Here is a 72,089-nt window from a genome sequence, read left to right as displayed (position 1 = left end):
TCAGTGTTTATCTTTGCTTTACCTTTTTCCGCGAGGGTTGGTTGCTTCTTTTTTGCATTGACTTGAGGTGCTCTTGGGGTTTTTGATAGTGTTGTTGCTGAATATTTCCTTGTGGTTGAAAGAAGATGTTCCTCCAGCTTTCTATCAGAATCAGACTCTCTTTGATATGATGGGAGTCAATTATGTGGAAAGTATCCTTATACTCACCAGTACTCAACTTGAGTATAACTTCTGCCACTCCGAAGCTAGGAATCGGCATTTTTGAACTTGTGTACACGATATCCTCTAGCTCGGTGATTGGCGGCTTTCCCATCATGATCCATGTTCCATAAGTCATTAGATTCTTTCTCGCTTTTGGATCTATCATAGTTGAACATGTGATTTTAAGTCCTGTTTCTCCGGATATGCTAAATTTGATTGTCATAGGAGACAATTGATCTTCTTTCTTGTCCCTGTTCTTGTCTTGATCTTGCATTTGTTGAAGATTTGCCATTGAACTTGGAAACTTTTCAGCTTCATCTGCTTTCATTTGCACTTTTCCTGGAGTCGCCTTTTTTGAAACAGCTTTTGTTGATTCTTCAGGTATGTCAATGATGACATATTCTTGTGGTTGCTCTGCTTCCTTCATTTTCACTTTTGCCTCATGCTTCATGATGTAGCTATTTGTCTCACCGGTTTTGCTTTCACACTCACAAACTTCATTAGCCTCCTTCAACACCTTTATTGTAAATAAGGGAGTTATATAATAGCCATCTTCATCACAAAATCTAGCATATGTCACCTCATTTACGCAGACATCAAGAGTTGCCAGTATTTGATCCCATCCAAAGGGTTCAAATAACTCCTCTAGAAATAGCTCTGGTACATATGCCTCATCTTCTACTGAACGCTCTAGGATGCAATCTTCCTTTTGAAGACTTCCACTCTTAGGAGCTCCATACATCCAAATATGCGCTTTGCTTTCCAAATCAGTTGTGGAGTTTAATTCTTCCCCCGGGGTTCGTTCTACATCTCTATAACTATGATCTTTGACACTAATTTTTGTAATGATCTCTTTGTGTCTCAAGTAGATATAGTCATATCCCCAATCTTGTACCATTTTGAGTTGACGCATGAATGATCTACCCAATATGATATCAAAGTTGCTGCTCTTGTCAAAATTCATTATGGCAAAGTTATGCTCATACTCAATGCCACACAAGGATACAATGATTTGTCCTAATATTCCTATTGGTCTCTCAACGTATCCATCTGCTACTTAAGTTTCATTCGAGTTTTTGTAAGAGCAGGCTTTCCCATTTTTTTCATATTTCATTGGTTGCAAAGGCAATTCCTACCCCACTATCTAATATAGCAACTATCTTCACTCTTTTGTACTCAAGTGGTAAGGTGGTGTTTCCTTCTTCTCCTTCACAGTAGTCACCCACCTTATTTAGTGGTACTCGCTTTGTCTGACTCTTCTTAGGTGAGGTGTCATCCATGTTTTTGTCCGCAAGTTGGTCATGTGAAGGGATTTTCAACCCCATGTTTTCCAGGTGTTTGCCCATTTGGCCCCATACATGAGCTCTAATTTTTAGTAGCTCTGAGAGATGAAGTGTATATAGGAGAAGAAATCAATTCATGCAGGTTCTTGGTATCCATTATTTCTGGTGTGGCTTTCCATTAAGAAGGTACCATTTTAACCTCCAATCTTGTTTCAAGTTCTCCTATGAAAGATGACAAAGTCTTTAGAGAGCGTGGTTTACTCTCTTCAAATGCGACAGACCCAACATCCCCATATAGAGATCATATATCTCCTGGGAAAAATTCATGATCCATGTTTATCTCGAGGATAGGTGCTGATTTTAAGGTAGCACTACCATATTTTTGGTTTTTGATTGATTCCCATAAGGATTGTGGCCACGGTTCTTCTACCTCCGGAATTGGCATTATTGCTTGTGAGCCCACCCCATCTGTGGCATTGGCTACTTCCCTTGTATCTAAATATGCCTCAACTCCTGGCTCTTCGTGGTCTCTGTTTATAATATCACGGCTCTCCAAGTCCTAGATTTTTTCACGGATTAGCACCTCCGTTTTTGGAGCATCTAGAACAACATGTGGGCATAAGAGCTTGGGCCTTTTGGATGAGCTCCTTGCACATTTGCAACCTCTCTTTTTCATACCCTTGATGAGGATAAGTCACCCATCTATCCTCTTGGGTTTGGTTGGTGTTTAACCTAGCATCATAAGCTTTCAAGATCGCATCCAAAGGTTCAAAGACTTTGTCAACCAAGACTGAACCTCCCGAGTTAGCCTTTGACTCTTTAGGTCCTTTTGCATTTTTTTTGCTTTGTTGCTCTCATCTAAGCTGTTCTTTTGTTTGATTTAGTTCAGTTTCCAAAGCATCTTTCTCCTGCAGCCTCTTTGCTTTCATTTTGTCTCGTTTGGCTTTCCATGATTTTCATTCTGTTCTCACTGATAAGTATTCGATTTCTGTTTGAACAGGCAATGTGGCTTCCTCCTCAACAATTGCATTTTTAGCAGCTTCTTGAGCTTGAGCTTGAGTCATCATGTTTAAAGGAATGGCGGGTTCTACCTCAAATCCGCTTGAAGAAGGCATTATGCCTACAACATTCATTGTTGCTTTCCCTTTGTAGTCTGGATTTTTAGCACAATGTTGGTGTAGATGGTCTATCCCACAACATTCACAAAATACAAATAATTCTATTTGTGGACCCTTGTTTGGACAACTTCATGCCCAATGATCACCTCCACATTCATAGCATGGACCTTCTTGTTTCAATGCTGGTGATATAGCCAATGGCTATTCTTGCATTTTAAGAATGTTCTTTGAACCATACTCCTGATGATTGGCTATGAACATGAGCTTATTCGCATCCATGGAGTACTGGTTTCTCATGGGTTGTGGCATATACGTTGGCTGAGTGTAGTTGACTACTACTCCTCCATCATTTAGAAGATGCGGTTGCTGCCCTAGCATACATTGCGGTTTTGGTTGAGTGCTACACCATGGAGTGGGGTGATCCCCTCCTTAAGTATTACATCTCCTCAATTGAGGCTGTCGTACAATCGGGTTTTGTATGTAGCCTTGGTTTATTCTTCTAATCACTCCCTCAACCACTTGATGAATGATTGGTTCCCAAGGAGTTTGAATATCTCTCTTTATTGTTAATTCGCTCTTCGAAGATGAGGCACTACTAGTCGCATTGTTTGTAATATCTTCATTCACCTCTACGTAGGCCTTGTAATTGTCAACTAGATATAGAGCTTCTCTACTGACTTGCTCAAACATCGTGCATCTTTTTAAATGTAGTTCCTTTTTCAGAGTTTCATTCCTCAAGCCCTCTATGAAGAGAACTGATAATCTCTCATCTTGCGGTAGCTCTCGTGTAGGACATCTCTCAATGTATTGTTTGAAGAAAAGCAGAGCTTCCTTCACTCTCTTGTTCTTTTTCTGTTTGAAAGCGTAGATCTGGGACACTGTGTTGTGTTTAATTTTCCTTTTCAAAAACTCCTCCATGAATTCTTGCAAGAGTTGTGCTATGTTGGGAAAATCATCTCTATTTAGTGGTTGGAACCACGTCAAAGCCATCCCTTCTAATGTCAACCCAAATCCTCCATATTGAGTATGGAAATCTGCAATCTGTTCAGCTCTTAAACTTGTTTGAACAGTGAGACATGAGCATATGGATCCCCTGACCCGTCGTATTTTTTTTAACACATTGAGCCACTTGATATGGTCTTAATCGTTGTGGTTTAGTCACTAATCTAACCATTTGTGGTCTCTTGGAAAGATGTCTCTCGTGCTCTCATCTCGTCTTGGAGAGAATCCTGGTGGAATCCTCTTTGATGTGAGTTCTTGCATCGTTATTGCATGAAACAAGGTAGAGATCACAGTACCCTTGTATGTATATCTCTCTAGGTCAATTGGATTGACAAGTTTGTACTCACGTCCATACTTATCTACCATCAAAACTTGCACTCCGTGGGCATCTGTATATGTGAAGGCATAAAGGTTCTTATGGGTGGTCAACTCTCTAGCATTGGGTTCTACACACCTGTAGAAGATGTATGGATCTCCATTTGTGAACCTATACAAGCCCTCATGACCATAATCTGTAATCACTCTCATGGATTCATTGGCTTTGATGAATCTCACGTTTGGTTTGTTGATCAAAGTATGCTTATCCTCTATGTATTCTCCCAATCCCCCAGTTGTCGGCATTGCATTTTTTTTTGCATTTTTCATGTCTCTGAGTAGATTAGAAAACCCTAGTGGTGGACGATTGTCATGGTCAAGGCTCACTCAAATCTCTCAAGATAGTACTTGACAAACCCACTTTGGCTTAGTGCAACTTATCCCTTTTTGCCCCTGATCAAGTCTCTCAAAAGTTAGGTCTTTGTGGCTTTTTGGTCTCTAGAAAATAGTCTTGGGGTACCCTAAAAGTTTGGATTTAGAAAACCTGGTAAAATTTAGCTTGCAAGATTTCTTTCTAGCTATACCTGACTCAATTTTGAGTTGTCTATCAAAAGTTAGAGAAATTTTAGTGAACTGCACTTGAAACAGCACTCAAAACAGTCTCAGACCAGAACACAAGAACTTTCACTTGTATCTTGGCCTCCCAAAGGTAGTTTTAGCTCAAACTTGAGATTTGGGATTTTCTTAAGTATATCTACAAGATCACCAAGTCAGATACCCCAACTATGTTGAGGTACATGGATCGCGATCCATGTTCCTGTCAAATTTTTTTCTCCAAATTTTCTCAAAATTTTGAATGTGTGTAGACAAGGTCATATGTAGGCTGCTATATACCAATTTTCATCAAATTCTAAGGTTGAGCTCAATACATGGATCGCGATCCATATTCAAGAACATCTGGACTTGTCCTTTTAGAAGTTTGTTCCTGACTATGTCCATAAGCTAAATCTCAAATCTTTTTGGATTTGGACTTAGTTTGATAGGTCAAATACCCAACACTAGGTCTGCACTGTGGTTTTCAATCTGTCACCTGTTTTGCTCCCTTTTGACCCAAATTTGTTCAATTTTTTTCCAAAACTGGCCTTGGGGATATGTTTCCTTGTGTATGCTCTACTAATCTGGAAAGTTTTAGGTTAAGCTGTCACTATGGGTACATGGATCACGATCCATGTTTGGAGCCCAAATTACCTTTTTTTGCTATGGTATCAATTTTTTTGAAAGTTAGGTCAATTCTGGCACTTTGTTAGAATACTTGGCAGTTTTGGGTTGTTGGTTTGGTTTTTGGTATCCAAATTCAGTTTTGAAAAGCCCACTATATTTATTGTGATGTCCTCTAGATATGGTGCAAACAGGGTATCAGTCTGTGACAAAGGGACATGGATCGCGATCCATGTACCTTAGTGTTAGAATGTACTAAAACTTGGCACACAACATCCCCTTGGTCCAATGATACCTGCTATACGGTTTTTATGTGATTTGGATCACTTTAGGTCAAGCAAAAGTCAATCCCTATGTCTGTTTTAGGGTCTTCCTTTTTGCAGTGTTTTTGGCTCTTTTCACCCACTTTTTGAACTTTTTTGACAAAATTTCTTTGGGGAGTTTTATTTACAATAGTCCCTGCTACAGGCTTGAAAAGTTTTTTCCCAAAAATTTCTCATAGGTACATGGATCGCGATCCATGTTCCACCACTTTTGTATCTGATTTTTTGGTGCGCTGATAACTTGTGATTTTTGTAGCTTGCTTTACTATGTTTTTGAATTTGGATCAGTTCTGCCCTACCAAAATCGACTTCTATAGTCTGTTGTGACAGTTTTGACAATGTTCTGTGTTTGGCTCTTTTGACCACTTTTTGCTGCATTTAGTTCTTTTGGGAAAAGTGTTTGTCTATGTCTCATCTACCTACTGCTCAAATCTCAAGCAAAAAAAATTCAATTTTTTTTCATGACGTACATGAATCACGATCCATGTTTGGAAGCCAAACTGACATTTATTGGTACCATTAGGATCATCATGTTTACTATATTCTATGGTATCAAAAGTTTTGGATTTGGACAGGTTTTTTTCATTCAAAAGCAAGTTTTTGTCTGTCCTTCGATTTTTGGGTATCTGACAGAATTTTGGTGTTTTGATCAACTTTTTTCAATTTTTTGCTATGGCCCCTTTTAGCAAAGTTGTTCCAAATGATATCAAGGATGTACTTTTCAAATATCAATCGCAAATGTCAAAAAGGTACATGGATCGCGATCCATGTTTAACAACATTTTTTCATGAATTTTGTTCTGCAGGTTCTCTACCCTCTATAGAAGCCAAATCTCACCCCTTTCTGAATTTGGATCCAAAAATCTCAAGATTTGCCCAATTTTGTGTCTAAATCCATGTTTATGCTATTTTTGCCCTAACAGTCAATTCTGATGTGATTTTTGAGTTTTTCTTTCAAGCAAACTTGATCAGAGCAGTTTCCCAATGATGTACAATGTAGCTGGTCACTTTTTACCAAAACTGGTCTCTGGGGTACATGGATTGCGATCAATGTTCCTCCACTGAATCTTGCGAGACTTTCCAGATTGCTTCTAGAGAGTCTGCTAATGCTCTTGATCCACAAATTTTTGAATTTGGATCATTTTTGAGGTCTCTTCCATCAAATTTTCATTATGTCAATACTCAGGGAAGTGACTCGGATGGGGCACGGAGATTCAATGAGATCGTCAATCTCAAGAAGTGAAACTTAATAAGCAATCACACCATCTCAACAAGCAAACCAACACTCAATGATCAGGAAAATCTAACTATGTCCTTTCTCACAGCTCTAGGTCATCACGCCATTTCGGCACTCAAACGGACTCAAAATGCAACGGAACTTTAGGAGGAGGTCAAGGAGACCTAGGGACACTATCCTACCAAGTCTAGTCGCAACTTGACAAGGTACCAAAATCACGATCCATCATGAAAAAGGTCCTAAAAACTGCAATAGAACATGCCAGAAATTTCATCCTATGGTCTAAGAACACTCTCCTATGGTCAGAACGACTATAAACAATGATTTAAGCACTCAAATCTGCAATTACAACTCACACATGCGTAGTCGCGAACCATAGCAAAACTGACAATGCTTACACTTGAATTAAAGAGCAAAGACAGAGGAACATAATGCAAGTTTCGGAAATGAAATCTGATTTCCCAATCGTTAATTGCGATGATTACATGTTGGAGTAGTTCGTAGCTTGAGGGTATGTTTTCAGAGCTCCTTGCTTCTTCTAAAGATAAGCCTTCTTTTACATTAATGTTATTAACCTTTATATCTAGGGCATTCTGAATGGCCAATGGCCGGCTCGCACGGACCTTTATAAATATCATTACAGCATTACAACTCAGAGAAGTGACCTATTACTCTAGAATTAGGATTTACATAGAGTATCACTACACTAGCTCGGACAATTAATAGAGTACAAATGTGGTGTCCGGCTACGTGTCCAACCAGGGGGACGCCCGTTTGATCTGTCCTCAAACAAACCTCCCAAGCTTTGGTGATTGGGATTTACTACTAGAAACCCTACAATCACAACTACAAACACCCACTCACTCGTAGAAGCTATAAACTAGAAACAAGTCTTCTAGAAACTATAAGATAATTTGGAAGCCAAATAGTTATTGCTAGAAAACACCACTACAATGTTACAAACTAGAAAAGGTTTCCTACAAACAAATTTTCATGTGCTACAAACCATTAAAACAACTTTTGACTAGTCAAGGATTGCATAAAACCAGACTAGTACTGATACAAACCAATCAAATTGGAAGAAAAATGGTGTATATTTATAGTACTAAGAACTAATCTTTCACTTATACAAATCCAAAACAATGTTAGAAAGAAGTTGAGCCATGCTATATACATTAGGCAGGGTATGAAAGCACCACATCAATAGATCATCACCATAGTGGTGTGCAAGTCAAGAAGAAATATTAAGAGGTGCCTACATAATTTGGAAGCAAAATAGTATTAATAAAAAGTGGTACACTTCTAGCCAACACTAAGACAGTAACAATAATGTTATAAACTGTATTAAAGAGAGAGAGAGAGAGAGAGAGAGAGAGAGTGATCTTCTAAACCCGTGGTATGTCCAACAAATGAGTAGGATGTTTGACGTGAGTGATTTTTCCTACGCGCTTACGACAAACATAGTTTTTGCACGGAGAGACCCTCATTTTAGGAGTCTAGAAGCAAAAAAACAATGTCTTTCACTTTATGGGTAAGGGTGCTCCTACGCTGCTGTCTTCGTCATGTTCTCTTTTTCCAGCCTCATGCGATGTTCAGCTGAGTAGAAATTCTTCTTGTGGACTCCTAAAACTCTAGAAGCTCTTGCAATATTTAGCTCCTTCAGTTCAGAAGACCCATTTTTGCTCACTAGCATCATCATAGCTGATTGTTTCAAGAAAATCTCAATGAGGATCTTGGTTGCATCACAAATGTCAGGGTGATTTGAATATTTGAGACAAGCGCTGCATGAACAACTTGCACCTCCCTTGAATCTCTAATGTCCTTCAAAGAGGGATGTAGGAGAGGTTGATCAAACACTTCTTTTCTGATTGTTGACTTTAGGCCCCTCGTGCACATATCAAAACAATGGTCCACATCATTGCAGTTCTTGCGTCTTTTTTGCTCACTGATATCTTGTTATCTATAGAACAAAGTGGTTTGTTTAGTTTGGCCCGCTCTTATTGTTTTCAATTACACTTAGCCTCGTATTGACTAGTGTTGTCACTTGTTCGATCTTTGCATGAGCTGCATGGCATTTCTTGTGATGGCTCTACACGAGATTCTTCAAATTGTATTGTACAAGTTGTGCACACACTTCCAGACGATTGACAACTATGCAGACACTTGTAAATGGTTGACAAAATCTTCTTAAGCACCAGCCTCAAGCTATGAAGACACATGAAAATGGTTAGTAGTAGCTTCTTTAGCACCTGCCTCCAGCTATGCACATGTAAGGTCTCTGACCCCGACCAAAAAGAGCACCATTATACCATGGAATGAACATAATGGAAAAAAGTTACTATTTTTAGCAGTTTTTTGAATTCTGTCAGTGCCATGATGTTTAGAATGTTTTAAAGCTTCGAAATGTGGATTAAAATAATTTTTGTAAAATTTTTTCAAAAATAGTAAGTTTTTGGTCACCCGACCCGTCCAGTTTTGACCATCTCGAAAAACTGCACCCGTATCCCGAATTTGAAAAAAATGCATTTTCGGACCCCGGGGGTTGCTAAATATGGCAGGTACTCGGGCCAGTATGACTTAATTAGAGCTCAGTATAGCAATTTACGGCATTAAAATCCGACTCGTATGACCCGTTTTAGCCTAAAATCAATTTTTCCAAAAATTGAGCGGGGAGATACCGGAGCCCGAGGCTGTCTGGGAACAGGCTCCAGGCCACTCCAAGTCAGCTTTAGTAGCTAAGGGGCGCCTTTTGTCCTTGTGGGAGTCTTGGGAGAGTTTCCAAGCTTGCAACTTAGTGTGAGAGCCAGTTAACCAAGCCAACTGGACACTTGGTGGGTAGGAGACTAGACTTGCCATGCTTAACTGGAGTAGCTCCCAGATGCGCACACACGCGCGTGCGCGTGCGCACACACACACACACACATGTATTGCTATAGACTTTGATTAGTTGAACCATCCCCCCCCCCACCCCCGACAGAAAAACCTATCCATGATCAGCTTATGGTTTCCCTGCAACATTCTTATACTCACTCACTGTCATTCGAGCCATAACTAGTTAGAAACACTTCACCATTTTTCTTTTTGAACATTTTTTTAAAAAAGGGGTTTTTTTAGCACCTACCCCCCTAGGTGGCTAGTTTGGGGCTTTATACATGGTTGCCTCCTCGATGTTTTTTTCTCTTTCCCTCGTGAGAGTACAACCTTGAAAGAGCGCATGGTAAAAAAGCCTAGAAATGGTTAAGTTAAACGTGACAATTTAATTTCCCTTTATTCTTCTTGTCCTACCGAGGACCTCTTCACGCCCTTACAACCTTCTCTCCCTCTCCCTCTCTGCCGCATTACTTGTACTCAGGTGTCTCAACTCACCTACACAAAAACCTAAACCATCATACTGTTAAGTATGGAGCCTTATTTACAATTGTAATTTTCTGTGGTAAAAACGCACATTTGTAAGGCTCCCATTATGAGGAGAAGCCATCGTGCATGAAGGAAAATCACTCACCGAAAACCAAAATTTTTCACTAACAAGAATCAGGGGCAACTTTAAAGGCCTCGGGGGCCCCCGAGACTTTTTTTTCGCCGAACTATTCTTTTTCGCCGGAATATTATGGCCGGACGGCGGCCGGAAAGTGGTCGGAAAACAACTGGTCGGTTGACCGATGGCCGGTAGTCAATGGCCGATGGCCGGTGGCCGGTGGCCGGTAGTCAATGGCCGATGGCCGGTGGCCGGTGGTCGGAAGTCAATGGCTGGTGGCCGAATTCAATGGCCGGTGGCCGGTGGTCGGAAGTCAATGGCCGGTGGCCGAATTCAAAAGCGGACTTGTCTTCTCAAGGGCGGCCACACATGGGCGGATTGGAGGGTCCGATTTGGACTTATTCGCACAAGGGCGGCTACACATGGCTGTCTCTCATAAGAGAGGGCAACCCTTTTGGCCTATAAAAGGAGGCCATTTCTACACACATTTTATAGAGTGTGAAGTTGATGCAACAAGGTGAGTGTGAGGTGGTGAGAGTGAAGCAAGGCGGGAGCTCCATTAAGGGTATAATCCCTTTGTAAACTACTTCTTGTTTTGAAGTACTAAAGCCATTGAGTGGCTGCTTTCCCGTGGACGTAGCCCACATTGGGTGAACCACGTATATCGTGTGTACTCTCTCTCTCTCTCTCTCTCTCTCTCTCTCTCTCTCTCTCTCTCTCTCTACTCTATAATCTCGTGTATATAAATCTGTCTCTCTCCATTAAGTAATCTACTCAATTATCTATTTAGCTACGTCTTATTTCCTAACACATACTCCTAGCCTCCATTGAGGTGGCCGCATTTGCTTCTTATCTGGAATAGTGCACTAACGATCATTCAGATCATGGTGGGAGTTCCTGTCTGGAGCTTGTCATGATGCTTCAACCTCGCCAAACGGCTATATAAAGAGGTGAGGCCACTTTTTGCCCCTCACTAACCCTTGGTTTTGTTTTGTGTGTGTATGTGAAAGAGAGGAGTGAGTTTGTTGCCGCTTATTCCAGAACTTTGCACCAGTTGTACACATCACAACCCCAAGAAGCCTCATAAGCACTTTGTTGATATCCATGTGATGGCTATGTTATAGCGCATCCAAGCCCTATAGCTCCCCTAGCCCTTTGGTGGGATGGTTCTCTAATCCATCTTACATACACACACAAAGTACACATCAGCCCAACTCTCTCTCTGTGTGTGTGTGTGTGTGTGTGTGTGTGTGTGTGTGTGTGTGTGTGCAAAAGTCATCGCCTATAGCAGCCCCCTATTGACCCTAATTAACATGCATCGCTGCTCTGTAAATGTAGGGTCCTCAAGCTCTTGCTTGGTGTTCTACAAAAAAACCTCACATCTCATGCTCTTACCAACCAACTCTGCCCAATTGTGTGCTCTCATAGCAATTGCAAAACAAAAGGACTAGAGAGAGAGAGAGAGAGGATGTCAAGAGGGCCTCCTTGTTTTGATGCGATGTTAGAAGGCAACCAAGAAAGTTAATCTTGGTGACAGAAGGTCATGGAGATGAAGACGTGTTTTCCTCCTTTGTAAAAGAAATGAACAAAGAGTAGGTAGTAGCATGCGTACAAGTGTGACGCCCTCGTTCGGGGCGTCGCGGAAACGGGGCCGCGCCGGCTCACCTGCGATGCAAACGGGACCTGCAGGCAAGCAAACGCACATACAAGAACGCAACTTGAAAACTGAACGCAAGAGGGACACGAGTGTGAGGGACGCGAACGAATGATCAATATCATAAGAAAGTGCCGAATACAAGGGACGTAAGTAATCACTTGAAAACGGGGCTGGCAAGTTGGGGGAAGTGGCACATACTTCTCTTATATACACCCCCGGGTTGAGAGAGCTTGACGCCCACGTCAAGCCGGGGTTTTGAGAGGTGCCGATACAAAAGTTGATGCCGAGGTTTGGGGGCGGATATTTACAAGGGGGGGAGTTAGATGTTGCCCAAAATGTCTAGCTACTTAGGGTTATGCTAGTTACAAGTGGGATGGAGGACTACTCTATGTGGTTGTCATTTAGTGGGTTGTCCTCCTCTTCAGTCGGCATGTTGTAGAAGCGCAGCACAAGGGGTCTTCCGAGTCGAAGCATGATTTCTTCAGGTACCCAAGTGCATTCCGTCATCGGGCGATTTCGCCATTTGACATAGAATAGTTGTCCCCGGCGCCCAAAGCGCGACTTTAGGATGGCCTCCGGCTCATGTGGCGGGCCATCCTTTACATATTCCGGGAGGCTTCTACCATAGGTGTTATCCGGCACAAACCTTTTGAGGAGACTTACATGGAAGGCGTTGTGGATGTTGATGTGTGAGGGGAGGTCGAGCTTGTAGGTGATGTCGTTGTAAGACTTGAGCACTTTGTAGGGCCCATAGTAGCGGTGGTTGAACTTCGGGGAGAGGCCTTGAGGGAGGTTGATATTCTGGGAGCTGACGAGAACTAAGTCACCTTCTTGGAAGAGTTCAGCAGGTCTTCGCTTTTGGTTGGCGTATTTGGCAATGCGTACCTTGCTTTGCTCGAGACTCTTCTTTGCCCTTTGCATGCGGGTTTGCCATTGTTGAAGGAATTCTTCACATTCCAGATCCTGGGCATGCATGTCGCCGGTTGCCAGTGCAAGAGGTGTGATGACTTCTTTACCTATGGAGAGCTCGAAGGGGGTGTAGCCAATGCTGCTGTGAATGGAGTTGTTGTAGTGGAATTCCAGGACGTCCACTACAATCATAAGAAAGTGTCGAATACAAGGGACGCAAGTAATCACTTGAAAACGGGGCTGGCAAGTTGGGGGAAGTGGCACATACTTCCCTTATAACAAGCTTTACTTTTTCGGGCATATCATACCTTGTAAATGTTATTCACGCATGTTGGTTGTCTCATTTGGTAACTGCATAAGTATCTCTTGATATCAAATGGCACATCAACTCCACTTTGGACATTTTTACCGTATCTTCTTAACCTGTTTTTCAACTTTCTAATTTTCAATTTGTTATAGGCATGTTGAAACACACATTGAAGGAGAACGGAGAAAGGCACACCTTTTTTTTTTGTTTTTGGGTCTTTGTTTAGTTTGTAAATGGATCTCTATTTAAAGAATTCCTATGAAAGGGGGCCCATCTTTTAAATTGGGACGTATAAGCCCTCAAAACAACTTACAAGAGTCAATTAAGCTCTCATTGAGCATCGCCACCAGTGCCAACTTCAAGGACATACTTGCCGTAAGTATAGCATAGAATCTATGAGCATAGCCATCGTTTTCGACAACCTTAAGGGGAAACTCTTCCATGCTACACAGGCATATAATAACTCAATCGAGCATAAAAGGGATTTAAAAGTATGGGATTTCAAAGAAGGGTTGTCGTCAAGGGAGGAAGTTATCAAAGGCCAACTATATCACAAGTAAAAGGGACGTTCGTGAAGATTAACCACTGGGATACTCACCTTCAATCTTGAGCGACATTACTTGAAGTAATAACACGGAAGTCTTGCATATTTGTGCATAGCTTTCTTAGCTTAGCTTTTCTGTCTTTTTCAAAGCATTAAAGCGAGTTTTTCTTTTAAAAACTTACAACAATGAAAAAGGACCAAAATCAAAAGCAAGGTGAGACTGACACTACCTAAGACCAAAATATGTATGGGATTGAGGACATAGCTGAAGAATAGGATGTGCCATCTCGTGAGTAGTATGAAGGGATAATACATAGGGTAGAAAACATAAAACTATAATTACAGACTTTCCTTGCTTCTTTAGATGGTCTCAAAGGTTAGATGACTAAATTGGCTGAGTACATGCAAAAAGGAAAGCAATAGATGACACAACCTTTTATTCTGTTTGATCCAAATATGCCTACCACATCTAGGGATGGTTTTGTTATACCTTGTTTTAATTAATACCCAGTCAAGTCTTAGAGAAAACTCCTCAAAGACATGAAACCTCCTCAATTTAATGGCAAAGAAAAGGATAGAAACAAAGATTCTATCCATACTTTAGTGCAAAAATGGCACGACCTTTATAGGTTAAAACACACCCCACTTGAATCTCGACCCTTTGAGGCTAGTCTATCATTGGGCCATAATATTTCAAATGGTGGATGAGTGTCAAGGCATTAGGAAAGAATCAAGAAGCTTGGGCTCAATTTAGGGAAGTTCTTGTGAAAGAATCTATACTAATAGATAAAGGGGGAAGGGATTCCGGCCCCCTCCTCCGGACACGTGTTTGAAGGAGATTCATCCGGTTGGTGTGCGCTGAGCAAAATGGAGATGAGACAAGCCTAAGACAATGCGCAATGCGCATGTGCAGTAGGAGAAGGAGAGAGTAGCAAGTGCGTGCACAGTGCGCATTGCAGACGGAATGGAGACAGTCGGTGAGTCGGCACCTGTATGCACGCGTTGAGTAGGAGCTACAGGACTACTAGGTCGGAGTCTGAGCCTCTCTCTCTCTGTCGCGTCACGCAGTCTCCCGTGTCTTTGCTTTCGTTAAAAATACGTCTCAGCTTAGGACATGGTCACGCGAGGCTTAATTACTAAGTCTCGACCGTTTTTGACAGAGGCGCAGGAGCGTTCACCGCCTGTAAGCAGGTAGAGAGAGGAAGAACCTTGCGCATGCAAGAGAGAGAAGCCTAAGGTTGACCTGCTGTGGACGGGCATAGTTGTGTGACTATGCCTTTTTAGGCATAGTTAGTGTACAATGCCGGTCAACGCCTATGAAAAGCTGTCTCACGTCAAAATTGGTCTGCTCAGGTTACGAAAAACTAAGCCTCGCGTGACCATAGCCTTAATACCATGCCCACTGTTCGGAAAAAATCGTTTTCACAAACATACAAAAATCCCTCCAAGACAAATTTGAGCGGGAAAAATTTGAGCTAGTATTTTTGCAAAAATTACACTATTTTCCATGTATTTTAAGCGAAATTTTCTCCTTTTTGCCCTCCCCCCAACCGGCTACTTTGATTTTGCAACCGGATTAACGCTAAGCTGAGGCACACTTTTTCCGAACACTGATCGTACCGGTTTCAATTTCTTGAAGTCATTTGGTTCGTGAAAAACGCCTCTTAGCTTAATACTGTGGCGGTTTCAATTTCAATTTCACGACGAGAGAGAGAGAGAGAGAGAGAGAGAGAGAGAGAGAGAGAGAGAGAGAGAGAGAGGCTCATGGCCTGTAGTCGGACAGCGTTCGGGAAAAATACCTCAGCTTTATATCATGCCCTTTTCATCGCTTCAGAGCAAGGAGAAAAGGAGAAATTCCATACCAAAATAGAGAAAAACAGTGCAAAAACTTGAAAGAATATCATAATTTTATAAATTTTCCTCTTGAGACCGTAAGCGAGCCGCGATTGTGTTGTAAGTGCGATTGTGTGGTCCACTGTGGGATCATTAGTGTGAGGAGGCGTGATTGGCCGTTGAGAGATGTGGACAGTGGCACCCTCATTGCCACAGTGCACATGCATTGAGCAAAGAGCATTGACTAGCTCCAATCTAGCCTAGGCCAACTTAGCAACTTCGAGGCAACCGGGTGAGCCACGAGTGTACGTGAGAGAGAGAGAGAGAGAGAGAGAGAGAGAGAGAGAGAGAGAGAGGACTGAATACACCCTAATGGCCGCATCAATGTGAGTCGGACCAGTGTTTGGAAAAAGTGTGCCTCAGCTTAGCCTTGAGCCAATCGGAGATAGTTCTTGACATCGGTGCATGCATGTCCTCCATGGTCTCCATTAAATTCAAGCTCCTCTACACCTCCGCATCCTGCTCCCCCAATATATTTGTGTAGGCTAGATTGGGCAAGACGAGCCGAGGGAGGGAAGGAGGGATGGGGTAAGGTCGAAGTTGCTAAGAAGTCGGGACCGTCTCGAGTGATGCACGCACAACACATTCTCAATGACCAGTGCACCAACGAAATCGTGGTATATTAACGTCTTCACGAGAGAGAGAGATAGATAGATAGATTTTATTATCGTCCTCGGAGGTCAAATATGACCTATGGGACCAAAGTTACATGTGATGTAGTATGTGTATGGCTGATGAGTGACTCTCGATGCTCCAAAATTGTAGTGATGAGAGTCGCAATGGAGAGCCCACACTTTGGCTGGGAGAGGAAAGTGTGTAGGTCTAAGTTATGGCTGAAAATGTGAGAGAAGCAAGTTCGGATGTGATCAAAAGTTGAGCACTCTAGTAGTGTGTGGTACTCAGACTCTCGAACTTGCAGTGAGCATAATGTGCACAATCGATTTGACTCTTCTCCATTGCCCCAACGCCCTATCTCGCATCGAAGGAAATGGGAGCTAAGCCGAATTGCTGCGATAGTGCGTATCGCGGACAAGGGAATAGGCTCAAGCATGTAAGTGTGAGTACGGTTTCCTCTCTCAGCGAAGAACATGGTTTTGTAGTTGGGGGCAATATAGGTGGTGTAATGTATGAAGCGTGACCCACCGGATTTCTCCCAAGCCGTAATACATTGGCGTTGTAGAAAAGCTTCATTCACTTGAGAGTCAATTGAAGCATCATGTAGCAAGTGTAATGCATCCCATCTCCCAAACCACTTCTTTATGTCTTGCATCCATCCCGTGCTCAAGATCTTGCTTTTATGCGTCTTTTGAACTTTTTTGCTTGCTTCCCATGCAATTGTAGGAAGTCGATGTGAGGGGTTTTGACGCATCTTTATCATGTACTCCACAACCCTTTCCATGCCCATAACCTCAATTGGAAGAGATCCCGACTCAAGAAGTAAGAGCATATATGGTGTTTGTGTCTTAACTTGGAGAAAGTTTGTAAGAAAACGCTTTTGGACATTCTCAAACTCTTTCCAAGTAGACTTTGAGATGCTCCCGCCCCACACTTCAACTCCATAAAGAAGAACCATTGTCACCAATGCATCAAAAAGATACTTCTTGAGAACCCAACACTTGATGTTTCCTGCATTACACATGTTCTCAAATGCATAATATGCTCTCTTTCCCGCTTCCAAACGACGCATAGCACATTCATGCCACTTGTGATTGGATGGAACCTCAAGGCCAAGGTACTTAAAGCTCTCAACAACTTCAAGTGTCTCGTTGTTGTACACAATGCATGGCTTCTCCTTATGGTTGGTTTTCACAAGCATAACCTTTGTTTTGGATTCATTTACAATCAGCCCACTATGCAAGCAAAAGTTCTCAAGGACAACCATAAGCTTTTGTGCATCTTCTAAAGTGTGTGCTAGAAGCACTACATCATCCGCATACAACAAAAGCATGATTACCGCATTGCAAATAGTGACCTCTTCAATGCCTTCTTCTTGCATAAACTCAAGTACCATTTGTTCCAATTGATCGATGCATAGACCAAAGAGAGTTGGTGACAATGGACATCCTTGTTTAACCCCAATAGTGCTTACAAAAATTTCTGAAATTTCTCTTCCCATGCGCAATTGACAAATCACCTTCTCATAGATTCGAGAAACCGCAAGCATAAACTCACTTGGCACTTGGAGTTCTTCCATCCTTCTCCACAAATTGTTACGTGGAATCATATCAAAGGCTTTCTTAAAGTCCACAAAACAACAATACAATCGCTTGCCTTTCAACCGACTTTCCTCCATGAGAACACGAAGAGTGACAAGATGATCAATGGTGCTATGGCATCGACGAAAACCCGCTTGTCCCTTTGCACGCTTGTCATTCTCTTCAGCTCAATCACTCAATTTCATTTCCATTATGCACCCAAACAACTTTGCCATAAGAGACCCAATCATTATAGTCCGGTAGTTGCTTACATTCTTTACATCCCTTCCTTTATGCAAAGGCTTAACCCAATTAGTACTCCAATCATAAGGCATACCATGTTGAAGTGCAAGGTTGAACATATCACACATCCACTCATGGGTAAAATCTCCCGTCCATTTGATCATCTCCAGCTTGATACCTTGAAGATCTTCCGCTTTGCGAGTGGCCAACTTTTCAAGCCCACCGCATACATCCTCAATAGTAAAAAAAGACGGCATACATGGGAGTGAACCATAAAATGGCATTTTTTCAGTATTTTCTTGCTCATATAATTGCCTACAATGTGTGTACATATCCACTAGACTCAAGTTACCAAAATTCTCAATCCGCTTGCCTCTCAAGTTTCTCCAAAATCTTCCACATGCATGTGCCTTTTCTTGGACTTGAAATTCTTGTTGCTTTACTTCCCATCTTCTTCTCTTCTTTTGAATCAATGCCTTGTATGTATGCAAATGACTTTGATAGTTGTCTTTGTCCATAGTTGCATCAAGCTTTATCAAGGACTTTCGAGCATCTTGACATTCTTTATCAAACCACCTTTTGCGTGATCTATCTTTGTTGATACCATGGAGATGCTTTATGGCAAAGCATTCTTCCGCACAAGAACAAATAGCTTTTTTGAAAGCTTCCCATTTAGTTTCCAATGGTGCATCACATTGAAGCTTTGTCATCCATAATTTTTGCTCAACCATTTCAATGTACATTGGTGCCCGTTTGAAATCCATACATAGTGATAACTTCGCTTTCCTTTGGCTGAGATTATCATGCTTAGTTGCTTCTCCACATGAAAGGTCAATACATAAGGTGCGATGGTCGGATTCCGGGGTCCATTGACCAAACATAAAACTCTTTATGCGATACATGATGGCTTCAGAGAGTAGCATATAGTCAATCACACTATCCCCATTATGTCTTCTACATGTAAATCCATTGGTTCCACTCCACAAAGATACACCATTGGCAATGAGCATACCCGTGCTATTACACATGTGTAAAAGTAACTTTCCATAGTGAGCCGGCTCTTTCTCATCCATTGAAGTACGATCATACAAGTGAACTTCCTCCAACTCTCTTGAAATGTATGGCATATCAAATTGTTGAGTATCATGTTGCAATGTTTTTGTGCGAGCATTCATATCCCCAAATACAATAACATCACCTTCACCTTTGAAATAAGCAATGTCCTCTTCCAAATCAGAAAATGGTTGATCTCTATCCATGCAAGCATAAAAGGGAGAATCATGATGAGGAATGTAGCAACCGGCTACAAAAATGGGTACTCTTTTTGGTGTCATAATTTTCAGCCATACATAACGTTTGTACTTGTCATCTTTCACAATTGATACAAAATCTTCCAATCCTTTCTTAACCATACATGCTAACCCTCCTTGTCCTCTTCGTTGCTTGAAATTCTTTGACCACATCAATGAATGTACATTGTAATCCTCCAAGCCGTCAATCCTTTGTGTATCATGCTCCCAAGTTTCAACAAGAAGTACAACATCGGCTTTGCTTGTTAGTTCATCAATGCCAACCCCCGCATTCCATGGGTATCCATTACAATTCCAAAAGCATATTTTCAATTGTAACTCGGTCTCATAGGTCACGCATCCCTATTTGCTTGAGAGACTTGCCTCCTCCTTGGGCACATTTTCTTCATGAGAGATCTCCTTGTTTTTATTATTCTTTTCCTCATATGCCTTGCGACGCATGTTTTGTTGCTTAATAGTGCGATCTTCACATACAAAACATTTTGTATCCCTCAAATAGATCCAACTATTATCAAGGATAATCTTTCGCTTGGTCTCATCCGGCATGGTGCATACAATTGGCCGTTCTCCCGAGCGAGGAGCTCCTTGCTTCCCCACTCTATGTGCTCCATAGACCATAACTCCGGACATGCCAAAGTGGGTTTTGAAGAAATATTCAATAACAATGGCAAGAGAAGGAGGTGTCTCTGACTTCTCTTCGCGAATTCCACGAATAACAATGTTCTTGGAACGTCGCTCCCGTTCTTTCAACTCCTCCACATCCACATTCTCAACATTCTTTGTTTGAACCATAGCTTGCATGAGTGAGGAATTAGAAACCACATTGCTACCACATACATCAGCCCAAGACTTGTTTGTGCATACATTTTTCATGTCGCATACATCCCGGCTCATAGTGTCAAATTTCTCCTCTTTCAATACATGGTCATGCTCTACTTTGCTCATCCGCTCCTTCAAAGCATTCAAGTCCACAAGAGAGCGTTTACATTCCTTGACTTCCTCTTCAAGTTGCATCAAACGTGTTGTTTGCATCTCAAGTGTCCTCTTGAGATTTTCATTCTCAACCACAAGTACCCTTAGTGTGCCATTCTCCATTGCAAGTGCTCGTAAGTCTTCGCCTTGTTTGTTTACGGTCTCTTGCAATGATACCAAGTACGCCATGATCATGGTTTCCGATGTCGTTGGTTGGGGGGTTGTGTTGCTATCTCCACACTTAGGAGATTTTGGATCACTTTCCACAATGGTTGTGGATCTTGTTGAAGAAGAAGAACCCTTGCGAGTGCCGGAAGACATTGTATGTAAAATAGGAGATGAGAATCAATTTTGTTGAACCTGTTCACTTTGGAAATGCTGCTACAGAAACGCCTTCCATAACTCTGAAAATTTCTGTCTTTACATCAATGCGTAGAGGACTTCGTGCTCTTCGATTGAGGCTATAGATCACCCAAATCGGAGTTCGGATGAAGAAGTTATGATCAAAAGAGTGGACTGCTGTCTACTAGGTCAAAAAACGGCTGCACTGAGAGAGAGAGAGAGAGAGAGAGAGAGAGAGAGAGAGAGAGAGAGAGGGGGGGGGGGGGGGGGACATTGGGGAGATAGAGAAAGAGAGAGGGAGAGTGAGACAGAGAGCTAGAGAGAGAGAGAGAGAGAGAGAGAGAGAGAGAGAGAGAGAGGGGGGGGGGGGGGCATTGGGGAGATAGAGAAAGAGAGAGGGAGAGTGAGACAGAGAGCTAGAGAGAGAGAGAGAGAGAGAGAGAGAGAGAGAGAGCTGCAGATAGAAAATGCACGATATTAAGTTGAGACACATTTTCTTCCGAGCACTGCTCTTGGCTCAGATTTTGAAGTTAATTGAGGTGGTTGGGTGTGTGTGTGTGTGTGTGTGTGTGAGAGAGAGAGAGAGAGAGAGAGAGAGAGAGAGAGAGAGAGAGAGAGAGAGAGAATGGGGAATAGAGAAAAACAGAGGAAGAGGAAGAGAGAGAGAGAGATGAATGAAATGGTAAATTACCATCTTCACTGGAGAGAGAGAGAGAGAGAGAGAGAGAGAGAGAGAGACTGGGGAGATAGAGAAAAATAGAGGAAGAGGAAGAGGGAGGGAGTGAGAGAGAGATGAATGAAATGGTAAATTAACATCTTCACTGGAGAGAGAGAGAGAGAGAGAGAGAGAGAAATAAGAAGAGAGTTTTAACGTCGTAGGAAACTATCCCAAGAGGCCTTAAAGATCCAGCCAATGAGGAGTTGAGAGAAAGACAAAGAGAGCTACAGATAGAAAACGGCACGATATTACGTTGAGACACATTTTTTCCCAAACACTGCTCTCAGCTCTGATTTTTAAGTTGATTGACATGGTCAGGTGTGATTGAGAGAGAGAGAGAGAGAGAGAGAGAGAGAGAGAGAGAGAGAGAGAGAGAGAGAGAGAGAGAGAGAGAGAGAGAGAGAGAGAGAGAGAGAGGAGTGAATACACCGCAGTGGCCGCATCAATGTGAGTCGGACCAGTGTTTGGAAAAAGTGTGCCTCAGCTTAGCCTTGAGCCATCCGGAGATAGTTCTTGACATCGGTGCATGCATGTCCTCCATTGTTTCCATTAAATTCAAGCTCCTCTACACCTCCGCATCCTGATCCCCCAATATATTTGTGCAGGCTAGATTGGGCAAGATGAGCCAAGGGAGGGAAGGAGGGATGGGGTAAGGTCGAAGTTGCTAAGAAGTCGGGACGGTCTCGAGTGATGCACGCACAACACATTGTCAATGACCATTGCACCAACGAAATCATGGTATATTAACGTCTGCACGAGAGAGAGAGAGAGAGAGAGAGAGAGAGAGAGAGAGAGAGAGAGAGAGAGAGAGAGAGAGAGAGAGAGAGAGAGAGGGGAGGGGGGGGGACACTGGGTAGATAGAGAAAGAGAGAGCTAGAGAGAGAGAGAGAGAGAGTTGCAGATAGAAAACCCACGATATTAAGTTGAGACACAGTTTCTTCCGAGCACTGCTCTTGGCTCAGATTTTGAAGTTAATTGAGGTGGTCGAGTGTGATTGAGAGAGAGAGAGAGAGAGGAGAGAGAGAGAGAGAGAGAGAGAGAGAGAGAGAGAGAGAGAGAGAGAGAGAGAGAGAGAGAGAGAGAGAGAGAGAGATAGATTGATAGATTTTATTATCGTCCTCGGAGGTCAAATATGACCTATGGGACCAAAGTTAAATGTGATGTAGTATGTGTATGGTTGATGAGTGACTCTCGATGCTCCAAAATTGTAGTGATGAGAGTCGCGATGGAGAGCCCACACTTTGGCTGGGAGAGGAAAGTGTGTAGGTCTATGTTATGGCTGAAAATGTGAGAGAAGCAAGTTCGGATGTGATCAAAAGCTGAGCACTCTAGTAGTGTGTGGTACTCAGACTCTCGAACTTGCAGTGAGCATAATGTGCACAATCGATTTGACTCTTCTCCATTGCCCCAACGCCCTATCTCGCATCGAAGGAAATGGGAGCTAAGCCAAATTGCTGCGATAGTGCGTATCGCGGACAAGGGAATAGGCTCAAGCATGTAAGTGTGAGTACGGTTTCCTCTCTCAGCGAAGAACATGGTTTTGTAGTTGGGGGCAATATAGGTGGTGTAATGTATGAAGCGTGACCCACCGGATTTCTCCCAATCCGTAATACATTGCCGTTGTAGAAAAACTTCATTCACTTGAGTGTCAATTGAAGCATCATGTAGCAAGTGTAATGCATCCCATCTCCCAAACCACTTCTTTATGTCTTGCATCCATCCCGTGCTCAAGATCTTGCTTTTATGCGTCTTTTGAACTTTTTTGCTTGCTTCCCATGCAATTGTAGGAAGTCGATGTGAGGGGTTTTGACGCATCTTTATCATGTACTCCACAACCCTTTCCATGCGCATAACCTCAATTGGAGAGATCCTGACTCAAGAAGTAGGAGCATATATGGTGTTTGTGTCTTAACTTGGAGAAAGCTTGTAAGAAAACGCTTTTGGACATTCTCAAACTCTTTCCAAGTAGACTTTGAGATGCTCCCACCCCACACTTCAACTCCATAAAGAAGAACCGGTGTCACCAATGCATCAAAAAGATACTTCTTGAGAACCCAACACTTGATGTTTCCCGCATTACACATGTTCTCAAATGCATAATATGCTCTCTTTCCCGCTTCCAAACGACACATAGCACATTCATGCCACTTGTGATTGGATGGAACCTCAAGGCCAAGGTACTTAAAGCTCTCAACAACTTCAAGTGTCTCGTTGTTGTACACAATGCATGGCTTCTCCTTATGGTTGGTTTTCACAAGCATAACCTTTGTTTTGGATTCATTTACAATCAGCCCACTATGCAAGCAAAAGTTCTCAAGGACAACCATAAGCTTTTGTGCATCTTCTAAAGTGTGTGCTAGAAGCACTACATCATCCGCATACAACAAAAGCATGATTACAGCATTGCAAATAGTGACCTTTTCAATGCCTTCTTCTTGCATAAAGTCAAGTACCATTTGTTCCAATTGATCGATGCATAGACCAAAGAGAGTTGGTGACAATGGACATCCTTGTTTAACCCCAATAGTGCTTACAGAAATTTCTGAAATTTCTCTTCCCATGCGCAATTGACAAATCACCTTCTCATAGATTCGAGAAACCGCAAGCATAAACTCACTTGGCACTTGGAGTTCTTCCATCCTTCTCCACAAATTGTTACGTGGAATCATATCAAAGGCTTTCTTAAAGTCCACAAAACAACAATACAATCACTTGCCTTTCAACCGACTTTCCTCCATGAGAACACGAAGAGTGACAAGATGATCAATGGTGCTATGGCATCGACGAAAACCCGCTTGTCCCTTTGCACGCTTGTCATTCTCTTCAGCCCAATCACTCAATTTCATCTCCATTATGCACCCAAACAACTTTGCCATAAGAGACCCAATCATTATAGTCTGGTAGTTGCTTACATTCTTTACATCCCCTCCTTTATGCAAAGGCTTAACCCAATTAGTACTCCAATCATAAGGCATTTTTGATACCTTGAAGATCTCCCGCTTTGCGAGTGGCCAACTTTTCAAGCCCACCGCATACATCCTCAATAGTAAAAAAAGACGGCATACATGGGAGTGAACCATAAAATGGCATTTTTTCAGTATTTGCTTGCTCATATAATTGCTTACAATGTGTGTACATATCCACTAGACTCAAGTTACCAAAATTCTCAACCCGCTTGCCTCTCAAGTTTCTCCAAAATCTTCCACATGCATGTGCCTTTTCTTGGACTTGAAATTCTTGTTGCTTTACTTCCCATCTTCTTCTCTTCTTTTGAATCAATGCCTTGTATGTATGAAAATGACTTTGATAGTTGTTTTTGTCCATAGTTGCATCAAGCTTTATCAAGGACTTTCGAGCATCTTGACATTCTTTATCAAACCACCTTTTGCGTGATCTATCTTTGTTGATACCATGGAGATGCTTTGTGGCAAAGCATTCTTCCGCACAAGAACAAATAGCTTTCTTGAAAGCTTCCCATTTAGTTTCCAATGGTGCATCACATTGAAGCTTTGTCATCCATAATTTTTGCTCAACCATTTCAATGTACATTGGTGCCCGTTTGAAATCCATACATAGTGATAACTTCTCTTTCCTTTGGCTGAGATTATCATGCTTAGTTGCTTCTCCACATGAAAGGTCAATACATAAGGTGCGATGGTCGGATTCCGGGGTCCATTGACCAAACATAAAACTCTTTATGGGATACATGATGGCTTCAGAGAGTAGCATATAGTCAATCATACTATCCCCATTATGTCTCCTACATGTAAATCCATTGGTTTAGGGTTTAGGGTTTAGAGAGATGGAGAGAGAGATGAATGAAATGGTATATTAACGTCTTTACCGGGGGGGGGGAAGAGAGAGAGAGAGAGAGAGAGAGAGAGAGAGAGAGAGAGAGAGAGAGAGAGAGAGAGAGAGACTGGGGAGATAGAGAAAAACAGAGGAAGAAGAGAGAGAGAGAGAGAGAGAGAGAGAGAGAGAGAGACTAGGGAGATAGAGAAAAACAGAGGAAGAGGAAGAGAGAGAGAGAGAGAGAGAGAGAGAGAGAGAGAGAGAGAGAGAGAGAGAGACTGGGGAGATATAGAAAAAGAGAGAAGTGGAAGAGAGAGAGAGAGAGAGAGAGAGAGAGAGAGAGAGAGAGAGAGAGAGAAGAAGAAGAAGAGAGTTTTAATGTCGTAGGAAACTATCCCAAGAGGCCTTAAAGGTCCAGCCAATGAGGAGTTGAGAGAAAGACAGAGAGAGCTGCAGATAGAAAATAGCACGATATTAAGTTGAGACACATTTTTTCCCAAACACTGCTCTCAGCTCTCATTTTAAAATTGATTAACGTGGTCAGGTGTGAGTGAGAGAGAGAGATGGAGAGAGAGATGAATGAAATGGTATATTAACGTCTTTACTGGGGGGGGGGGGGGGGGAGGGGAAGAGAGAGAGAGAGAGAGAGAGAGAGAGAGAGATAGAGAGATAGATTTTATTATCATCCTCGGAGGTCAAATATGACCTATGGGACCAAAGTTACATGTGAGAGAGAGAGAGAGAGAGAGAGAGAGAGAGATAGATTATCATTAATATCATCAATAGGCGGCGTCTGGCTCTCTGTTTCGGAAGACTGTCGGAGGAAATTTAAAAAAAATTAGTTTTATTTTTCGGGGGTTCACACTATTTTTCTCTTTTTCGAGGCAGGGTTTCTCCTTTTTTCCCTTGCCCTCAACCGGCATTTTTGAAATTGAAAACGGCACACTATTAAGTTGAGACACATTTTTCTCGAACACTGCTCTCAGCTATGGTGAGCTGCTTGAAGTTGTTGAACAATGCTACACTTTTGTGAAATTTGTCAAGAGTGAGGAGCTTGAAGGTAAGAGGGACCATGCCGCCGCCGAAGGCGGCGCCGTTTTACTAGTGTCTCCTTAAAAATTGAACCAGAAAGAAACTTGGAGGATTGGGATAAAGCTATGCAACGGGGTAGGCCTTTGCTTACTTACATTGCAAGGATAATTCTTAGGCTTTACGAAATAGATGACTTTGACAAAACAAGAGGGTTTATACATAGATTTTAAGCGAAAGGTGAAAAGAAGTGCACCCAAATATTTAGAAGAAGCAATAAATTTGCACAAATGTATGAAGATAATAATCGCTTGATAACTTCTAATTCCACTCAGATTGAGTCCGAGTCCACAGATATGAGGGTATCACAGCCTTATATAAAAAGATAAATGAACTTTCCATTGAATAAGGAGAATAAACCATTGTTTAAAAGAAAGTAGCACCAAGACAACTCTCTGATGGAACCCTAGTCCTCCCCAAGGCACATGAAGGGAGATTGTATTATTATCGAGTTAATATAAATTCTCTCGACTCACAATTGTGAATATGGAAAAAAAAAAGAAGAAGAAGCTGAACCAAGAAGACTTTACAAAGGATGAAAAAGAAAACTTGTGCTTCACTTGTTTGTCAGCCGACCATTCTCAATGGAATTATCCAAAGAAACAAGTGATAAAATCACAAGGCCTGTCAGGCATGATAAAATTTTCTTTTTGACATACAATTTTTCAAGTCCCCTTTCATATGCTTTGTGTGATGCAATCAACTTATATAATTTTTCATATATAACGTTAACTTAAAGATATAAATACAAAAAATGACAGGCAATTTTGAGATTGTTTTGATAGGCAAAATAGCCCTTGACAAAAAAAAAAGGCGTCAATTTTAGGCCTTGCTCTGAATCTAGATCCCACATTAAAATCACTACATCTCTAAGCTTTTTAAAAAAAACATAAGCACATAAAATTAAATTAAAAAAGCACCATAAGCTTTAGATCCCTATGCTCTACACTCCCCTTTGAAAATTCTACATTTTTAACCTCTAGAGTCCTTTTTACAAATTTAAAATTGTAGATCCCTCAGTTGTAAATCCTACTTTAAAAGCTTTGAAGTTCTAAGTCCTAAAACTCTAGTGTCTCGGAGTGACCCTCCCCCTACTTGTGGATGCATGTAACATTTTCACTTTCTTTAATTCAAAGTTTTATCTTCTAATATAAAAAAAACTATAGGTCCTCATTAGATCATTGGAGACTTACTTTAAAAGTTCTACATCTTTAAGTTCTAAACTTAGCTTTAAAATCTCTAAAAATAAAAATAAAAATCTTTAAAGGTTAAAGCCCTAAATAATAAATTCATTCCATAAAGTTTTAACTAACAAAAATGACAACTTTAGTCTATTACCTCAAGTTTAAAGGGGTGAACCAAATTCTCAAAATGAAAATGTGGGTAAAAGAACTTCTCATATTTCAAAATGAAAAGGTGACTCTTGGGAGTTGTGGAGCCTCTAAGGTTGATTTTATCATTTAACATGGAAGGCTGTCAAAGTTTTCCAAAGGCATTGGGTAACCCAAAATCTTTTCCTTGATATATGAGAGTTCATTTCATATTTCAAAACTCAAGACATATCCATCATTATATTTACACAATTCATTTCAATGAGTGCCCACTATCTTATCTCAACCAATCAACATTTTTTATCTATCAAAAAATGCTTAAAAATACAACTCAACTTTTTTTCTATTTTAGTCGGCAAAAAGAGAAGGCAATGCTATAGCCTAGCCCTTTGGGCAGGCCAAAAAAGAAGGAAAGATGATAAAAAAGATAAAGTTCCTAAGAAGAGTCATAAAAATAGGGAAATCCATGTGGTCTAAACATTTTTGATAAATAGTAATGAAAAGTATAAATTCATAGAAGTGTTGCATGAGGACAAAGAGCATAGTTGTTGTTTGTCAACCATCATGTGAAAATCGAGCTTTGCTCCACATTAAATGGTGAACATGCATGGGCTTGTAACTGTGAAAAGGGTTAGCATCATGATAGATGACCCTGCCACACAAAACTTTGTGGAGTATGCTTGCGTCAAGAAACTAAAAATTTCTCAACAACCCAATGCTCACCAATATGTCATCTCCATGATGCATGGCAAAGACAAGAAGGTATGCGATAATATGGTATCCAATTTGGAAGTTTTTATGAATATGGATCATGGGAACTTGGTTTTGAGAAGAAGTATGGTTGTGGAAACTAGAATCTTCTTTGAACGAGAGTTACCAGCAAAACTCCCTAGAATTTGCAAAAGAAGGAAAAAAGTTTGTTAGACAAGGTGATCTTAATGTACAAAATAGTCCTTCGATATATTCTCTAGAGTTGAAAAAGCTTTAAATAAAAGATCTTGTGATGTATTAGGCTTTGGTGCCAATCTATTGTATATAGGCCTGTGGAAATGAAGGATCATGTTTCCTACTGGTCTTTGTTTTCTCATAGTAATTATGAAAGTTCTTTGAAAGTTTTGCTAGAAGAATTTAAATATGTTTTTCCCTATTGATTTGCCAAAAGCTTTACATTTTGAAAGAGGTGAAGTAGATCATGCTATTGTTTAGTTAGATATGCAAAGCAATTTTGAGTTCATACTGGGTCTACGCGCAGATTAATTGGAATCTTTCGAGATTTGTCTCCCAAAAGCAAAACATCCAAAATAATCCTCTCTCTCCTCTCTCTTCGTTCTCTCTTCGTCCACATGCCTCGCTTGCCTACATAGGAGCTCCATCGCCCACCTCAGTCCCTACGCAGCAGCTCCCTCGCCCTTTTTCGTGACTCCATCGCGCTCATGCCTTGCACCTGCGGCACACAACTAGTGCACCACACCTCCCCATGAGTTCCTCTCTCCCTCTCTCTCTCTCTCCGAGCTCCTGGCGATCGCAAACCTCGCCATGACCTCCTCTCTTGCTCTCTCTCTCTGGCGATCGTAGACCACGCGCATAGAAAATCAAACCACGCACTTAAAAAATCTACTTCTCTCTCTCCCTCTCTCCTCCACCTGTCCCGCAACGTCTTCACATCCCCCTTTTCATCGTTCACCCAAGAGGGCATCTCCTGAGATACCCTCCAATGAGAGGTGCTTCAAAATTGGGGAGACATACTTGTAAAGCATTTTATAGATTAGGCCATGCACAACACTTAGAAGTAGAAAAACAATTGGAAGACTATGTAGATAAAGGTTTTTGAAAACCCAACAACCCTCCATGGGCTTTGCTAATTTCATTGGTGAAGAAAAAAGATGGTCCTATGAGACTTTGTGTCAACTATAGAGCACTAAATAATCTCACAGTTATGAGAATTTACCTATACCTAGAATGGGAGAAGATAAAAGATGGTTCTATGCGACTTTTTGTTGACTATAGAGCACTAAATAATCTCACAATTGATAACATGTTCCCTATGCCTAGAGTGAAAGATCTTTTGATCAATTAGCAGGAGCCAAGTATTTTACAAAGATTGACTTACAATTTGGCTATCATCAAGTCAAAATAAAGGCTAAAGATGTCGCAGCAATAGTCTTTATGACTAGATATGGGCATTATGAGTTTTGGTAATGCATTTTGACCTTACCAATGCACCAATTACTTTTATGAAGCTGATGAATAGTGTTTTATGACCCTATCTAGGCATATTTGTAGTAGTATTTCTTGACAATACCCTCATCTATAGTTGTACTCGAGAGGATCATTTATAACATCGTAGAAAGTGACCTACATAGCAAAGGGATTCTCTAAAGAGAAGAAAATGATGAAGGGAAAACAAAGGAGAAGAGATATAGAAATGTACCAGTAGGCCCGGCCAATTTTCTCTTTGGGGTGTTTTAAGGGGTATCTTGGAAGATGCCCTTTTGTGTGCAAGAAAAAGCGAAATGGGAAGCCGATGGCACGTGGAGGAGGAAGAGAGAGAGAATGAAGAAGAGGAAAATATCTTAAAGATCTTTTGAGAGAGAGAGAGAGAGAGAGAGAGAGTGTTTTGCGCCATGCTGCGTTTCTGTCTGCACATCATTTCTGAGTGGAAGCATAGGTGATCGCAGTTGAGTGGCTGCCTTCTCTCTCTCTCTCTCTCTCTCTCTCTCTCTCTCTCTCTCTCTCTCTCTCAAATTGAAGACAGATTGACGTTCATCGCTTTGCTGAGGGAGACCAACAGAAGAAAACGTCCATGAGTTGCATGACGCAAGGCGGAAGGTCCAGACGAGGGCTGCGTCATCTCAAGAACCATGGTCATGGTCTGCATAGCATGTGCTGAATCGGCAGTCCTGGCAGGAAAGCAGGAAGATGTCGAGATACTTTTTGGAGGCGCAACTGAAACAGGAGGAGGTAGAGTGGGGTGTGCGTGGTGTTGCAGAGCAGGGTGTTGATCTCGGAGGCTAAAGACTCAGGTGCAGCTTGAATAGGCTCGATGCGGGACAGGGTTGGTAGCTGCACATGAATTGGGCCCTAAGGCCTTTTGCTTTTAAATTTCTAAGATGCGAGTGGAATCTTCATCGTTAATTAATTCAGTATTTACAATTTCAACCCAGTAGGGAAACCAATGTGCATTCATGTCATTTCCAACTCACCCTTCACTTTGCATCTAAGATGTTTTGAAAGAATTTTAATTTTTTCAAGATTAGGGGGCCCTAAATTGCTCAAATAAAATTATCTTTATGCAAAAGAATCCAAATGTGAATTCTTTGCTGGAGAAGTGAAATATCTTGGTCATATCATTTCTACAGATGGAAATAAAAATGGATCCAGAGAAGGTTCAAGCTACTTTGAAATGACCTAAACCAAAGAACCTAGAAGATCTACATTTCTTCTTAACAATGTCTGGATTTTATCATAGAAAGGGAAAACCTTTGAGTGGGGAAAAATCAAACGAAAAGCATGATAAAATTTAAAAGTAGCTCCAATTTTATATATAGTGGATCCCAATAAATCCCTCTGAGGTTGGGACAAATGCTAGTAATTTTGCTATAGGTGAGGTTGTGATTCAAGAGGGTCAACCGATAGGTTTTGAAAGTAAAACAGTAGAATATACACAATAAAATTACTTAGTATATGAGGGAGTTTCATGCTATTTTACATGCATTGAAGAAATGGAACCACTATTTATACGGTGCTAAGATTATGATAGTGTTTGATTAAGAAAGCATTAAGTGGATTTCCAATGAAACAAAATTAAAAGGTTGTAAGGCTAGATGGACTAAACTCTTACAATAACTAGATTATAATCTTAGGTATTGTAAAGGGAAATATAATATAGTAGCAGACTCCCTTGCCATGATTAGGTATTGTAAAGGGAAATATAATATAGTAGCAGACTCCCTTGCCATGATGCCTATGATAAATGAGTTAAGGTTTACTTGATTTGTGATCTACTTAAATCATTAAGAGGGAAATGCCAGGTTGATCGTGCATATTACAAGATATGAAAAACCATTAAGAAAGGGGATCCAAAACAAGAGGTTTCCAATGAGAATGAAGCATCAACAGGTGCTTTGGAAGGATTCAACTGGAAGAGTAGATGATGGCCATTTAATTTACAAAGGTAGAGTATGTGTCCCAAATGATTAAGCATCAGATACTCTATGAGTGTCATGATAGTCTAAGTGTGGGACACCCAAGTCTAAACAAAGACTTTTAGTCTTGCTAAACGACACTTTTATTGGTTTAAAATGTAGAAGGACATCCTTGAATATGTAGTTAGTTGTGATGAATTCCCTTAGGGTGTCCACTTTGGAATATGCAAGATAGCACATGTGATCAACATAAGATTATTAAATTTATTAAAGCCTTACATAATAAATTATACATTAGAGGCATAAATAATGAATAGAGGTAAATTTATTGAAGGGATTTTTAAAGTCCAAAGCATAAAGAAGCATGAATAGATTTGTTTATGCTAACCTAGCTAACAAATTTGCATTGCTTTACCTAATATACATATGAAGACATATTTGGTGGCATACAAATTCCTTACCTAAACACCCAATGCTTTTGTTGATCCCTGGTAAGGACTAAGAGAACTAAAAGAACGTATCCCTCCTAGCAGAGTGGCACACATTTTTCTTTACCTAGAATCTAAGGAGATACTCTTAAATTAGTAAGATGATGCATCCCCTTTGCTAAAACTAGTGACATGCCACATCAACACACCAAAAAATCCTCAAGTGAATTTACCTCGCTAATTTCTCCTTATCCTTATCTCTGCAACAAAAGCTTGTGGTTCACTACAAGGGTGCTAGCTTCATCGAGCACACTCTTGGGACCAATGGCATCTCAAAGTAAAAATGCATCTATTGAGAGGTAAGCTCTAAGTTACACCTTTGTACATTTCTAAAGTGCAATGAGATGTCCAACAAGCTTCAAACCTTTGGAATGACAGAGTCGCAAATACTTGCAAGCCATATTGGAAACAATGAGATGTTATGCGGATGGACTCAAATTTGGAGGTGATTCGTTTGTCTTAATGCTTAGGAATTTCGTCAAGCATTGCTTAATAATTATGGGGTTTATGTACATGAGGCTAGGTGAACATATTCTTGCTAAGGGGTAGCATTTATTCAAGCCTTACCTTGAGGAAGTGCAAGATTTGGGCTTCGATGTGGTCCAAACATGTGTCCCTAAGAGCATCTTTCTATAAACCAGATAAAAAGCAGCTTCAAAGAGAGGCATTGACATTTAAAGGGCTCACTTACCAAGGCTTAGGAAATCCCATATCAAACCTCATCTTGTTAAGCTTTTGCCACTAGATGCTAACACTGTTCCAATCATGCAAGCCGGCAGTCGCAAGTAAAGAGGAAGAACAAGGGGCCAATTTGAAGCCTCAAGTTGTCTGGGTATTGTGCTACGTGTGTGTGAGAAGTGTGCGTTAGGAAACGTTGTTATAAAGGGTGGTTCAAACACCCTCTAAATCCATTCAACTCCAACTTTTGAGGGCTGATCCTAAAACCTAAAAACGTAAATGTTTTTTTATTAAGCTCAGCCCACGGCAGCCGATTTGGGTGTCTTAGGCCATTTCAAGCTTCATTTGACACCTTTGATCGGGGGCTTAAGCTTCATTTTGAAGTTCACAAATTTCCCTTAAGCTTCATAGGAAGACTAGGACATAGCCTCTGGGAGTCCAAAATACATACATATAATATGTGTGTACGCGTGCAAGGTGTGTGTGTGAGTGTGTTCTATGAGCCCATACAACATGATGGATGAGACATATATGACTACATTGGAAGAAAGAGTGTCCTAGTGTGAAATAACAAGTGTTTCTTGCTTGTGCTAGCCAAAAAATATCCCAAATTTAGTGTCCGAGATAAGGATTGAGAGGAAGTGAGTATGTCCCTCTAATTTTGCTAAGCAAGTCGAATTAATGAGAATCTAGCAAGATGCTCCCAATGTTTTGAGGAGAAAAGGGGTGGAGATGACACGTGTGTGTGAGAGAGAGAGAGACGTGTGTATCAATTGTTCTTCTTCGCGTGCGAGCTGTCTGCAGGCAACAAGCCAGTGAGACCAAGGAAGGGAGGTAGGTAGGAAGCGGTATGTCCCGGGCCAAAAGAGCACGCAAGAGCATGAGCGTAGGAGCGCATTAGCATTGCGAGGCAGAGGAGCAGTGTGCGAGGGGGGTGCAGAGCAGGCCACGACGGCACCTGTGCCTCCGTCTATGGGTCTCACTTGCGCAGCTGCGTGGCTTAATGCTAGTCACAACAGTCATGCGGATGAGGGGCAACTTTGTTGGACCTGCAAATGGTGAGGGACAGAGGGCAGCCCTGTGTCCAACAGGCGTTGTGCGCCCGACAAGGGCAGGTGTACTGAGGGTGGATGTCGTGAAGCAGGGTTTGTACTGTGTGCATGTCACTTTGGAGAAGAACCCGTCTACCACCAGGGGAAGTGGGATTGCAGCCTGTCCAGGATATCGGCTTTGGTTAATTATCGGCCAGCTTGCCAACGTGGCAAGTTGGCGACCTTGCCCCCGTGGCGTCAACTGTCCACGCTGGCCTGTTTCACGCCGACCGAGTGCCCCACAGTGTTTCCCGGCGAGTGCCCCACGCTCACGTCCATAATCTCCTCTTGCAGGTGCCAGGTAGCGTTCTCTCTCTCTCTCTCTCTCTCTCTCTACTCATATGCATTCAAGGCCCTGCCAGGCAGCGTTCTCTCTCTCTCTCTCTCTCTCTCTCTCTCTCTCTCTCTCTCTCTCTCTCTCTCTCTCTCTCTCTTGCTTAGTGCAAAGTCCCGACAGGCCTTACTATCGCTTACTCCAAGGCTTTGCGCTAAGCAGGCTTGGCCAAGCATTGCACTCTGCAGGCAACCAAATCTGTTTGACGAGGGCGAGGAGCATTGGTTGTCGACACACGCAACCACGGCCACCTGGTAACGACACACACTCTCTCTCTCTCTCTCTCTCTCTCTCTCTCTCTCTCTCTCTCTCTCTCTCTCTCTCTCCCCCAGAGGCGTGTATATAGAGCTGGAGTGGCGGGGAGCTGTAGGCCGAATCGACTGTCTCTCTCTCTCTCTCTCTCTCTCTCTCTCTCTCTCTCTCTCTCTCTCTCTCTCGTGGAGGCATGTATTTCAGTGCATGCCAAGAGGGGGTCATTTCCCACGGTCGCCCAAAGCTGACATGAGATGGTGGGGTGGAAGCAAGGCAGCTTTGGCACACCAGAGAACGTTTGTGGCTGAGCAACCAAATTAGGCATTCTATATTAATTAACATTTGATTAATCTTATGATTTCAAAATGAAGGCTCAGCAACATAATTAGGAATTCATCAATGATTTTTTCTTTAATTTATCTTACGATTTTAAAATGAAGCCGGCGGTTTAGGGCAAGGCGTTCCGAGAGATTGAGGGCAAAGATCAAAGAAGATTCCATTTTGTTTTAGAGCCCTCTTTTGTAGTATTGTGTTGAGTAGTTTTATTGTATGCAATCCTTGTTGTAACACTTCAAATTTTTAACAAAGCAAGGTCAAATTGGCTATTGGTTGTTTATGTGACGATCCTCTTTTCTCAACCTTTAATTGGGTCTTCATTATATTATGCAACCTTGCCCTTGTCTCACACACACTAGGATTAACACAATGAATGCTAAATTTTGCTCCCCCCCCCCCCCCCCCCCCCCCCCCCCCCCCCCTTGTAAATCCCTCTCCTCTCTCCCCCTCTCTAAACCTTCGGTGTGACTCGATCTACTCGCACTAAGTATGCCTATACCATTTCTCAATGAAAATTTTAGAGTCCCTCTCTCACTAGTTACATTAACACCAATTCAATGCCACATATATTTGAGCCCTCTCCCTCTCTCTCTCTCTCTCTCTCTCTCTCTCTCTCTCACTCACACACACACACACACACACACACACACACACAAACACTTAAGACGGCAGAATCACAAATTTAGATAATGTGAGATTTCGTCAAAATAAGGGAAAAATACAATTTCATGATTGAGTACTTAGGATTCTGCATCCAATGAGTAAGGCGCCTTGTCTTCTTTTGCCGCACGATCATCAAGCTTTTGTTGCATGGAACGTCTCTTTTTTCCCATAGAGGATGTGAATGGATTAACTACATCTTCCTTGTTGCTTTGTGATGGTTGCCTTCTCCCAACCCTCTTCTCAATAAAAGGTTGTGCTCTCTTGAAAGTATTACCAAAAGCATCTTGGGTGGCAATGAAACCTGGAGTTTGTTGATAGGCATCCTCTTTTCGTGCTTTTAATGCATTCAATTGAGCAATGCCCTTCTTTACGATTGAACAAGCTTCCTCTATCAAGCCATTGTCGTCACGAACAGTTGATACAAGCTCTTGAAAGAGATTATCAAGCTCCCTTAATCCCTTCACACTGTCAACAATAGGTTGCTCCTCTTGAAAGTTTGCCTCCTCACTATCGAAGCCAATCTGCTCTCTCATTATAGCACTTTCTGGGGCATCCTCCTCATCATGTGTTTTGATAGGGAGTGATGGCCTAGCATGGAGATCTTCTACCTGTCTTCCATACATCTTCAAGCACATATCCTTTAAAGACAAAGGAGAGACACCTAATAGAAGCATCACCTTTATTTGGTGTTTGCAAATGTTTCCCTCTTCAGACCAAGCACATGTGCAACATGCCCATATGCTCTCGGGGTTGTATACAGTGTGCACTATCTTCGGGTTTGATGCACTTTGTACTAGTGCATGGGAGCGATCCTCCCCAGCTATTATAGACACATGCTCATCGGGGATTTTGATTGCCCTCTCAAAAGAATTTTCCACCAAATTCTCAATTGCATTGTTACGAACAAACCCTTTGTCCTTCATCATTTGAACGTACCAATAATAAGGAAGAGAACACACCATGGTAGGCTTCGATGGCCCCATTTGTATCTTGACCTGAATGTGGAAGTGTCCTGGCTGCATGCACCCATGTCTACAAACAAATGCACATATGCAATCAAGCCTAGAAAAGAGAATGAAGTGTTTCAACATGACCTAAAGCCACCATACGTACCAATTTTTGGGTGCCAATATGTTTTAAAGTACTCAATGAAGGCCCGCTCCGCATGATATTCAAGGAAGAAGGAATCTAGCATGCCTTGAATATGTTCCCGTGTTTCTACCTCTGACGTGCTTGAAGGCCCTCGCATGTGCATGATGACTCCAAGGCTATGAAACATGGAAGCCCTGGTTGGCCATCCCCGTACCTTCCTAACAAGATGCTTGAGCCAACATCGACGCACATGCCACAAGCACAAGTAGATTGGAACATTGAAGACATGCCTGGTCGCACATTGAAATCAATGAGAAATCAAAGAGAACCAACATTGTGCATTTATGTACAAGATAGAGGGAGGTGAATACCTAATTGCAGAAATTTCTGTTTCTGCATCATCTACCATGAAAGTCGAAGAAGGTTCCCAACATTTATGGTAATCAAGCATAGAATCTCTAAATTGTGATAGCCATGTGGAAGTCACCTCGAACGTGGCACTTGAAGTCAAAACCCAAGCTACGGGCACGCCATTGTGATGGGCATCGAAAACCAAGATAGTATACAAGTGGAACTATAATCAACAAAGGCAATCATTTCATTATGCCAGCAATAAAAGACATGCAGGTCAAGAATTGAAGTACATACCTTGTATTTGTTTGTTCCGAATGTGGCATCCATTGCAATAAGGTTGTTATCACCATACATTTTGCACATCTCCTGTTGCCATGGCGATTGAATGCCAAGAATGAAATCCTTGCCATGTGCGAGGTATTGCTCTTGGTAGATGAAAACCATAGCTTCATTCTCAAGACACCACCGCCTAGTGCTCTCGGCATCGTCCTCGTGCAGTTGAATTGTCTCAACCGCTATCTTTCGTGCTATGTTGAGAATGTCACGTATTGAGAGAAAATCATCTCTCGTGGTAGAACGTAGGGGATCCAATGTAAGTTGATTGTGCAAAGCCTTGATATGTCCATCCAATACCTGATGAGGAGTGAACCCTCGCCAAAGTAGATTATACACCCATAATTTCTTCTCCTTGGACAACCATGGAGAGAACATAATTTCAGAACCCTCACCATGACAAACCAAATCATCCTTATCGGTATGATAGGGATGAACATATGAGATCAACCCAAGGCTTTGATCACGTTGTAGCCGGCTAATATTGAAATGGCATTGACATCCTCTTTTGATGAGACTTTTATTGCGTCGCCTTCTAGTTTTCTTGCTTGTGCCATGCTCAATTTGCAATGATGCATCAAGTGCATTGCTAGAATGAGGGGTAGAGGCATGTCGCTCGTCATGTGGACCATATGCACACCAAAACCTACACGTCAGAAGTTGAATTGTTAGACCAATGCTCGAAAACACCTAACTATTGAAAAGATTAAGAGGCAACAGATAATCATTTTGCACTCACACAATTTTTTCAATCCATGTATCGTCAAGAAACCTCTTTTTTTTATCCGGACGATGACGATGGTGAGTATACTTATTAAACACAGTATCATAGCCATCAATTTTACCTTCGCCGTGCACGAAGTCATCAACTCGTGACCATGGGATACTTGCCTGCCGCATAACCTTGTACTTTGAGCGCTCGTCATGCACGAGTGTCCATTGCAAAACGCTAGCATTAAAAGCACCAGACATGGGGATTTGCAAATTCATCCTTGCCGTGTGTGTGTGTGTGTGTGTGTGAGAGAGAGAGAGAGAGAGAGAGAGAGAGAGAGAGAGAGAGAGAGAGATTAGAGATTAACCAATTATGTCATGATTTAGTTGGCCCTCAAGAATCATGCTCGAAAAAACCCTCCTAACTTATCAACATTGTGTGTGTGTGTGTGTGTGTGTGTGTGTAAGGGTGTTTGCTTGAGAGAGAGAGAGAGAGAGAGAGAGAGAGAGAGAGAGAGAGAGAGATTCCTCATGGATATGTGTGCATGTGGGTGTGGGTGAGTGTGAGTATGTGTGTATGTGTGTGTGTGTGTGTGTGTGTGTGTGTGAGAGAGAGAGAGAGAGAGAGAGAGAGATTGGGAAAAGAGAGACTATATAGGCTCATATGAGAGGGAGAGCGACACTGTGTGTGTCTTTGTTTTGAGTTCAAGATGATAAATTTTAGGCTAAATATATTGACATTTCATACCCTTGGTTCAAGGGGCGTCCGAAATAAAGCTTCTTAACCTTAGCCCTTAAATGCCATTAATGTTTGATTGGAAGAAGAGGGGAGAGAGAGAATAACGACGTGGCCAGAGCTACTCTACAAGCGCCGAAAGCGGGTATCGCGCGTCCGGGAAAGCCTCCAGAGATCCTGCACCGGCTCAGCAAGTTCACTCCTCAGCGTGACGCTTGCACGACGGGGCAAGCTGAATCCGGCGCTGAATTCTGAAGGCATGGCAACGTGGGTCGGCCAGCGTGGACAATTTACGCCAACTGGAAAGTTCCTGCTTGCCATGTCCTTACCTAGTCGAAATTTATCCAGAGCCCAGGATATCTGGGAGGGAATCCAACTACATGCTATTCTACAAGATTGCAATGCACCCATTGTGTGAAGGACGTCCATCATACTACTACAGGGTAGGACGTCCATCGTCCTGTAGATACACGTGTAGGAAAGGACGTCCATCGTCCTGCGGGACGAGATCATCACATTAACTCTAAACTCGCTCTGTGGATAGTCTGTAGAGTGGAGAAACGATGGTGGGGGGTTGGGATAATGGCGACAGGAATAGATGCTTTTGCTTTGCATTTTCTAGATTCCCCTTGAGATTCGAAAATCTCGAGCGCTATTTAATTGTGTTTTTAGAATAGACCCAGGAGTAGGCGGCCCCAATTTTGGCAAGCAGCTGTAATACATAGAATCTTTCGAGATGCTCTCTGGATTAATCCATGCAGTGCTGCGTGTCACCCAGGCTTTGGTGACGCGAGACGCGTTGCAGCTAGGCTCCAGAGAGGCAGGCCTCTATTTTTTTGCAGTGCGTTTCAGCGCGTGCTTGGACTGTGCGTCAGACCTGCTCCCCGCTGGACTGCTTTCCGACTGGTCGTGACACATACAGGTACTGTGGTCTTCTCCTGCTGGTCTCGACAGCAGGTGTGGGTTGTTTGGTTCTGTGTTTAGGTGTTGCGCGTCATGCATTGTTTAGCTACTGCATACGCCATGCATTTGGTAGGACACCTGAGTCGTTATACTATGTCTTTTGGGTGCTGTAGGTGATAACAGAAAATATGACGCTGTTGGGCTGTGTCTTTACGGACTGCACAATATTTGTTTAAGCTATCACAGTGTGTATTTAGCTGGTCCGTACAATATGCACTGCTGAAGTCAGTCCATGTCTGACAGCAGATTTCTTTTGTGCTTGTTGGTGCCGTCACAGTAGGTGCTTTGAGAATGGCCAAGCTATGCAGTATTTCCTTAGGTTGATGGGGGCACTGCTGAAGTGAGTCCATGTCTGTTTCTTTTGTGCTTGTTGGTGCCGTCGGAGTAGGTGGCTTGAGAATGGCCAAGCTAAAGTCCGAGGCACGGGGGAAAGGGAAGCAACCTGTCACGAACACTGAGGGCTGTAATGCTGGCTCGTCAAAACTGAAGAAACCGGAGGCGAGAGTAATGGAAGTGAGTGTCACCATATCTGTTGGTGGCGGTGATGTAGATGTAGGCTTGCTGGGCTGCATGCAGTTGTTTCTTGAAAGAGAAACTTTAGCAGGACTATGTGCATTGGAGAGAGGAGGAGCGCTATTGCACCTTCACTTGCAAATGGTTATCCGTATTTGGGCAACTTCGTTGATTGCTGTCAATAAGAAGATAAAAGGATACTTGGGTTGGGCTAAGTCGGCACCTGCAGAGCTGGTGCGATGGTTTTGTGCCGTGGCCTAAAGCAACACAAGATGCATACGTTTGAGGGCATGGTAGGGTATTGTTTAAAAGACCAAGATGAACCACACTTTCAAAAGGTTGTCCACAATATAACCAGTGACAATGTAAATACCGGTGTAGAACTGTATAGCTTATATGGTGCTGATGAATTGAAGAATAGGGTTTGCCTAACACCAACAAACATCTTCGATAGAGCACTAATGTATTGGAAATTTAAGCTTCGACATCCAGCAGCAAACAACTTTCTGTCTACACTACACATAATGGTGAAGAGTGGGAATTATTACCCATCGTCATGCTGGATAACTCCTTACCAAGGCCGTGGAATGCATCTTCCGAAAATCAGAGCATTGTGGAGGTGCATGATATACCCATCCACACCAACGTATGAAGACATTTTGAATATATTTGTCAGTGATGATCCCTATGTGAACAGTCAATCTCGTGCTGAGTGGTTCAACTCCCGTTGGCAAGAGACACAAAGGTATGCTTATGATAGTTTAAGTAGGATTGTATCTGTTGTCAACTTTTTGACCATGGCCTGCGTCTTTTGTAGTCCACCGACAACTGTTGTGAATGATTTTGATGCTGAACCGGCGATAAGAGATCCAGAAATAGGAGATGATTTCATTCCGCTTGTACACCGTGTTGATGTAACGACAGTTGCATAGTTTGGTCTGTTTGCTAGCAATAAGATTGTTACTTTTAAATCTAACCAAAAAATATAAGCTGATGATGATTTATTTTTGTTGCAGTGTTCAGATGGATGAAGAAGATAAAGGCCGGATGGTTCACCTGAGCGAAACACAACCTGATGCGTCTTTCGCTATGGTGGAAGATGCACGTATTGATAGGATAGAGGATGCTCTTGCTACAATTTTGAAAGAATTAGTTGGAGACGAAAGCAGAAACACCCGTCGACTGCGGTCAGAAATTATTGAAGCGATACATAATTCGAGAAACACCATCGAAGAGTATGCAATCAATGTTGTAGACGTACAAGTGACAAAGCTGGAAGAACAGATTTACTCATTGGGCAAAGAACTAATGGCTCTGAAAGCACAAGTCAACCGCCTTAATGCGATACTATCTAGGTTTTCAAATATGTTGAATCGTAGTCAGAATGGATGATGAATCCCGCACATGCTACTTGAAGTCGTGGCACTTTCTAATAGTGTAAATGCAGGAAGTTCTGTAGATGTTTTGACCTTTTTGTCTATACAGAATCTCTAGCTCCTTCTGTTATGCAATGTACAAAGTGTTTGAGACATCTTCCTCTCTCTGTCATCACTGTCATGAGTACCAACAGTCTGTACACATGTGCTTTTTGTCTATAGAATCTACAAAAGGTTTAAGTCATCTTCCTCTGTTTGTCATCTCTGCGATGAGTACCGACAGAGTGCTTATACACAAGCTCCTTGGTCTATCGACATGTGTCTGCGCAATGTCATGAATCCCACATCGTCAGGAGTGTGCGGCTCTGTACGCGACGTAGCACGGACGAACAATTTTTTTTTTTGGTCGCGTCCGCAGGAAAAAAATCTACATCAGCAGCATCTGTGCTGATTCGGGTTAATGCGCGCTTCGACCCACTATGTCCAACATAGAAGAAGCGAGAAGCTTCAAAATTTGGTGAAAAGATTCATTTAAAGCTTAAGAAAAAAAGACAGGGAGTCACTCACTCTAGCCAATGGGGTGTCAATTTTAAGCCCTTCATCGAGGTAATACTCAATCCTAAAACCCAAAAAGTTTTTATTAAGCTCAGCCTGTGGCAGGTGAAACTAAAACCTAAAAACCAAAACGTGTTTGATTAGGCTCAACTTGCGGAAGTTGACAAGGCTCCCGGAGTTGAGGGCAAGTATACATTCTTTCCTAATCAAAGCCCTAATTCCTTCTCTACGTATCAAATTTGCACCTACCAAAAAATTGCAAAGATATTGATTCACAAGCTACCCTTTCAAAGGCTTGTATATGAGATCGCCCAAGATTCAAGGTTACATTTTCTTTGTCACTTTTTTTTGTGCTTGTTGCTGTGTTCTTCTTGTTTTGATTTAGGTATTGATGTTGATGCAATAGACAAGGTCAGCGGAGTGAGCCACGAGAGCACGGGAGTGGGATGGGTGTGTAGGTGACAGGTGTGTGGTAGTGACCTACATCATCACAAGGGGGTGGACCTATTGCAGCAGTGGCAAAGGCACCCACATTAGATTCTCTTGTTTTGAAACTTTTTGGCAAGTGCCTATCATTTCAATGTAGACTAGAGAAGTTTTTAATGAGCCATTTGTCATTTTAGGGGTTAAGGGATGGAGGAGGGTTAAATTCACTCTTGTTTATATGATGTACTTGAACGAGGAATGCTTATACAAGCCATATCCCATCTGATAGAATAGTTATTTGTAAACTCTGCACTGACATATTTGTGCAGGCATTGTTTGTTGTGATTTTTTTCTTTCTGCATTTACACATCTTGACTTGGGACTTCCATTCAATATTTCAATTGCCTGAAGTACAGCTACAAAGGTGTCTGGGAGTCCACACAGGCTAACACCTATCACATCTTTGAAAGAGACGGAACCAAGACAAAATTTCAATCTTGGGAAGCGAAGGACTTGACTAGGGTATGAAGGCACGCCAAGAGGTTGTCAGGCTCTTGTTTGAACATATCACATTCCACTACGACACTCAATGTGTACTCAATAGACTGAAATCTATGATTCTTTCTACATGATCTCTCACCAAACTACATACAAATCCTTAAACAAATCATCTTCAATTGACTCCAAACTTCCTATGTCATAAAATCTAATATCTAGCTTTACCCAAATGATCTTCTCATATTAAACTGATCATTTAATATGGGAAGGTAAAAAGGGGAAACAAGAGCTAGAGCATGGATATGTGTTGTTAGACCTAACTCAACATGGGGCCAAAAAGGATGGTTACATCTCGACAAGGGCTCAAAAGGAGATGGTCTATTTAAGCACAGTGTGCAAATAGTGGAGCTTAAAAGACCTTAGGGTTAGCTTCATTAAAGTCCTCAGAAGGTTAGTTTTAATAGTCTTTAGACCTTAGGGTAAGCTAGGCTAGTTGCTTAAGGTGCCTGTCATGGTTGAGCTGACTAAGGTGCTTGAGGTGCTTCTCATGCTTGATGACTAAGGTGCTTGAGGTGCTTGTCATGCTTAAAGGGCAAGGTGTGTGCGGTGTGCAAGTCAACCATGTTCCCTACAAAGGAGGGGGTGAACCCTAAAGGTAGGGACATAAGAGAGAACACACACACACACACACACACACACACACACACACACACACACACACAAACACAAGGCAAGCCCTTTATACAAGAGGCATATAGGACACACGTCAAGCCACTTGACATTTGACAACCATTTCAAGGTTGTCAAGCCACTTGACAACCTTGAAATGGTTTATAAGGACTTGGGGTGTTATTTATAATACTTTAAATTCCACCGTTGGTTGAACCATGGATATGCTAGTGCAAAAATCAAGATTTGTGCACCACAATATGCATTTGGCTTCTGAACTTTGCGACAATCATGCTCTGCTTCCTGTTTAGTGTTTAGAAGCTAGCTGATGTGAAGGCCTTGCTTTTGGGATCTCGTCGATTGGTTTGGCTTCAAATTTAGGGTTTGTGCAAGGGAAATGTGTGTCATAAAGTATCTCAAATTCTCCTTATTACAAAACCTCCTTCAACAATGCAATTTACCCTTGGTTGGACATGGGGCCAAGTGTGCAAGTCTCAACTTTACCTAGGTCAAAACAGTAAGCAAAAATTGCAATTTTTGCACCACCAAACACCTTTTTCAATCAAGAATTGATTCATATACCTTTATACACTTATTTCAAACATTTCTATGATGGTTTAATACTGAACTCCATGTCACATGGGCCAGAGGGCCTCTGTGTCTTCCACAAGGACCTTCCGACTCTGACACCCAATTCCTCGGATTTGTGTAGTGCAAGTCACCTTTCCCAATTTCTTATAAATAGTCTCTTGAAGCTTTTGGGGAGTTCTCACCCCCTTTTACCATTTCCCTACTGCCTTGCATTGATTTTGGTGATTTCTAAGCAAAACAAGATTTTTCAGTGTGAAACTCTGAAAATCACTTCTTTTGTGCAAGCTCCTTTACCAAAGCTGTTTGATTTCATGTCCCAAAGCTGTTGATTAAGTTTGGGTTCATTTTGATGACTTGCAAAAAACACGATTTTCAGCTACAGGATTTTCCTGCATGCCCAAATTGCATTTTGAAGCTAAGGGAGTGTTAGCCTACTCAGAAAATGGTGATTCTCCTTGAGCATAGTAGTCGCTTTTGGGTTTGGGTCGGTGTAGGTCGGACCACTATTTTCCCTCGTTAGATTTGACATGTAGTGGTGTCAAACTCCACTATATTAGGTAGGGAACATACCTCTCATGTCTGGCGTCGAGACTCGAAGCATGCAGGGCGTGTATTTCTCTCTCTCTCTCTCTCTCTCTCTCTATATATATATATATATATATATATATATATAGATATATGTGTGTGTGTGTGTGTGTGTGTCACTGTCGCTGTCTCTCCCCCCCCCCCCCCCCCCCCCCCTCTCTCTCTCTCTCTCTCTCATAAACTTAACACTGAAAATGAGAAACTAAAGGGCTCCATTTATATATACCCCAAGCTCTTGGGTCAGTTCTGTTACCATATACATGTGGTAGTGATGTGTGTGAACACACTAGGACCGCCGGGGCATTTTTTCCCTCTTTAGGAGGTTTTTTCCCCCGTGCATTGTATATACGCCCATCACTCTAGGGCTATCTATCTTTCCATTGCACACTAAGTAACACTCTCTCTATTGTGTGCCTTGAGCTTCCTTCGTCTTCTCCAAGCTGTGTGTGTTTCTCTGCAACCCTAATTCCAACAATTGGTATCAGAGCAGGTCACGTCCTCCCGGGCTTAGTCGCCAGTTGCTCCAGCACACGCCTACTCACTTTCTCCGATTTCAGTGAGCTTTGGCAAGCGTTCGCAGGTCGAAAAATATTTTGGGATAGCTCGAAGAGCTAGGTCTGCTCAGAATTTTGATTTGGGCTCATTTCGGCCTCCGTTTCCACTACGGGCAGTACTGCACAGGTTATTTCGTCATTTTGTGCAGATTTTCTGTCAGTGCCGTTTTCTGCATAACAGGTGCCTTATAGTCTTCTACGGTTTGTGCTATATAGCACAAGTTGTTCCCGCTCCATTTCTCCTATTTTCGGGCAGTTTTCACATCAGGTGCAGCATTTACCATGGCTGACAACAACAACACAGATGTGTTCAAGATGTTTGCTGCTGAGGACAGGTTGGATGGGGACAACTACCCTATGTGGGCTTATATGATGCAACACGTTCTTGTGTCAAAAGGTGTCTGGAACATTGTGCAGGGCATTGATGTACGTCCTGGTTCTGAAGATGTAGGCGATATTGAGGATGTTGCAGGTCTTGCTGCAAGGATTGCAGCTGTTAGAGTTGTTTTGCCTACAGCAGAACAAGCTCGTTGGGATGTTAAGGATGCGCAGGCTCATGCATTGATTGCGTTGTCTGTGAAGCGCACCATTATTCCTCCCATCCGTTCAGCAAAATCTGCAAAACAGGCTTGGGATATTCTAGCAGGTCTTTATGCAAGCCGCAATGAGGCTAAAATTGCTTTGCTGCGTAAAGAGCTAGAGTCGAAGATTATGCATGAGGAAGATGATATGGACACTTTCCTTGCTAGTGTCAAGGATATCAATGAGCAACTCATTTCTGCAGGTGAAGACATTTCTGACAGTTCCCTTGTGCAGACTGTTCTTGATGCCTTACCAGATTCCTACCAGACTTTTGCTAGTACTTGGAGACTGATGACCCAAGGAAATCCTGAAGTTGTCAAGTTTGATGCATTATGCACATTGCTGTTGCAAGAGTCACTTTCTAGAAAAAATAGGACTAGGCAGCGTGCAGTTGAACAGGCTTTTATTGCTTCTCAAAGAAAGGGTGGTAACAGTAATGCAGCCACTTCTTATGGTTCTGCTGCGAGTGGCAAAAATTCTGTTCCTAATGCTTCTGCTGGCAGCACTTCGTCTAGCAATTCTGGTGATAAGGGCAAAAAGAAGATGCGTTGCCATTATTGTAAAGCCAATGATCACTTGATCAAGTCGTGTCCTAAGTTGAAGGCCAAAGAGGCTAAGAAGAAAGAGGGTGGTTCCACTGCAAATGCTGGTTCCACTACAAATGCAGCCATTGTTGAGTCTTCTGTGAAAGGAGATTGTGATGCTGATGTTGATGCAGAATGGGCTTTTAGCGCAGAGTGCACTTACAATCCTGCTGTCCATGATGCATGCTTGTCAGTTGCTGCAGATTCACATGTGTGGTATTTCGACAGTGGTGCTACAAAGCACATTACCTCACATCGTGAATTGTTTACCTCTCTCGAGTCTGTCCCTCATGGGAATTCAGTCACTTGTGCCAACAACGCCTCTTATCCAGTTCAGGGAGTTGGAAAGATTGTGCTCACTGCTGCTAATGGCAGTTCCTTCACACTTGTTGATGCACTTTATGTACCTGGGATCAAGAAGAATCTATTGTCTGTATCCGCACTTGCTAGACTTGGACTTGTAGTCAAATTTGGGGATGACAGATGTACAGTTCATGATCTCAGTTTTGGTGATGAAATTGTTGCATCTGGGCTTTTGTGCCGTGGGCTGTATAAGCTCACTTTGTATGACAAGTGTGGACAAAATTTTGCAAATGCTGTTGCAGATTCAAGGGCTATTTCAGATGCAAAACTTTGGCATGCACGTTTTGGTCATCTGAATTTTGCCAGTTTGCTGCGTTTGCAGAAATCTGATATGGTTGCTTCTTTGCCGCCTCTTGAAGCACCTATCAAACATGTTTGTGAAGGCTGTATTCTGGGTAAAATGCAGCGTTCTAAGTTTCCAAAGGATGGTTCAGTTAGGGCCACATGCAGGTTGCAGCTTGTGCATAGTGATGTTTGTGGGCCCATGCAAACTCCGTCCTTGGGCAATTACCTGTACTTCGTGACTTTCATTGATGATTACTCCAGGCATGCATGGGTATTTCCGCTTAAAGCAAAGTCCGAAGTTTTTATGTGCTTCAAACAATTTTTGGCTATGGCTGAAAATGTCTCAAAATGTACTATGGGCACCCTCCGTTCCGATCGAGGGGGGGAGTATATGTCTCATGAATTTAATGCATTTCTGGCTAGTCGTGGGATAAAACACCAATGTACAGTGCCTTATACACCTCAGCAAAATGGTGTTGCTGAGAGGAAAAACAGGTCACTAACGGAAATGGCACGATGTATGGTCAAAAGTCAAGCTTTGCCGCATTCTTTTTGGCTTGAGGCCATCATGTGTGCCACTTATGTACTTAACAGGTGTCCTACGAAAGCTTTGCAGTCTATTACTCCATATGAAGCATGGCATGATAGAAAACCTTCTATTGAGCACATGCGTGTTTTTGGCTGTTTGGCATATGCTTTGGTGCCACAAGTGCAGCGCAGAAAATTGGATGATAAGGCTGTCAAATGTATTTTTGTTGGTTATAGTGCTGAAAGCAAAGGTTACAGGTTGTATCATCCGCAAACAAAACGTATTTTGGTTTCACGGGATGTAGTGTTTGTGGAAGATTCTGTTCAACCCTTGCTGTCATGTACTAGAGACAGTAATGTAAGCTCACAGGACATTTATGACACTTTGTTGCCTCTTTTCAGTGGTGGAAATACGAATGTAAGTTCCAATGAGGCAAATGTACAGCCTATGGGGGTTTCTGAAAATGTTTTAGAACAGCCTATTACTGATGCAGATGTACATGATGTACTTGATGAGGAAAGGGCTGAAAATGAGCAGGCTAGAGGTATGCCAAAATGGCTGGTGCACACTTTGCGTGACAGTAAATTGGATGCACCTTTATCTAGTCGTACTCGTTCAGGCTCTCGCCATGCATCTTATGCATCAGATTGTTATGCTTTGGCTGTGTCTAGTTTACATGATGTTGAGGAGCCTCTGTCTTTTGATGAAGCACAGAATTCAGAAAATTGGATTGCTGCCATGAAATCAGAATATGATGCACTTATAGAGAATGACACATGGACTTTATGTGATTTGCCTCCTAGCAAAAAGGCCATTGGTACGAAGTGGGTTTACAAGTTGAAACGCAAGCCGGATGGTGAGATCGATCGCCATAAGGCTCGACTTGTTGCAAAGGGTTATGCACAACAAAAAGGCATACATTATGAAGAGACTTTTGCTCCCACTTGTCGTATGACTACTGTGCGTTTTCTATGTGCATTGGCAGCTCATTTTGGTTGGGATGTACATCAATCAGACATTGTTACTGCTTTCTTGAATGGTGACATATTTGAGGAAGTTTATGTAATGCAGCCTCGCGGTTTTGTCATAAAAGGACAAGAGGACAAAGTGTGCAAATGTAAGAAGGCTTTGTATGGGTTGAAGCAATCTCCTCGTGCTTGGTATGAGAAAGCTGACACTCATTTGGTTAAACGAGGCTTTCGTAACAGTCCAACAGAAAGCACATTGTATGTAAAGCGTGAGGATGATGTATTTCTCATTGTGGTTCTTTATGTTGATGATTTGCTGATCAATGGACCAAATGAGAGACATATTGCTGAATTTAAGGCTGATTTGAATGCTACTTTCAAGATGAAAGATTTGGGGTTGTTGCATCATTACTTGGGTATACAGTTTAAGCAGTGTGATGGTGGTATTGCCTTGTGTCAGAAAAGTTACATAGAGACATTGCTATGTAAGTTTGGACTTGAGGATTGCAAACCTATTGCCACTCCCATGGAAACAGGTTTGAAGTTGAGTCTACATGATGCTGGCGATCCTGCTGATGTCACTCTTTACCAAACTGCTGTTGGCTGCCTCATTTATGTATGCAACACGAGGCCAGATATTCAGTTTGCAGTCTCGCAGGTCAGCAGATTTATGCATAGCCCAGGGTCTAAGCATTGGCAGGCTGTCAAGAGGATTTTCCGCTACCTTAGTGGCACTTTACATCTTGGCTTGTTTTATCCCAAGGGGGGATCATTGCCGCCAGACTTACATGCTTTTTCGGACTCAGATTGGGCTGGTTGTTTTGACACGCGAGTGTCCACAAGTGGTTTTTGTTTCATGCTTGGCAGTTCATGTATATCATGGTTGAGCAAGAAGCAACCTACTGTGGCCACTTCGAGTTGTGAGGCTGAGTACAGGGCAGTCTTCACAGCTACGGTTGAGTGTGTATGGCTCAGACGCCTTATGGCTGACTTGGGTGTTGGACAGGACACTGCCAACACTATCTACACTGACAGTCAGAGCGCATTGGTAGTTGCGAGGAACCCAGTTTTTCATGCTCGCACAAAGCACATTGAGGTGCATTACCACTATGTCAGGGAGAGGCTCTCAGCAGGAGAGATCAGCTTGGCTTATGTGCCAACACAGGACAACCTTGCAGATCTTTTCACAAAGGCATTGTCTCGTGAGAAGCTTGAAGCTTTCCGCAAAGCTTTGGGCTTACTCCCCTTTGTGGACTGATCCTGTCCTCAGGGCATGGCACTTCCCTTTACTCATGTGCCAGCTCTCGTTCACCGCATCACTCCAGGGGGGATTTGTTACCATATACATGTGGTAGTGATGTGTGTGAACACACTAGGACCGCCGGGGCATTTTTTCCCTCTTTAGGAGGTTTTTTCCCCCGTGCATTGTATATACGCCCATCACTCTAGGGCTATCTATCTTTCCATTGCACACTAAGTAACACTCTCTCTATTGTGTGCCTTGAGCTTCCTTCGTCTTCTCCAAGCTGTGTGTGTTTCTCTGCAACCCTAATTCCAACAAGTTCTTTTCCCCATCTTCTAGTTATTTCTACCTCACTTGTTCGTTGAACACTGTGTCAATTTAATTTTGGATTCGGACACCATATGACCCATGTGTGTCCAATTTGTCTAATCACATGACTGTAGCTTAAAAACATCAACTTCTTCGATTTTGCCCAAAACTTGCTCGTTATTGCTCTGAATTGACTTATGTAAATTTTTGTTTCTTCCTTGAATCCATGTACTTGTGTTTAGATTTTATGGTAATTACTCTGCTTTTGCTTCCATTTATTGCTTAGAAAATCAATAAAAAGAGATAAAAAATAAGGAAAAATAGCAAGCTTGACTCAAAAAATCTTAAAACTAGCTAGAAAAATAAAAAAGATAATTTTATTTTTCAGTAAATTTTGAGTGGAATAGGCCACTTCTTATTAGTAAATTTGAGAAAAAGTCTTATTATTTGCATATTTAGTCACACCCAAGGGATCCTTTTTAACAATTGTCCCTTACTCTTGAATCTCCTCACTTTTAGAGCGTAAAACCAACAATTGTGGAAAAAGACAAAAATCAAACACAAATTTCATTACAAAAACGAAAAGACAATGCCCTTTTTCTTCCTAGCGCATTTGGAATGCTTCAAAATGCCTCCCCCCTCCTAGTCTGAGTCCTCATGGACGATGATGTCATTGAGGGTGTGCTATGGATGGCCATAAAACGGTTCTTGATGCAAGGCCGTGTAAGGGGCCTTACGTATGCATACTCTGTCAATGCATAGAAAATTGATGTTGTGCAAGAGGTGGGTCTTAAGAAAATTGCTTAAGGGCATTCAATGGTGAGGTTTATCACTGAGCTTGTACCATGGAGTAGGCATTGTAGTTCGATAGCTTGTTTGGAAAATTGTCGAAAGTGGTTGTCAATTGAACTTTTGAGGTTGTGATTGAAGTAGCAGCCGCGATTCTCCATTCATGAGTTGTGATTTCTTTGGTTGGGTTGGTTGTATTGGTTGGTTTTATTTCTTTGGAGCCCATGCCAATCTTGGTAGTTACTTCTTTTCTTTGAGCTTTGGTATCCACCTTTTTGTGTTTTGGCCACTGAGTAATTCTTTGAAAAATTGGATCTTTTGGGGATGTTGAAGGAGAGTGGTCATGTTGTTTGGAAGATTTTAGTTGAACTTTGGAATCCAAAAAAGAAATTCATGAATGTGTCGGGTTCCTTTTGGTATCCAAAGTTTGCATATAGGGTCTGTTGAGTTTGGTTTTGATTGTACTTGTCCAGCTGGTACTTTAGGTACCCATATTTTCTTTGTTTTACAATGTGTCCATGAGTTAGGAGTGTTTGGGATGTTGATTGAAATTATAGGTGATTGTGTCTGTGCGACTTGATTGGGAGCAATCCCTTCAAATTTGTCTTCGATCATCACGTATGGAGTCTTTTGCGTATGTTGTTGATTCTCGTTTTTGAGTATCTCCTTAGTTGCATTTCTATCTTTGTTATTATTTGCCTTGGTTGCAAAATCAACATAGAAGACTTGAGTTCTGGTTTTGACATGCACCAAGTTGGTGAGCCATTGGATATGAGCATTATATCTCCTCTACCATGGTGTTCCCATTATCTGTTGATTACAAGATGCATTGGGTGGGAGTACAAAACATTTGTGAGGGATTTCATATCTGTTGATGAGTATTATGAGCTCAACAAATTTGGTAGCAATACTGATAGTTCCATTGAATCTTGTAAATGATCTTTGCAGGGTTTGTAATTTTACTTCTAGCATTTGTTTGTAAAGATTCCTGCTGATTGTGTTTGTTTCAGCGTCGGAGTCGATCAGTGCATGAGTAGATAACATTTTAGATCCTAGCTTTACAACAATGTATGGGTCCACATTATCAATATCTTCCTCCCTACTGGTGATCTAAATAACCTTGTATTTCCTCTTAGCTACCCTTCCTTTTACTTCTTGTTGTGCCTGTTTGATATTGAGTTTGTGCATCTCCTTCTTGTATTTATTTGCATGTGCTCTCTCAAAAAATTCTTGTGTAAGCGACATGTGATATTTCTTTAGTCTGCCTCCACTTAACCAATTTGGCATTTTCTATCCATCTAATGTATCGAGCTTAATGGCCCCACTTGGTGATATTGAATGAATCACAAAGGGTTCCATTTGGCACTTTTTTTATTTTTGATTTTTTGCTTAAGAGTATAGACAAGCATATGATAACCTGGTGCAAAGTCCTTGGATTTCACATGTTTGTCATGAAACTCCTTCATGCATCTTTTTTTGGCATAAATTGCAACTACAACCTTTAGTCAAATTTCATCCAACGTTCTAGTTCATCCAAACGATCAGAACATTCATGTCCAGTCCATTCAAGTTCTTTGGCTATTTGCAATGTAAGGATGAGAAACTCCACAGGTAATATGACATTAAGTCAAAACACCATGTTGTATGGTGTGTTTCCCAATACCGTCTTATATACAACTCTATAAGCCCAAAAAGCAGAGTGCAACCTTTGATCGTAATCAAAACTATTGTCATTCACAATCTTAGTAAGTAATGTGCATGACTTTGTTGGTGCTTTCAACTTACCATTAGCTTGTCGATGATAAGGGGCTGATTTTTGGTGTGTAACCATGAACTCATCAAGCAAATATTCAATGACTTCATTAACAAAATGAGTTCTTATATCACTAACAATTTATATGGGAAAGACATACCTTGTAAGTACATGTTCATGTAAGACTTGTGCAATAGTTTGGGCATCATTTTCTTTGTGTAGCTTTAGTTTCAACCTTGACATTCATCACATTGTTTCACAAATGCGTTAGCATCCATGAATAGTGTAGGCCACCTAATTCTGGTAAACATTATAATTTTAGCCGTTTTGTCTGCTAAAAAATGACCTTTTTCTTTCCCAGCATGTGCTTCTTGCAAGATCGATATGTACTCATTTTTTGATGCACAAAGTTTAAGTTGATTATCTTTTCTACACTTATACAGTTGGTGGCCAATCAGTTTGTATGATTGTGCTTCAATTATAGTTTCCTTCATTCTTGTCTTAGACGTGTTATCAAGGAAAGGAACGTGGCTGAAACAACCCACAATATACTTACTCCAATGTGGTGTCAGGATCATGTGGTATAGTGTAGCGTACTATTGTGGTTTGTTGTTTGTACATGAACTACACTTATTAATACACATGTGTGCATCATGTTTCATCCTAGGTCAAATTTTTATATGTTTAATCTTCCCATACTGTATGAAGTCCATAGTGACATGTGGTTCTTCTAGATACAAGGGGATGTCAGATGCCTCAATGTACAACTACAACATGTTGTCCAAAACCCTATGATATAATTGACCAATAAGAAATTGAAAAGGGATTCTTTAGTTAACTAAGCATTCACCAACTATTTTATTCTGATCTAGGACCAACTGTCCTAGATCAGAGACAAGAGTGGAATTAAGCTCTCACTCCATCTTGATATCATTTCTAGGTTAAAGAGATATGCATCTGGCAAATCATCTTCAACTGCGTCTAGGTTTTCTCTGTTAGCAATCTTGATAGGTGATCTTCTCATTGATGATTTTTCCCTTCTATAACCACAATTGTGAAATAAAATTCTAGCAAGATGATAAACCATCTCACTATTCGATCCATGTTGCATGGTTTGTTGACTAAATACAAAAATGCCTAATGATCAACAAAGGAAATGAATTGGTTGGCTAATAGGTAATGTTGGGATTTCTTCACAGCATAAACCATGCCCAATCCTTCTCTTTCTATTGTTGTGTAGTTTCACTCGACATTAAGTTGATGGCTAGCATAGCAAATCTATAGCTACTTCACCAAGTTGTGCTAGGATACATTTAATGGCAAATGTAGATTTTACATGAACATGAAATATTTTATTCCAATTTGGAGCTTTGAGGATCAGTGCTGATACTAAATCCTGTTTCAACTTCTAAAATGATCTCTCATAGTCTTCCGTCCTGTCAAAGGTTACAATCAACCCGTACAGAGGCTTAGATATAATAGCATACATGTAGATGAACTTTTGATCCACAATGTCCCAAAAAAGATTGAATCTCTTTCACTGTTTTAGGTTGTTGAATATCCACAATCACCTTGATTTTTTCATTGTTAGTGGATATTCCGTTTGCTGACCATGAATAACCATTGTTAGTGGATAACCATGAATTTTTTTTTTCTTGATTCAGGCAAAGCCGGTAGGTACGACACTTCTCAAAGACTTTCCTTAGATGCTCTGTATGGTTCTTGTGTAATATTGAGTGCACTCACAAGTCATCCATATACTAAAAAGATACACAAGTATTCTCTGAAGGCATGATCCATAAGTCTTTGAAAGGTGGTAGGTCATTTGGCAACCCAAAAGTCATTACCCAGTAGAGAAAATGGCCCATTCAGTCGCAAAAGCTTTTTTGTGCTGATTTCATAGTTTAATCAACAATTGATTATAACCTAAAAATCCATCCAAAAAGCTATTGGCTTGTTTTCATGCTACTCTTTCCAAGACATGATCAGTGATGGGTAGAGGATAATTGTCGCGAATAGTAGGTGTGTTCACTTTTTTAAGGTTGAAACACCACAATTGGGGATACCCAATCCGTGTGCTCAATTTAATAAATGAACTTCACTTCTTTGAGTTTGTCAATTTTCTCTTTAACTTTTTTGGCAAATGTTTTGTTATACGTATAAGGGTGTTGTCTGTTGGATTTAGCATCACGCTTAAAGGAATTGTATGCTAATAGATGGCTGGATCAACCCCTTTTAAGTCCTTATAGGACCAAGCAAACACATCCTTATACTCTTTGAGTGTTTGAATAAACAACTTCTCTTCGTCTGGTGCTAGATCTGTAGCAATGTAGGCAGGTTTAGGCTCCTCTCCTGGTTCCACTAGGTTTATCTTTTTTACATCCTCAAGTCCATCGTACGACTTTCTAGGTTCAAAGTTTTCCCACATTGACTGCGAATAGTGTACTTTTTCTAATGTAAAGGAACACTTATTCCATCTTTTTTTGATTCTTTATTTCTCTCTATTTCTGTTGTCCACACCTCTTTCATGGTTCACTTTAGCTTGCTGTATTTATTTTTCTTTTCAACCTTGGTCCATCTCTGTTCATACACAACATCCCCTACTTTCAATTTACCGTTTGACTATTTTGTTGATTGTATTTTCTTTTGTTTTGGTTTTTTTGGTTGAGAAAGTGTTATCGCTCTACCTATTACCTTATCCTTTGTGCAATCATGAGCTCTCACTAGTATCAAGTATGATTGTCTCCCCTCAATATGTGACATTGGATCACTTCTCATTCCTTTGGTTGAGCGTCCGTTTCTATAGAGTTGTTGTCTCCTGAGTTTTTGGTTTGGAAAATAAAAGAACTGTTCCATTTTTGTTTCGTGATCACTTTCACGATTTTCTGATTTCTTGTCATTTGTGCTAAGCTCCTTGTATTCTTAAGTTTCACAACTGTCATGATAACATTCATCACTTGATTCTTCACTTTGCTCCAAATCATGGTTTGAATCACTTTTTTCGGTAAGATTTTTGTCGGTATCTCCCTCTTGGATTTACTCTAATCATGCATTTAGGAACTAAATCTAAGCCATTCTCATCACAAATTTAAGTGGGTGTGATCTTGTTGACACACACATCTAAGGTGGCCAAGATCTGAGTCCATTCTAAGGGCTCCTTTCTCTAATCACGAAAAGGTTCAGGTATATATTTTGGGTCGTCAAATGATCTTTCTTTCTTGTTTTCATCCTTGACAGAACTATCGCAATCCAAAGCTCTAAACATCCACATATGAACTTTTGTGTTCAACCAAGCAGGTACTTCAAATTTTGTAGCAGTTGCAGAATCAAAGTTCTTCAATGGTGTTTTTATTAAGTCTCTATAGTTACGGTCTCTTAAGTTGAATTGTGTTGTGGTCTCCAAGTGACGTAAGTAGATATAATCATGTCCCCAGTCTTGAAATATCTTTAACTGGTCCATGAATGGACTTCCTAGAATAAAATCGTAGTTATTATTAGTAAAAAAATCCTCTACTTGAAAGGTATGTTTGTATTCGATACCACAAGACATCTGTGAGACAGATCAAACGGGTGTCCACCTGGCCGAACACGTAGCTGGACACCAGATCTATACTCTATTAGTTATTCAAGCTAGTGTAGTGATACTCTATGTAAATCCTAATTCTAGAGTAGCAAATCAATTCCCTGAGTTTTAATTTTGTCATGACAATTGTAAAGGTCCATCTGAACCAACCACTGCCTATTTAGAATGCTCTAGGTATAAAAGTCAATAAACTTAATGTGAAAAGGAGGCTTATCTTTAGAGAAAAAAGGAGCTCTGAAAGCGTACGCTCAAGCTACAAAGCTGCTCCACCTGGTAATCATTGCAACTAATGAATGGGTAATCAGATTTCAGTTTTGAAACTTGCATTGTGTTCCTCTCTCTTTGATCTTTCTTTCAAGTGTAAGCATTGTCAAATATTTTCAGGTTTGCGACTACACGTCTGTGAGCCTCATTTGTAGATTTGAGTGTCTAAATCGTAGTTTTTAGTCATTTTGACCATGGGAGAGTGTTCCTAGACCATAGGGCGACCTTTTTGGATTGATCTGTTGCAATTTTTAGGACCTTTTTTATCATGGATCGTGATTTTGGTATCTTGTTGGATTACGAGCAAACTTGGTAGGATAGTGCTCCTAGGTGTCCTAGACCTCCTCCTAAAGTTTCGTTGCATTTCGAGTCCGTTTGAGTGCCGAAATGGCATGATGACCTAGAGCTATGAGAAAGGACATAGGTAGATTTTCCTGATCATTGAGTGTTGGTTTTCTTGTTGAGCTAGTGTGATTGCTTGTTAAGGTTCAATTCTGGAGATTGATGATCTCAAAGCGTGTCCGTGCTCCATTAGAGTCACTTCCTTGAGTATTGATATTATGTTAGTACCAAAAGGCTATGCTGCAGATGTCCATCACGGCGACCCACTAACATTGGTGCCATACCGAGGATATGATCCTTAGATGGTGAGTGACCTAGTGTGTATTTAGAGCATTGTGTTTTGAAGATTTACCTTTTATTCTATTTACACCTTAATAGTGAAGCAGTTAGACACGGGGTTTAGTGCTTGGTAGAGTCTAGAAGTTGAGGACTTGCTAGATCTATTCTCAAGAGGTAAAGAGGGTTGTAAGTGAGATAGCCAAAAGCATTTCATCTTCGGTTTTCTCATTGCTTTCAGAGTGCTGTTCCTTTTTCTGTTTTGACTTTATTTTGTACCGTTTTGTGTTTTTATATTTCATGTTTCATTTCGGTACTTGGGATTAGGATAAGTAGAAACTACCACCATCAAATTTGAACTAAAATATTGAGGGGAAAAAGGGTGAAAACCATATTTTGGTCAAAATGGCCATAACTCTAAAATTCTAAGAATTTGATGGTAGAGATCTCAAAAGTGATCCAAATTCAAAAATTTGTGGATCAAGGGCATCAACAGACTCTCTAGAAGCAATCTGGAAATTTTGGCCAGATTCTATGGAGGAACATGGATCGCGATCCATGTACCCCAAGGACCATTTTTGGTGAAAAGTGATGAGTGACATGGTGCATCAGTGGGGCATTTCTCTCATCAAGTTTTCTTGAAAGAAAAAGTCAAAAATCACATCAAAATTGACTGTTAGGGCAAAAATTGCAAAACAGGCATTGCAGACACAAAAATTGGGAATTTTCAATTTTTGGGGATCCAAATTCAAAAAGGGGTGAGATTTAGCTTCTACAGGAGATAAAGAACTAGCATAACAAAATTCATGAAAAAATGATGCCAAACATGGATCGCGATCCATGTACCTTTTGACATTTGGGACTGATATTTGATAAGTACATCCTTGATATTAGTGGAATAAATTTTCCAAAAGGCACCATGTCAAAAAAGTAAAAAAAGTTGGTCAAAATAGCCAAATACACAAACTAGTCAAAAACTGCACGGCAGACATAAAAACATGCTTTTGAATGACAAAAACTAGTCCAAATCCAAAACCTATTTTACCATAGCATCCAGTAAACATGTTGATTATGATGGTACCAAGAAATGTCAGATTGGCTTCCAAACATGGATCGCGATCCATGTACCTCATGAAAAAAGTTTGAATTTTTTTTGGTTGAGGTTTGAGAAGTAGGTAGCAAGATATAGACAAAAAATTTTCCCAAAAGGACCAAATGCAAAGAAGTTGTAAAAAGTGGTCAAAAGAGCAAAAAACAGAACATTGTCAAAACTGTCACAGTAGACTGTAGAAGTCAGTTTTGGTTGGGTAAAATTGATTCAAATTCAAAAAGATTTTGTGGATCAAGCTACAAACATCACAAGATACCAGTACACCAAAGTTTAGATCCAAAAGTGGTAAAACAAAGATCACGATCTGTGTACCCTTGATAAATTTTTTGACATAAACTTTTCCAGCCTCTAAAGTAGTAGAGACCATTGTGAACAAAAGTCCCCAAAGAAATTTTGTCAAAAAAGTTCAAAAAGTGGGTCAAAAGAGAAAAACACTGTTCAAAGAGGAAAACCCTAAAACAAACATAGGGATTGGCTTTTGCTTGACATAAAGTGATCCAAATCACATAAAAACCATATAGTAGGGATCAGCGAGCCAATGGAAAGCTGTGTGCCAAGTTTCATTATCATCTGCCACATAGGTACATGGATTGCGATCCATGTTCCTTTGTCACAGATTGATATCATATTTGCACCATAGCTAGAGCCCATCACAAGGAATCTAGTGGTCTTCTCAAAACTAAATTTGGATACCAAAAACCAACTCAAAAGCCTTGAACTGCCAAGTACTCTAACAAAGTGACATAACTGACCTAACTTTCAATCTAGAGGTCCATTTTCAAAAAAATTGATACCATAGGACCTACTAATCATGCTAAATCTGATGCTACCAATAGAAGTCAATTTGGGCTCCAAACATGGATCGCGATCCATGTACCCATAGTGACAACTTGACCTAAAACTTTCTAGATCATTAGTGCATACACAAGGAAACATATCCCGAAGCGTAGTTGTGAAATAAATTGAACAAATTTGGGTTAAAAGGGAGCAAACACGTGACATACTGAAAACCGTAGTGCAGACCTAGTGTTGGCTATTTGACCTATCAAAACAAGTCCAAATCCAAAATGATTTGAGATTTAGCTTGTGGACATAGTCAGGAACAAACTCCTAAGAGATCAAGTCCAGATGTGGTTGAACATGGATCACGATCCATGTACCTCAAGCTAAGAATTTGATGAATATTGGTATAGAGCCTGCACATGACCTTGTCTACACACAGTTAAAATTTGGGAAAATTTGGAGAATTTGTTTTGATAGAGGAACATGGATTGCGATCCATATACCTCATCATAGTGGGGGTATCTGACTTGATGATCTTGTAGACATACTTGAGAACATCCCAAATCTCAAGTTTGAGTTGAAAATACCTTCTAGAGACCAAGATACAAGCCAAAGTTCCTCTGTTATGGTCCTGAGATTGTTTTGAGTGCTGTTTCAAGTGCAGTTCCCTAAAATTGCTGTAACTTTTGATAGAAAACTCCAAATTGAGACACGTATAGCCAGGAAGAAAGCTTGCGAGCAATAAGACACACCAAATTTTTCCAATTTTTTTAAATTCAAACTTCTAGGGTACCCCAAGACCAGTTTTTGGAGACCAAAAAGTCACAAATTCTTGACTTTTGAAAGACCTTACTAGGGGAAAAAAGGGATAAGTTGCACTAAGCCAAAGTGGGCTTGTCAAGGACTATCTTGAGAGTTTTGAGTGAGCCTCAAACATGATAAATCATCTGTCACCAGGGTTTTCTACTTCACTCAGAGACATGAAAAATGCAAGAATTGCTATAATGCCGACAATAGAGGGATTGGGAGAATACATAGAGGAGAGGCATCCTCTGATCAACAAACCGAACGTGAGATTCATTAGAACCAATGAAGCCATGCGAGTTCTTATTGATTACACGCATGATGGCTTATATATATTCACAAACGGGGAGCCATATACCTTCTATTAGTGTGTAGAACCCTATGTTGGAGAGTTGACCACCCATAAGAACCTCTATGCATTCACGTATACAGATATCCACGGAGTGCAAGTTTTGATGGTAGATAAGTATGGATGTGACATACTTGTTGATCCAATTGACCTATAACAATATACTGATAGCCGTTTTTTGGCTATTCGAAATTATTATAGTGAGCTACCTCACCCTATCAAATCACTCAAACATTGTGGTTATCTTCACCCTTTCACTGTACATAGGCGTGTGTGAGTTAGGGGAATTTTCCCATATCTTCTTAAAAAAACCTCAATTAGCTAGTCACTGGTTTGTTAAGCAAAAAAATAAAAAGTATATTATGACCTTTTTTGTGTGTAAATATTTTATGGTATATATGGCCTAAATATAGGGATTTTTAAAATTATTTTGATATTTTATTTAAATATTTATACCTAGGTGTGTGTTTTATTAAACCTATGTACACCTTCTTTCGTCCTCTTGCACCGTAAGTATTGAGGCGGTCCGGGGCGGGCAACAAGAAGAGTGGCCTCTAGACACCCTTTAAGGCTCCCGTGCTGCTCAATGGGGCTGGGGCACAACACAACACAAACCAAAACAACAAACCCACAGCCAAATCCCAACTACACAAGGGGCACCACCTAGTTTAAGAGCGAACTAGGACGCAAAAGAGGAGAATCGTTAGAGTAACCCACAAACAAGCAAGGAATTTACACTAACCCTAACACCAATGGAACACTCTTACACACTAAAACACGATAGAGAGAGAGAGAGAGAGAGAGAGAGAGAGAGAGAGAGAGAGAGAGAGAGAGAGAGAGAGAGAGAGAGAGAGAGAGAGAGAGTGCTCGGGCTGCTTTGAAACGTATCGGCAATGATCAAGCAAACACAACTATATATGTAAGAAAGAGAGAGAAAGGGGGAGGGGGTGCTTGTTGCATTAATACCTTCTTACGAATCTGTCATGACAAATCAAAGTGAGATTAGTATTTGTTCAACATAGCTTGCGTAAATTTCACCACAACACATCACAAGAAAAGCCACCCCAATCACTGTCTTAAGGCCAGGGGAGTCCTCTCCACCCTGTCGCCCTCTTACAGTATGTGGGATTTATGGCTAGATTGATGACAACACCAGAGACAAGCTATCAAGAACTTAACAAAAAAACACCAAGACACTTACGCATCATTGTTGTCCATTACTTCACGTTGGAAGGGAGACAAAGTATCCAAGCTTAGTCCAAATCCACCCTCCTTGATTCAGCAAATGTTGGGCTTACACTAGTAGGAGAAATGATAGATTTCCTACTCTCAATTGAATTATCACTCTCTCTCTTACAATGGCATAGAGTTCCCTTGCTAATCCCCTATTACAACACATGCAAATGCATAAGACAATGAGCTTCCACTCAAGAGCTCTTTCTAGAGAGGTTGAGCTTGGCTTCTCAAGCTATAGCATAGTGCTCTTGCTTATGGCTCCCCTTTTGTGCTAGCTACACCCTCCTTTTATAGCAATTTTGAAGGCTAGGGTTACTCCTCTAACCATAGTTGGGTTAGATTTTCAGCCATTTATCTAATTTCTTTTGCTTGGAATTATCAAGAAGTTGGTGGGGAAAGAGAGAGGAGAGAAATGGAGGTGATAGGACTTTTCATAGTGGGTTAGTGTTAGTAGAGTTAGTATTAATTTACAAATGGAATTGGATATTTACAATGGGAGTATCCATGTAGGATAAAAATAAGGAAGAAAAACTCTTAAGAGGTAAGAAAAAGTGGATTTCTTACAAGGTTGATGCTCCAAGTGTCTTGAGTAGGGCCAATTTTGACGCTTGTTGACGGTCCACTAGCTTTGACGGTACATTTTTTCTCCATTCTTGACCTTCCTTGAGAGACAAGGTAATTGAAGCTGAGTAATCAACCACCATGATGCTATCTTTTAAGAGAAGAGGCTGAATTTTGTGGTTCTTTGATAGATATGGGTAATTTGGAGGAGGAAAAATGAGACTAGGTGGTCAATTTTGGAATGGAATTGTGTGTGGGAGGTATGAATTCACCATGGTTTCTCTTATTCTTCAAGGTTGAGGAGAAGGTGAGTAGTGTGCAGAGAGGAGTGGTGAGAGAGATGGGGATAATGAGTGGAGAAGTGTGTGTGAAAGAAGAAAATGATAAAGTGGAAGAGAGAGCGTGGCTGCATAGCATGGGAAAACTGGGGTCCACTAAAAAATTCATAGCTCACAGCTCGTAGCTCAAAAAAATATGAAAAAATTTGAGGCAAAAGTTCAGCCCACGGGCTACAACTTTTGTTTGTATCACCTTTTCAAATTCGGAGAGCAAGTGAACTTTAAAAATTCAGCAAAACCGACCGTTTTTTTCCACTGCAAAGGTCCTTGTGGGGTCCTTCTTTGGATGATTCTTTTGAATACCTCCAAGAGTGAACCCTCCATAGTGCATGTATGCATGCCACCTACCCTTGACCTTATTTGGTAGGTCTATAATTGAAGATATTGTTGAGATTAGGATATAAGTGAATAGTACAATTAAGAAAATCAAATATTGAGGGGTCTAAAAAATATGTACATGTCAAATATAAATAATATAAGTGGAAAAAATATAAAAGGGTCAAAAGAAATCTCTCTCATTATGAGGCTACCATAAAAAGATAAATATTTTTGGTGTTCTAATTTTTTAGAAAAAAACAAAATAGATGTAGGAAGGGAAAGATCAAAATAGTGAAAAAATATACACATAAATAAAACTAGTTTTTTTGGATTTTTGTTGGGGTGGAGTTACACCAAATATAAGAGAAGCTTACATGAAAATATTTCTATATGGAATAAAGAGTATGAAAAATGGTAAGAAAAAATTGTGGTAATGGTGAGGCAATGTACAGAGTATAAATAACACACACCTAGGTAGAAATATTTAAATAAATACCAAAATAATTATGAAAAAATCTTTTATTTAGGCCCTATATATAAAGAAATATTTACATACGCATGGGCCATAATATACTTATATTTATTTATTTATTTATTTATTTATTTATTTATTTTGGCTCAACTAGCCCAATGACTAGCTAATTGAGGGTTTTTTAAGAAGATATGGGAAAAGTCCCGTGACTCACACACGCCTATGTACAGTGAAATGGTAGGGATAGCCACAGTGTTTGGGTGATTTTGGTAGGGTGAGGTAACTCACTGTGGTAATTACAAAGAGCCGAAAAACGGCTATCAATATATTTTTTGTCAAAGTGTATATACTCTAACCTCATAGTTTTATTTTATACAAATCACTCCCACATTTTCACCCTCACCCTCATGAAAACAAAAACTTGATTTCTACTCCCTTAGTCACGTTTATTATATTATTTTCATTTACTTGCATACCTTTTCCTCTTTCACCCAAAATAATACAAAAGAGGGATCATATCATATGATTCCAATATCTTTTTTCATATCCATCATTCTTTCATATTTTTTCTTATTATATACTCATTATTTTAACACCATGTGCTCATTGAGCTAAAATCCATGATTAGTCCATACACTAGTCCCACCATGTATATATTTCTTATTACATCAATAATCCTCCTCCATGCATGTGTAAAGGAAACTTAGATGCTTTGTATCATGAAATGACAAAGGAGGGGCTCACCCTTGGATGCATTCTGCAAATTTAACAAAAGAGGGGACCACTGAAACACTTTTGCAGGCATAATAAACAGGCTTTTTGGTGAGATTTTTGGCGCCCATCTCCGTTTGGAATTTGAAGAAGTGGTCAACAAAGAAAATGCAGGCCATAATCTGAGCAATCACCTCAACCTTTCTCATGTTTTTTGAAGCTACTACCAGTGAGATAGGATTTTTTGAGTGGATCGCAATCAGCTCACTTTTCTCTCAAAGTAACCCATAGTCTTCTCTCATCTCCTTTCCCACTTCCACACACACACACACACACACACACACTCATTCCTCTCAATCCCTCACTCAAGCCTGCACCTTCCATGTTTTTTGTCACCTTGTTCACCATTAACCTCCCCTCTTACTTCCATAGCTCTCATATGAGCTCTACATGTACATACACCATCTCTATGCCTCTCTCTATTACTTCCAAAGTACAACTCCATCTTACCCCTCTCTATATACATAAAATTGAGCATATAGACCATGCTTAAACTCTGTAAATTTTGGGAGATCTCATCAACCAAATTTTCATTTTCATCGTGATAATCAACCTTGACGGCGGTGGCATAAAGAAGAGAAGAAGAAGAGGAGGATCGATAGTCATTTTGAGAACCTACACAAGTAAGTCCAAAACTTCTTCAAGCTTCACCATCACAAGGATTTCCTCACTTCATTCAATCATCTTACTTCAACCATCCACCTCATTATACAGATTGTAAATATAACATTAACTTTCTAGTGATTATTAACACTAACTACTAACATACTAGCACAAAATAGCTATTGACCTAAGCATAAAAGACACCTCACCTCATGACATGTGTATAGTAACTCTCTCTCTCTCTCTCTCTCTCTCTCTCTCTCTCTCTCTCTCTCTCTCTCTCTCTCTCCTTAAAACTCTACTTTCATCTTATCTACCATCAATAATGCTCTCTTTTGAGCCCAGATCCATGACTCAAGCAGACAAAGAAGACCTGCAATGTTTTGATATTCAGAAAAAATCATAGTCCTGATTTGTTAGCTTGTAAATTAGGATTTCCAATAATCTTAATGAGGGGTCTCCAACCTATAAATAGGCCCCTCTCCTTCTTGTACAAAAACCTACAATATCTCACATAGCACTCCAACACTCTATGTGTGAGGAGAGACTTAGGCGTAGCAACCATTTTGTGAGCTTCACTTTTGGTGTAAGAGAAGCTTTCAAGCTACACAATGTAAGTGGGGGAGTTCAAAAATCTCAAAACCACTATTGTATATGCTCCTCTATCATCAATAAATTGATGTTTGGTGCATCAAAGGTGTGACTCGATGTTCAAATCTTCGTCCTTCCATTTGTACAATACGATTCGGTGAATTCAAGGTGACTTGTGTATTTTGAGTTTCTATCGGTTGATCTTGTTTTAGAGAGTGTTTTAGTGTGTTTTCATTGCCAATTTTGTGGCCATTGTAAGAGGGTATTGTGGTGAGAGGTCTCCCACATCCTAAGGCAGTGTGTGTGTGTTGGCAATGTTTAGCATTCACTAAGCATTGAGTTAGCTTTGTACAAGCTTTACGATAGCATCATAACGAACCATCTCCATTTGTAAGTCCCAAGTAAGGTATTACGCAAGATCCCTTCCTCTCTCTCTTCCCTTTTCTCCATCTCTCCTTGGTCCATTTTGTGTGTGTATTGTTGTGAGGTTGCTTGTGTGTGTTTTGTGGCGCATCTTCTTGGTTGTGACAAAATCTCTCTTGTGTCTTAGTTCGCATACCATAACTAGGTGGTGCCTCTATCTTGTTTGGGTTTGGCTGTGGGTTTATTGTTGTGTTGTTCTTGTGGTTGCCCCGACCCCAATTGAACACGGGAGCCTTGAAGGGTGTTTAGAGATCCCCTCTCTTGTTGCTCGCCCCGAACCGACTCAATTTTGGTGCCACCACGGAGGACGACTTGTGTATGTTTTTGTGTAGGTTCAACCTTTAGCATAGTCAAGTAGTTTGCATGAATCACGAGAATTTGTATGATCCTTTCATTCACATTGCAAGGAAAAAAGTACACATAATTGTTAGTACTGAGTTGCAATTTCAATGTGTAATTGGTAGGATATTAGGTTCTCTTAGTTTGGCTGAGATAAACGCTTCGGTAAATTCTTTTATTTTTCCTCTCATTAGGTACGACCTTAGTTTGGACGTCTATATTTTTGTTTTGTTTTAAGTATTATGTCATGCATATACCATGGATAATGGCCTAGGAATAGAGGTTCTTCCCTTTCATTTCACTCCACACATTAGAATAAACGTTGCAATTAGTAGAAAGTTCCATTTTCAACAATGTATGGTGTTCATGTTTGGTGCCCAAAGAGTAGAAGAAATTCTTGCATCACCAAACCGTGCATCTTGCCTCTTGTTGACTATCATAGATCATTTGATGTGCATATTTTTATTTTGTTGTAAAATAGACTTCAATTTAGAAAACCATATTGTGTGAAAAAAAACTTGTTGTCATTTTAAAATTGATTCAATGGAAAGCCAATGCCAAATGTCTGGATATCCTCTTTTCTTTGGAGATCCTGGAGAGGATGCAGAATTATTTTTAGCAAATTTTAAGATGTCTTGTCGTATCAAAAGGATAGTAACTGATCAAGAACGTGTAGAAATGTTTGAGGTGGTCCTTAGGAAGGATGCTAGCACTTGGTTTGACTCCTTTCCTGAGAAAGTTAAGAGGAATTACACTGAAGTTTTGAATCGTTTGAAGAGATACTTCTTTGATCCTTAAAACACTCAAAAACTATGGCAAGACATTGTTTCTCATAAGCAAAAAGATTTAGATGACTACTACTTGTAGAAGCAAGAGATTCTATATCTTTGGGCTCTATGGATACAAAATGTTGGTAACCCTGGTGATGGTGCAAACTTTCTAAAGAAGGAAAGATTCGTAGCTGGACTCTTTTCTGATCTTAAGGTAAAGGTGGAGGCGGATGCACCTGCCACCTATGATGCAACTGATATTAGAGCTTCCAAGAAGTATAGGAAACTCAAGTGCCTAAGGGGAGAGGTTCCAATAGAAGGTCTTAGATCCAAAGGTTAGTCACAAAAACCGACAGCTACAGAGCTTCCTGAAGTAACAACTGAAGTGATCAAGAAGTTAAATGAATCTTTAAGTAGCCTGTCAATTCACCTTGCACAAGCCGTAGGTCCAAAGGCACAAGCAAAGAAGTCAGAAAAGAGAGAGCCACGACCTAGGAGAGTCTTGCAATGTTGAAATTGCGGAGAGTCTAGACATTGGATGTATAATTTTCCTTGGTCTCGTGGGGAGCCAGGGAGACCTAGCTTGAATTACCCAGTGATGAATGCAGGTGAAGGAGTGGGTCAACAACGAAGGCGTCTACAAAGTCCAAATGGAACAAGACCACGTCCACAAGGGGTTGAAGGAGTTCTACCTTTGCCAGATCCAAATGTGCATGTGGTATAGGTGACAAATTCAAATGAGGTTGACATGGAAGCAAATGGCATTAAGCGTGGCAAAGGAAAAGGTAAAGAGAAGGAGGGAGTCACATCATAGAGTGACCATGGACGAGGCAAGAAGGCAAAGGAGACTAAGGAAGCTAAGAGTACTCAACGTCGTATCAACCTCCAAGACTTCCCTCTTGGACATGGTATGGCTCCATATAACTTGTTGGAAGACATGAGAGGTAAGGGTGGGTCCTGATATCTCATGGCCTCAGTTTCTTGCATTATGCCTACAAGTTAGGAGATATTTAACGAAAGTAGTTAGCACTAGGAGGAAAAATTCCACATGTTGAAATGAATGAGGATATTACACCTGTGCTAGATTGTTACATCAAAGGAAGATCGGTCAGGAAAGGTTTAGTGGATGGGGGTGCACAAATTTGCATCATGACAGAGGGATTCATGCAAAGACTAAGCATGCACATCCATGAAACACCTGAAATTAAAGTGAAAATGGCACCATCACACACACTATACCTCTCATAACCTGCCACTGAATCCAAGATCTGATCGATGAATGGAAGAGGATATGGGTTCTTCTTAGTGGCTGCGTTTAAGGGTTTAAAATCTACACAAATTCTCCACTTCCCATCCTTCTTTGGACTGACTACATCTGGACTCACCCATTCTGTGGTCTCCACAGGGACTATGAACCCTGCCTTCAACAACTTGTCCACCTCTTCTCGCAAGGCTTCCATTTGCTCTTGACCCATCCTTCTTAGCCTTTGCCGCATTGGCTTAGCACCTTCTTTCAGCTCTATATGCATCTCTTCGCCCTTGAACCCTCTGATCTCTTCATATGAAGTAATGAAAAAATCAGGAAAACTAGCCAGCATGTGCAAATATATATCCTTCTCCATAGCTGAGAGGTCTCCACTGATCATTTGTGTCATCAATTCCTGCTTCTTTGACAACTCAAACTTGGTTTGTATCAGCCCTTCAATCACTTCATAAGGCCCTTCACTTTCATCTTCAACCTCATTCGCAAATGCAACTAAACCAAACTCTTGTATTTCTTTGTCCATCAAAAGAAATGCAACATCAGCATCCTCATCACTGCTGGTAGTGCTATCACTATCCTCATCTGTCACCGTGGAAGAGTCTTCATCACTAGACTCATCCTCATCTTCATAAAGCTCCTCTAATCGTTTCCTTGTGTCCATATTATAAAGCTTCTTGGTACCTGTCTTTCCATAGAAGCTAATCGTACCATGTCGCCAATCTTGAACAGCTTCCCCCGCACGTAACCATGGTCTGCCCAGTATAATAGGATATGCTCCCAACCCTGCTGGCATCACATGAAAATCAACCACTGCCTTTGCATCATATGCCTCCACTTCTAAGCTCTTTACAACACCCAAGCATTTTACTTTTTGATGGTTTGCCAATATGATCCGAAAACCTGACACCCCAGCCACTGTGAGACCCATCTTCTCAACGCATGAGTGTGTTGACGCATATTTGGGCTCCGCCATCCACATAACCTTGTCCCAAATTTTTCCTTTTATACCACACATCTACTATTGGACAAATGTCTGGTAGCTCATCCATTGCCAACACCTTTACTGAACCTCTCTCTGGATCTTTCTCCATTGGGTTAACCATCCTCTTCCACTGTCGCTTTAGCTTAGGCACCATCTCTATAAGCTGCCCAATAGTAACATTTGCCTTCCTGCTCGTCAGATCCTCCTTCAAGTCATAGCTTAATTTCCCATCCCCTAGTGGAAAATATGAAACATGAAACTTTCGACGAGCTCTCATTTTCCTCTTGGCCTTGACATCCTTGCCTTCATGGCTCTTTCCTTTCTTCTTACTAGGACCTGGGGCACTTCTTCCTTCCTTATCCTCTGTGGTCCTCTTCCCAATAGGCATCACTAATGTATCCTCTAGCTTTGATGCCTTCTCCAAGGTGACTACACTTAGCACTTTTGTCTTTCCCTTTTCCTCCTGGGTCAGTCCACTGGTTCCATCGTCTCCCTTAATTTCGATGCCATAATCATTTGACCTAGTTAGCACCTGTCTTGGCAATGGATACATGTCTCCCCCCATCCTTGGTGGCTTATCACATTGCGGGCTGATGTGACCCAACTCTCCACAATTATAACATGTGGGCGTCTGCCTCCAAAACCTACCATTGCTTTGTCCAACACCATTCCTAGGCCTTTCTTCACCTCCTGGCTGATTTGCAAACCTCCCTCGACCTCGATTATTTCCCACTTGACCTAGCATGTTTAGGCTGAGATTCTTCATCAAATCTACCACTTGCCTCATGTCTTGCCTTAGCCCATCATCTTGCACCCATGTAGTGACCACTGCTGGCATAACCTGAGTAGTAACAGGAACCACTGGTTCATGATGAACCCCTGACATGCGACCTTGTAAAGACTCTATAGGTTGAAATTCAGACCTCATGGGCAAAGACTCCACCCCTAACTGGCTCATTTTCCTCAACTTCCACTCTTTGTTCCTTGCTACCTCTAGTGCATCTTCATATGTCCTAGGCTTCTTTAGCTCCACTCTCCAACGTATATTCTCCCAAAAACCAGCCAAGAACCTGTCCTTGTTCATCATGTCCGGCGGGGGTACCTGTGGTGCTAAGGCCTTGCACATCCGCTCCCATGCCAATGAGAACTTACGTATGTACGCATCTACTGGCTCACCTTCCTTTTGCACCAAACCTTGTACTTCTTGCCACACTTTGTCAGGATCTTCTATCTTCACAAAATCCACTTCTAACCCATGCCTTAAATTGTCCCAACTTACAGGTGGATCCGGTGCATGCAACTCCTCTTCAAATGTTTTGGACCAGACTCGTGCATCACTCTTCAAAAAAATTTGGAGAAGACGTAACATCTATGCAGGGTCATGAATCTGGTTGCTAATGCAGGCAACCTCCATCTTTTCCAAAAAATCTTCCACATCTTCATCACTTCTTCCATGAAACTCCGGATAAGAGAAAGCCATGGCTACCCAAGTTACAATGCTTTGAGAACCCCTTTGAACACACGTGCAAGAACCCAAAACTTTTGACTACCCAATCCCCAGAAACTTCAATGGAGTTCAACTTTATATAAGGACAAACACATGCACATCAAATGAGTTTTCATAGTTGATCATCAGAATTACAATAGGCAAAGGACATTCCAAGATCTCTCGTAATCTTCTTGGCCCAAACATAAAGACTATGTGCTACTGGAAAAAATCTTCCTGGACACATGAACATTTATCTGGATTCTTTGAGTTAAATGAAATGGAGTGAATTGAGGGCCATTTCGATCATCCATTAAAGCCAACCATGAAGCTCCCAAGAAGGCACACCTGACTTAACCTCTGATTTTGCCAAAATTTCAGCAGCATAATAGCGTAAATGGCTCAAAAGACCAAAAAACCAGCGATTATAACTTGGAAAATTTTTGGCAGAGTTTCCCTAGAAATAGAGCGGTAGGAACCCAAAATATAGACTGTATATGTATGCATAAACTGTCAACAATAGAACCCGAGCATCAAGTAGGACTCACTAGTACATAGCCTATGGTGAGGTCACAAAAAGGGTGCTCCAGCTACCTGTATCACCGAAAGGATCTCCACATTTGAGAATCCCCCAGCTCAATAAAAACCTCACGCTATCGACCCTCACACAAAGGCTAATGCAAATCGCGTATAGTCAAGTCTTAGAAATGACTATCTTCCAGACCAGGTCTCAGAAATGGTTGGGACTGCCAAATACAACCAAGTATGGCTCCACAAATGCGTACAATGGCAGTTTCCACAAGTAACGTACAATTCAGCAGACAATGCGCTCAAATAGGCTCCAAGTGATGCATACCCACAACAACTGCAAGTGACATCACTGCTAGTATATCACTGTACTCCAGCTACCTGTACCTGTCCTTGTAGCCTGTAACCTGTAACCTGTAGCCCTGAATATCGAATATCGAAGCTCGAAGCAGAAGGTACTCGAAGAAGATCCTCCGTGGGGGCGCCAAAAGAATGTGAGCGGGATGGAAACACACACAACGCCTCTATAATGACCCGACACACACTCTTGGGATGATACACACACACATTATGGGGCACCACTCGGCTTACACAACCAGCCTGGCCGAGACAGGAAACACACAAACGGAGTGAGAAGAGAGAGATTTCCCACTTGCCCACTCAACACTCACACATACACACTCACACACACACACTCTCAATTCAACTCAAAGGAGGAAAATTGCTGTTTTTTAGACTCAATGAAGCTCAGCCCAACACCAATGGGGCAAATAGTTTACACAGTATTGAGGAAATACACCAGATACAACCACAAAGTTAAGCAGAGGCTTCACTCACCGGAGAAGATTACACAGAAAAACAGCATAAAATCTGTGAGGAATTTGGCAAAATGGACAGCGCCATTGCGTCCGGAACGCCCAAAAACCCCACCCTACAATGTCACAGTGCTCAAATTCGACCTCGGATGAGCAGTTTAGGGCCAAAAAATGCTCCAAAAACAGCAAAAACACACTTGCGGCTGTTCCTCCTCTCTTCTCCACGTTTTTTTCTGGTCTTCTCTCAGTTTTTTCAGTT

At 41.2% G+C, this 72,089-nt stretch overlaps 1 protein-coding gene and 1 pseudogene across 1 annotated transcript; both read left to right on the top strand.

Moving 5' to 3' along the window:
* Positions 1-39,633: 39,633 nt before the first annotated feature.
* Positions 39,634-41,048, top strand: LOC147464436 (uncharacterized; annotated as a pseudogene).
* A 130-nt stretch (positions 41,049-41,178) lies between these two features.
* Positions 41,179-41,695, top strand: LOC147464435 (uncharacterized). The gene has a single exon (XM_086509175.1). The coding sequence runs from the start codon at positions 41,186-41,188 to the stop codon at positions 41,552-41,554; it is 369 nt and encodes a 122-aa protein (XP_086365301.1). The 5' UTR covers positions 41,179-41,185; the 3' UTR covers positions 41,555-41,695.
* Positions 41,696-72,089: the final 30,394 nt, after the last annotated feature.

The sequence above is a fragment of the Adiantum capillus-veneris genome, chromosome 1, assembly GCF_014529385.1.
Source record: "Adiantum capillus-veneris isolate H3 chromosome 1, ASM1452938v2, whole genome shotgun sequence".
Taxonomy (NCBI): domain Eukaryota; kingdom Viridiplantae; phylum Streptophyta; class Polypodiopsida; order Polypodiales; family Pteridaceae; genus Adiantum; species Adiantum capillus-veneris.
The sequence above is the reverse complement of the archived record's forward strand: the minus strand, read 5'-3'. Positions and strand labels throughout refer to the sequence as shown.

Bases quoted from the DNA above. Each gene is read 5' to 3' on its own strand.
- LOC147464435 (XM_086509175.1), top strand. From the start codon at position 41,186: ATGGATGAAGAAGATAAAGGCCGGATGGTTCACCTGAGCGAAACACAA.